The sequence below is a fragment of the Pygocentrus nattereri genome, chromosome 2 (genome assembly GCF_015220715.1).
Source record: "Pygocentrus nattereri isolate fPygNat1 chromosome 2, fPygNat1.pri, whole genome shotgun sequence".
NCBI lineage: Eukaryota > Metazoa > Chordata > Actinopteri > Characiformes > Serrasalmidae > Pygocentrus > Pygocentrus nattereri.
In genome coordinates, this window is record NC_051212.1 from 25,627,402 (window position 1) to 25,699,133 (window position 71,732).

General features: G+C 38.7%; 4 protein-coding genes across 8 annotated transcripts; 2 read left to right on the forward strand and 2 right to left on the reverse strand.

The window, feature by feature from the left end:
- Nucleotides 1-4,833: 4,833 nt before the first annotated feature.
- hdac8 (histone deacetylase 8) lies at nucleotides 4,834-37,162 on the reverse strand. 4 transcript variants are annotated; one of them, XM_017699691.2, is made up of 11 exons: nucleotides 36,942-37,162; nucleotides 36,676-36,728; nucleotides 36,311-36,441; nucleotides 34,231-34,372; nucleotides 33,380-33,492; nucleotides 33,040-33,117; nucleotides 32,119-32,227; nucleotides 31,034-31,206; nucleotides 30,490-30,584; nucleotides 17,165-17,270; nucleotides 4,834-5,932 (listed from the first exon to the last, which is right to left on the reverse strand). In XM_017699691.2, exons 1-11 carry the CDS (start codon nucleotides 37,053-37,055, stop codon nucleotides 5,910-5,912), a joined length of 1,137 nt encoding a protein of 378 aa, XP_017555180.1. In that variant the 5' UTR covers nucleotides 37,056-37,162; the 3' UTR covers nucleotides 4,834-5,909. The 4 variants fall into 4 exon arrangements, with proteins under 4 accessions (XP_017555180.1, XP_017555183.1, XP_017555182.1 ...); XM_017699694.2 differs by having other exon boundaries at nucleotides 36,886-36,959; XM_017699693.2 differs by lacking the exon at nucleotides 36,942-37,162 and adding an exon at nucleotides 36,840-36,934.
- A 415-nt stretch (nucleotides 37,163-37,577) lies between these two features.
- On the forward strand, nucleotides 37,578-41,730 carry cnpy4 (canopy FGF signaling regulator 4). Its single transcript, XM_017699695.2, has 6 exons — nucleotides 37,578-37,743; nucleotides 38,451-38,577; nucleotides 38,736-38,832; nucleotides 39,289-39,411; nucleotides 39,702-39,819; nucleotides 40,474-41,730. The coding sequence occupies exons 1-6, from the start codon at nucleotides 37,659-37,661 to the stop codon at nucleotides 40,587-40,589; spliced, it is 666 nt and encodes a 221-aa protein (XP_017555184.1). The 5' UTR covers nucleotides 37,578-37,658; the 3' UTR covers nucleotides 40,590-41,730.
- Nucleotides 41,731-50,245: 8,515 nt separating this feature from the next.
- LOC119264755 lies at nucleotides 50,246-59,280 on the forward strand. Of its 2 annotated transcripts, XM_037543511.1 has the most exons (18): nucleotides 50,246-51,410; nucleotides 52,168-52,493; nucleotides 52,628-52,742; nucleotides 52,850-52,912; nucleotides 53,004-53,387; nucleotides 53,487-53,585; nucleotides 53,661-53,893; nucleotides 54,403-54,581; nucleotides 54,690-54,789; nucleotides 54,927-55,274; nucleotides 55,397-55,459; nucleotides 55,569-55,623; nucleotides 55,725-55,816; nucleotides 55,912-56,026; nucleotides 56,104-56,214; nucleotides 56,495-56,662; nucleotides 57,604-57,756; nucleotides 57,897-59,280. In XM_037543511.1, exons 2-18 carry the CDS (start codon nucleotides 52,407-52,409, stop codon nucleotides 58,100-58,102), a joined length of 2,571 nt encoding a protein of 856 aa, XP_037399408.1. In that variant the 5' UTR covers nucleotides 50,246-51,410; nucleotides 52,168-52,406; the 3' UTR covers nucleotides 58,103-59,280. The 2 variants fall into 2 exon arrangements, with proteins under 2 accessions (XP_037399408.1, XP_037399413.1); XM_037543516.1 differs by having other exon boundaries at nucleotides 50,246-52,493; nucleotides 54,690-54,783.
- Nucleotides 59,281-62,190: 2,910 nt separating this feature from the next.
- Nucleotides 62,191-70,105, reverse strand: LOC119265161 (putative uncharacterized protein DDB_G0290521). The gene is made up of 9 exons (XM_037545015.1): nucleotides 69,470-70,105; nucleotides 68,251-68,721; nucleotides 67,989-68,160; nucleotides 67,576-67,806; nucleotides 66,543-66,797; nucleotides 65,465-65,530; nucleotides 64,132-64,202; nucleotides 62,575-62,618; nucleotides 62,191-62,390 (listed from the first exon to the last, which is right to left on the reverse strand). Exons 2-9 carry the CDS (start codon nucleotides 68,449-68,451, stop codon nucleotides 62,339-62,341), a joined length of 1,092 nt encoding a protein of 363 aa, XP_037400912.1. The 5' UTR covers nucleotides 68,452-68,721; nucleotides 69,470-70,105; the 3' UTR covers nucleotides 62,191-62,338.
- Between the last annotated feature and the right edge of the window lie 1,627 nt (nucleotides 70,106-71,732).

Sequence of the window (71,732 nt, forward strand, 5' to 3'; positions counted from 1 at the left end):
TATGAGATTCATCTGTGTTGGAAGTTTCCATGAGTAAAAGCCAGTCCACTCAAGGTCCGGTCCAACCTGATCCCCCCCGCGTTTTCTTTGTGCCCGCTGTGAAAGTGAGCTAAGTGGACAGATGCGGGTATTTTCTAAACCCAGTCATATTCCGAAGAGCACCGCCTCCTGTGCTGCGATTGGATAGTTGTTCATGCTCACCATCATTCGGCGGATTATTTACAGGGTAAATATGACCTTCTGTCCAATCGCAGCGTAGGTGCGGGAGACCGACTAGCCTATTAAAGGTGCAGGGGGCGTGGTTTACCAGAATACGGGTGGGAAAACATCAACGTGACATTCCTGGCTCTAGTAACAACACTAAACACTCATCATCCACACACCTAAAGCAGCACGGAGTAAATCAGAGCCACTTAACTGTTTATTTATTTGTATTTCATCACATTTTGATGCGGTAATTATAGCAACATCAGGATCAAAGTAATGAGGGTAGATGTACATATTGCAGCTCTGACTGACAAGCGAAAAAAAGCGCCAAACCCCCTATTTGTTGTCATGTAAAGCCTGCCGGTTTACGTTTAGGTCATTTATCTCCGCATTGTCAGTGAAAGGCTGGCTGTTGGTGCTCCCGCTTCTGTTAACAGGCTGCATCTGTTGCCCAGTCATTCATCAGCACACTTCGCATGTAGATCAGGCGAAGACTGGCGGCTGGAAGAGCAGGGATTTCCTTCAGCTCTCTGGGGAGCAGCATGCAAATGAGGAAAACGGTTTCGGATTTACCGTTTGGATGTAAAGGGAAAAAGCTAACTAGGAGTGCAGTACTGCTGTGTACACCACGCTGGGAGAAAATCCCTGAATAATAATGAATGCAGCCACGTCCTCCCTGACTGGGCCTGACTGACCGAGGCATGGAGGGCTGGTGCAGGTCAAACAGGGCGCAGCTTCAGAGAGGCCAGATGAACGCTTTGCATAAAATACGTTGAGAAGTCAGAGGAACATGACGAGCAGGTGCGCACGATATTGTTTGTGTGTGTGTGAGAGAGAGAGAGAGTGCGCGCGCGCGTTTAAAACCAAAGGCAAACAATGCAAACTCAGTATTGGTCAGGAGGGAAGTTCCCTCTTTTCCTAAAAACAACACACACTCTTCTGCGCTAGAAAAGCAACAACGTGGTGTTTATTTTAAATATATGTGGACATCTTGTCATAAGCCTAAATTTAAGAATACTATACAGCTGTACAAAAAGTCAGACCACCCTTTTATTTATTTAATTTCCACACATAACGGCCAGTAAGTACAAGGTCTTCACTTCTCAAAAAGCAGGATATATATTTAACACAAAAAGCCGCCAACGCTTAGTATAATGTCGAGCCTATCCGTGTTTAATTGTCCACTCTTTCGTGCACTCCACTGACACTATAACCCCTTCACCCTTCCAGTCTTAAAACCAACCAGTTACAGCTGTGTCCTCCCAACAGAAGCTGTTCCCGAAGAGTCTCTGACGTTAATGTTCCCCTTCAAACAGACACTAAACACATCTTAGCTGCCTTGCACGTTTCTTTCTTATGTGGGTCTGAAATGGCTAAAGGAGATGCTTCTGGGAATAGATAGAAGATAATCCACTTGCATAAGGAAGGAGAAAGCTGGAGGAAAATAGGTGGAATTTTTTCAGTTAAAAAACGTTAATAAAAGAAGCAGAGAAGATGGGACTCATGCAAGGCCTGGGAGACCACCAAAACTGTCCCCATCAGATAACCAGTTGTTAGCTACTGATAGCTTTCATCTTTGAGAAAGAGGAGAAAGTCGAGCTCCACACTTGCTTCCTAACTGAAAAAATGCACAGTGTGACTGTCCATGCTTCCATTGTGAGAAGACAACTCAATGCTGTGGGCCTGAAAGAATGTGTAGCTGTCAAGAAGCTCTTACTAAGAAAAAAAACATCCTCAAAACACAAACACCTGAGGTGTGGACTAAAGTTTTATGAAGTGTAAATTTGTAATTGTGATTACTTGTAATTAGGATAGTGAGAAGCAGGCAGTGTAACCAATTTCTAAGAGTGAACTTTGGAGATATGGAAACATGTCCTGGCAGATTCCTTTAACAAACTGAAAGGATGTTTCCTGAAAAGAATGGAAGCTGCAATAAAAGGAAATGCTGATAAATGTGACATTATATTTAGTTGTTGAGGCTTTTGAATGATGCTCTGTTTAAGATGTTTTATGTTTTTTATCTGAAGGTTCTGTGCATTTACATTTTTCATTCATCAAGGTACAAACAGCTTAAATGTATCCTGAATGGTAAAACAGTGGTTTTAAGGTCCAATTGTGAACCTTAAATTTGTTTTTCTCTAGTAAAAAAGTGAAGAGGGGTACTGCCCCAATGATAGTTTTGCACCTTTATTTCTGAGAGTCTACAGATGAAAAACAAATACAACCCCAATTCCAATGAAGTTGGGACGTTGTGTAAAACATAAATAAAAACAGAATACGATGATTTGCAAATCCTTTCCAACCTACATTCAATTCAATACACTACAAAGACAAGATATTTAATGTTCAAACGGATAAACTTTATTGTTTTTTGCAAATATTCACTCATTTTGAATTTGATGCCTGCAACACATTCCAAAGAAGTTGGGACAGGGGCAACAAAAGTCTGGGAAAGTTGAGGAATGCTCAAAAAACACCTGTTTGGAACATTCCACAGGTGAACAGGTTAATTGGATACAGGTGAGTGTCATAGTTGGGTATAAAGGGAGCATCCCTGAAAGGCTCAGTCGTTAACAAGCAAGGATGGGGTGAGGTTCACCACTTTGTGAACAACTGCGTGAGCAAATAGTCCAACAGTTTAAGAACAACGTTTCTCAACGTGCAACTGCAAGGAATTTAGGAATTTCATCATCTACAGTCCATAATATCATCAAAAGATTCAGAGAATCTGGAGAAATCTCTGCAAGTAAGCGACAAGGCAGAAAACCAACATTGAATGCCCGTGACCTTCGATCCCTCAGGCAGCACTGCATTAAAAACCAACATCATTCTGTAACGGATATTACCACATGGGCTCAGGAACACTTCAGAAAACCACTGTCAGTGAACACAGTTCGTCGCTCCATCTACAAGTGCAAGTTAAAACTCTGCCATGCAAAGCGAAAGCCATATATCAACACCACCCAGAAACACCGCCAGCTTCTCTGGGTCCAAGCTCATCTGAGATGGACTGATGCAAAGTGGAAAAGTGTCCTGTGGTCTGACGAGTTCACATTTGAAATTCTTCTTGGAAATCATGGACGTTGTGTCCTCCGGGCCAAAGAGGAAACGGACTGTCCGGATTGTTATCAGCACAAAGTTTAAAAGCCAGCATCTCTGATGGTCTGGGGGTGTGTTAGTGCCCATGGCATGGGTAACTTCACATCTGTAAAGCACCATTAATGCTGAAAGGTACATACAGGTTTTGGAGCAACATATGCTGCCATCCAAGCAACGTCTTTTTCAGGGACGTCCTGCTTATTTCAGCAAGACAATGCCAAGCCACATTCTGCACGTGTTACAACAGCGTGGCTTCGTAGTAAAAGAGTGCAGGTACTAGACTGGCCTGCCTGCAGTCCAGACCTGTCTCCCATTGAAAATGTGTGGCGCATTATGAAGTGCAAAATACGACGACGGAGACACCGGACTGTTGAGCGACTGAAGTTGTACATCAAGTGAGAATGGGAAAGAATTCCACCTACAAAGCTTCAACAAATAGTGTCCTCAGTTCCCAAACGCTTATTGAGTGTTGTTAAAGGAAAGGTGATGTAACACAGTGGTAAACACGCCCCTGTCCCAACTTCTTTGGAATGTGTTGCAGACATCAAATTCAAAATGAGTGAATATTTGCAAAAAACAAAGTTTATCCGTTTGAACATTAAATATCTTGTCTTTGTAGTGTATTCAATTGAATATAGGTTGAAAAGGATTTGCAAATCATTGTATCCTGTTTTTGTTTTGCACAACATTCCAACTTCATTGGAATTGGGGTTGTAACTTGGACAAAAGAAAAAAAAAGTTATATGACTAATAATAATTGTAAGGTGTGGTGTCCAGTGTCTGGTGGAGTGTATGGCAAAACTGCTAATCCTCTAAAAAAGTGGATCTTCATAGGTTGTTTAGTAAAGGCAATAGTTATAAATAGAACTGTGCAGATGTAAAGAACAGTTTGAATGCATAAAAACTTTGCATGGTTATTTCATAGAACTTTTTAACTATATAAAGCCCTAAAAGTATAAAGCTAGTTTCTCAGACCCAGATAAAACGTACACACAAGTTGACACTAAAGGGGATTTTTAGTGCTGAAACACAATAGGCATTTCAATTTAGTTCAAGACTTGGTTAATGCATATGCATGAGGCTGGCCCCTAGTGTTTTGCAGTAGACAACCAAAAAGGTGTGCTGGTCAAACATGACCTGTTCTCTTCAGGACTAAATGAATAAAGTTATTTAATTTCTTCCAATCCTGAGCCATGAATATGAATACGGAAATGCAGAATAGGAGCTGCACAGTGTGGGTTTTTAATCGGTGTGGCTTCGTAAACTCGGTCATGTCTTTCGTCTTTAATTCACACGTTTTACGGTCTTCCCTTGGCAGCATTGATCCGTTTATGGGATTGAAATGGTGTAAGCCCCATCTCTCAATGCTAATAAAGCACTTAATGAATCACACTTGCAGTGGCACTGACAGAAACCACAAGCACCGAGAGGACTATAAAGATCACAGCACTGCTGCTCCACATATGGCAAAAAACCCTCTGGACTGTTCAGGGGGACAGCAAAGGGAACATGAGAGAACCACACGGGTTGGCTTTTGGATTTTATTAACAAAGCAATATTTACACTGAAATGTCAAAGTTCACACAGAAAATGAATAGAGGCCAGAAAGGAATAATAAAAACATACAGAACTGTTTGTTCCACCAGGTGGTGGTTTCAGTTAAAACTGTTATTTGGTCATTCTGCCCCAATTAATTTCTCTTTGTGTCATTTTTTCCTCTTCTCAAATTCACGGTGTGAATCATGTAAAAGGACACAGGTTAATGCAGGCGAAGCTGGAAACGGTTGGTGGTGGGTCAGGTTGGATTGTGAGTCATAATGCTTAAGTCTGTCCAAAGCCTTTAAATTTATGGAAAACAAACTTAAAGAAGGGACAAAATAAACAGTTACAGTATTTATTAGCCACAGAGAAGGAGCCTGTTGTGTTAACCCCCATTCAAAGAGACCTATTCACTCTCCTGCCCCATCATTCTTTCTTCTATCTGTATTCCAGTTTCTGTGAGCATGTTTGGGTGGTTAGAACGTTTGGAGAGTGCATGTTCGTGCTGGCAGTCCCAGTATGACAGTGACAGGATTTCATCAGGGAACATGGAGCTGCATGCCATGTCAGAAAGGGGGTCAAATCCTTGACGACAGAGCCATACACTAAACATGTACTGCATGTTTAACTACATTTCTCAAGCATATCCATGATCAAAACAAGAGACTGTCATCAAAACAAAGACTACACATTGGTTAAAATAACCAAGTACAAACTTTTTTTTTTAAATGTCTCTTGACCTACTGTAGTCTAGTGGAGTAAAATTTAGTTTTCATTTTCTGTCTAATAGGGCCGTGGGCAGGGGGGGCAAACAAAAACAAAACAAAACAAAAAAACAATAATAAAAACCCTTTAGAGATTTGACCGGTCACCCTCTGACCCCCTTTGAGTAGAAACTTTCAAATGGGGTAACACTGGCCCACTCGCTTTCCCATTAAGAAAAAAAAATCCTTGGAAACATTCAAGTAATGTTTTCCAAAGCTCCCCTCTGGCGATGGCTCCCACATGCTGTCTTCATTAGGAGTGCAGGGTCTGATTTGGAAACATGAGCTTAGAGCCCACTCCTAAACCACATTCTTCAGATTCCCTGTAAACAAGCAGTGATAGGAGGAGAAAGAGACAGAGGAGAAAAGAGAGGAGAACATGAATCATTAAAAGAAAAAACACATTTACATCAAGATTTATGAAGATGACACACCAACACAGAGTATTTAGAAACAGAAAAACTCTTTCCCTTTTCTCTTTCCCTCTCTCTCTCTCATACACACACTCCTACTACACCTCAACTTAAACATGTTTGTCAAACATCAGTCCAAACATTTCCTTTTGCTAACCCAGGAAATCTCTTATTATGGTCAGTGTGGTAATGGTATTGGTCAGAACCTTTAACCCTTAAGCTCTGAATCACACACATTCATAATCAGGGGATAAATTTGACTTCGGTTCAACCTGACATTCTACATAGAGGAACAAAATTATATATTATAATAAAACTAACTGCTTTCTGAAAGACATCCAGTACTGCTCTAAAGTCAGAGACCAGTCAAAAAGGCCACTTAGTACAAGTTATTCATTTCTCAGCATCAAAAAGGAGAGAACAGAATATGACACGGAAGTCTCAACAACTAAACGTAACATCATTTTTCTTGAATATTACTGGGTCCATCATTTGCTTTAATTTCAGGAGAGTTGCATTCAATTTTACAAAGAAATCTACAGGGATGTTTTTCCACCTCCAAGTTCAGTCTTAGAAGTTGGCTGCACTTTCTGCTCATGATCTCAAGATCCCAGTCAGTCCATTGTTCTGAGAACACCAGCAGCATCTTTGTTCGATTTCTTTATCGTTTTTGTCTACACATTCCTTCAGACTTCTTACAGAAGGACAACAACAGCTGTGGATTTTTGGATACTGAGTGGAGCTCGATTTTCTCCTCTCTCTTGAAGATGAAAGCTTAAAGTACTGTTTATCTGATGGTGACAGTTTTGGTGTTCACTTGTTTTCCTTTGATTTTCCCCTTATGCAAGTGGGTTGTCTTATATCTAATCTACTCAGAAATACATCCTGAAAAACGAATAACCTGAACATCATGGCCATTTTGGCTAGAAATTAAATAAATGAAGGGTGGTCTCTGTCTTCTACACAGCAATGTAATCAAATTCTCAAAGTTTTTTCTTTTTTTTTTGGCAGTGATGTATTAGAAGAACCACTTTTGGTTTTAAAAAGAACCTTGCAGTAGACGGTTCTTTAAAAAATAGTCTTGTAAATGTAATATATATTAATATTAATGCGATATATCTGAATTTTGAAGCCCCATATAATATAAAGATTGTATACCAGTTAAAATTGTACATCCAAGCTAAGAACCATTTAGGAAACTTTATTTTTAAAAGTATAGAAAAGAAAATTTGGTTAATTTTAGTCAAATTTAGTTACATTCTTAAGTGTTTAAAGTGGACATAAGGTGGTCTTTCTGACATGATTTCAAAACAAAGCTCACACCTCATCACAATGCAAATAGCAAAGTATTCACATTTCTGAAGGAAGCAAAAAAACATGCAAATATCACTGCATGTAAATTCACATCACTCTAACCTCCACTGGTGATTTGCATGGCATTGTCCCCCCTTAACATGCAAACACTTAACACGTGTTAAAAGAGGACATCCCTTTTGTCCAGGCCAGATGGTGTTTTGATAGCATCAGGGCTGTCAAAACAATCAAAAGCAGCTAACAAAGCTGATTTGAAGCTAAAGTCACTTTGGAAGGTTTAGGTCCCCTGTTAAAGAGGGAAATGTTTCCATGTGTGACTGTGCAATTGTAACTGTGGAACAGCATAAACGAATGACATGTTCTGTTCCATATTACTCACGTCATCTGTCTTTGTGTAAATTTTTAGGGCAGCTGTTTGAGGCTACATGACAATATTAGTTACATATGAAACTGTAAATTCCTTCAGCTTTGGTGAAAAATTGCTTTTTAATGTGTGGCAACACTCATGGTTTTATCAATCAGTGTGTTTCATTAGACAGTTCATTGGGGCTTTTAGCTGAGAAATGCCTGAGCAACAAGCTGCTTTAAAAAAAAAGAAAAAAGAAAAAAACTTTTCCCGACCAGGCTCTCTAATCAAGAGTTCCACACCGAACGATTACAGCCAACAAATCTCTCTGGACAGGGGTTTCCTATCTTTTAGAGCTTTCTTCTATTAACATATTGTATTTAATATAGCATATACACTGTCAGAAATAAAGGTGCTGTGCAGGGACATTTTCGATCATCAACGTACAAACAACGCCTCAAAAGGTACAACAGTGATTTCCAAGTCAAAAAGTATTTGTACCATTTAAACAGAACAATAAATTAAAAAGCCTTAAAACGAGATGGGTTAATGGATTATGATAAAATTATGTTCCCTTAATAAAGGTACCCTTGAGGGTAAGATGCCAGTGCCGAGAGTGGCACTACCCCAGTGACGGTTTCATACTTTTATTTCTGAGAGTGTGGGCAGTAACATTTATTCAATTGCATAAACTTATGTAGAAAAATATTGATATGCTCTGTTGCACTTTTTTTTTTTTTAATTTGTGAGTTAATGAATTGACTTTTGACTCAGTCACTTTCTGCTCTGTCCTTTACGTTTAGCTCTTATTTTCTTAGAAAAAAAGTCCACTGCAGTTGTACAGGGAGCTCAGTGAGGTTTTAGACTTTTCACTGATGTAAAACCAGTATTAACTTTTCAGGCTGCCACAGCTACTTCTAACTCATGTCGCCATATGCTGTTCCACAATGGCGACAGGCTGCATGCAACTGCAATTTAAAATCCAATAACGAGTGAATGGTCTCAGCTTTTACTGGCGCATCATTTCCTGTCTCTTTGCACCGCATAGTGTCTTAATTAGACAGCCCTGCTGTAGGCCTATCAGATTATGTTAGGCTGAAGCCGAAAGGGATCTAAATTGCTGTAGAATACGCTAATCAGGGTCAGAGAAAGCGACCATGTGGGCTGTTTAGACGCTTTTTGTTCTCTCTCTTTCTACCCCCTCTCATACAGTCAAATGCAGCGCTCAGGATCTTGTAAATGTTCCCCAGATGTGCTTGGAAATGCCGGTAATGCACAGCAACCGCGGGCCTTGCCATTTATTACCTGTCTTAATCAATCGCAGTTCTTCAAGTAGATATACTGCCATATTCTTGGCCATACATATATAAACTACTAGCCAATCTTAGCAAATTGAGTCTGTGAGTATGAACTAATTTCATCACAGGAGGCAGGGTTTCTCAGAATACAGGTGGGAAAAAAAAACTGTTCCCACCCCACTTGTATATCCAGTGTGGGCGAAGACTGCATAAATAACAAACAATCAACACATCAAATGTTGCCATGGTGGATTTCTAATTAAAATATGATTCAGCTGATGTAAGCTGTAGATTTTGGCAGCACATGTAAAGGGCTTTAAACAACACCAAAAAAGGATCTTGTAGTCTTTCCAGAAAGCAGTGAGAGGATAGTCAGATGGTATGATACAGAAAAAGGTGGTGAACACTGCAGATACATCACAACAACTAATAAAAAGCTTCTTACATCAATCCAGTTCTCTCTTTTTTTAACTTGCTCCATGGTTTCATTACATGCACTATACTCCTAAAAACGAAAGGTTCCTAAATGTTTCTTGGTTTAGCCATATGGCTCATGGAGTTATAGAACATTTGCATTATGTGGAGGCTCTTAAAACTTTGAAAACGTTTATGAAAATCACACATTTTTAGAAAAAAGTGCTCCTATAAGGGAAATCTGAATTTGATATAGTAGATAAACATTTCTAAAGTGTCAAAACTATTTCACTTCCCAGCCCTTATAGTCCATATGTGCAAATATTGCTGCAAAAACAGATCTGAATTTGATGTTTTTGTGATGTCATGAAAGCTAACACATTTACATATGTGCCCTTTCAGTTCAGCTCCACTCACTCATTATAAAGTTATAAGGAATGTTTCAGACCAGTCTTTTTTTAATGAGGCACAATGCAAGATTCACACAATGCAATCAGACTTTTCAACATATTTACAAATATCTTTCTCCTGCATGATGAAAAAGGGTTCCCAAGCTTTTTTTTCTTTTCAAAACAGTGGTACTGAGCCACAGCCCACAATGGCATTGATGTACCAGAAGAATTCCAATAAGAAACATTAAAACAATAATAATAAAATTGTATTGTTCAGCAGTTAGACTACTAAGCACCCTCCCAGCCCCACTCACTGATTCATAGCTGCCCAGTATCAAACTATCCATGGCCCGGTGGTTGGGTTCTATGGCATCGGTCTAAATAACCACTTTTGGCACCCTTAACAGTGTAAACCAACCAATCCTTTTTGTAAAATGCCTGTTCTCCCTCCAGCACCGTGGATACCTCTGTCTTGCCAAGCATAGCCTTGTCAAGAAGCAACCCACTAGTCTTTAGAAAAGCTCCCAGATTTGCCTGCGGTTTCCATGGGTGGGGATAGTCCATGACAGGCACGCGACTCTTCCAGCCTACTGTAGCGGGCACACAGTAGCCAGCTGTTGCACCACATCCTGTTCGCCTGGCACAGGAGAAGCTGATACTGTGTGAGAAAGTTATTTGGGCTCATTTGGTGCCAGCTGAGGGCATATGATGTTTGACAGAGTTACAACATGTCGGCGATTAAACCATGCTATCTCATGGGCAGTCTCCCAGCCTCCCACTCAAAATCCCTCATGTTGTTGCTAGGTGTTCATCTGCCCACACATAAACCAGCAAATACAGTATGTGTGTCACAAAGGAGACCCCAAAAACTGAAAAATATCACCAAATTAAAACAGGCATCAAATAAAGGCTTTGTATATAACAGAATGTCATTTACCACATGTTTATGCTGTGTTTAAAGCTATGCAAATGGCCACCTCTGACAGTGCAAACCTTAAAATCCTGTATGTTTTTAAAGACACCCTGGCTATTTCATAGCAGCCACAAAACATCTTAATAGAACACAACTGCATCTGGTCAAAAAAGAAAGAAAACGCTTACATAACAGGGACCTACCCGAAAACTGACCCAAGACCAGGATTTCTCTCTCTACTGTCCACCGGTGACATCTACACACAGTAAGAGGACACTGAATCTGGACCTGTTCTTATGGCTCACCTACAAAATAACATTCCTTAGACTAGGGGGAGGCATTTCAACACGAGACTGGGCAGTGTGCACCCTAAGCCCTTTTTAATTAGCCTCTGGTGGTATGGCAGAGAGGGTGCATACACGCTACATGCTACACATACCACATTGGGTACTAAAAATAATCAAAGGCAGCACTGACTGAAACTGCCTTTTTACTGACTGCAGTTTTCTTGCTGTCAAATACTGGATAAAGACTGACTAAGAATGCACCCCTGTCCATGCAATACACACCAGGGAAGATACTGTGCAGGAGACCAGCCTTCCAGGACCAGAACCGAATGCTCCCCATGTACACAACATAAGTTCTCAAAGCTTAGAAATTTTCATTAGTTTTTATTATTTTTATTTAGCTATTTTAGTCTTCAATTCCAGTTTAGTTTTAGTTAGTTTTCAGAATGTATTAAGAATTTAAGTTTTTTTTATTACATTATAGTTTTAGTTTACTTTTTGTCTTCTAGTATTATAGTGAATATTTTGTCAGAAACAGAGGTGTCATTTCAAATTGGATTGATTGTCTGTTGAGTCACTGTCTGTTCCAATATGAAATTAGTGCAACTATAGAATATTGCAAAAAGAGGCTCCTGGGTGGCACCACTTTCTAAGTGTTGACCATATCACTGGAACATTGAGAATTTGATCCCTGGTGATGCCACATTTGTAGCTAGAGTCCTTGCTCTTTCTGGGTTAATAGGAGGGCCCTCCTTTCCCCCTTATCACCCAGCGCAATGCTAGTTTATGCAGGAATCTCTTAGCTAACATAATAGATTTAGTTAGCTAGATTAAGTTAGCGTTCTCCTCCAAATGTGTCTTGTTGTTCAACGATGTTGCATAAGCAGTGACTTAATTCATGTTGCTGAGAAAGTATGGGGTAGCCTTCACCCTTCCAGGTTGCGGGGTAGTCCTAGCTAGCAGATGGAAAATTTGGTTAAAAAAATAAAAGTAAAAATTACCATTACGCAAAGACATCGCTGCACCCTTTAAAGTTTGATAATGAAGGAATCCACTTCTAGACCACCTTTTCTAACACCCTTCCATTTTTTTCTCCATAATAATGTTTACATTTGGACATTAGTTTTGATTTAGATGCTAGTTTTTAGTTCAATGATGGTTTTCTTTTACACTGTGGTAAGCAGTTTCTATACTCTGTACTCTCCAGTATGTGTCATAAGATTGGTATAAGGGAAAGCTAGGTGAAATAATAATTTTCAAAATGACCATGATATGGAAGACTCACTATACAGACTACAAGTGTAAATGTCTGACTTTACAATGATTTAGTCTTTGATTCTTTTTACCATGATTAAGTCTGAGTATACCAGTACAATTTAGAGAAACTATGTACACAGTAATGGAATGTAGATAATAAAATACACCAATAATTTTTAATGAAAGTCTGCTTTTATTGTGCATACTTCATTAAATATGAGCATAATTGGTTCTAATTTGTCCTAACACCTTCAGATTGATGCAACACAGTGCGTTTGATATATTGGTCACATTCTTAAAAACTTGGAAAGTTAGACCAAAACATATTGGTATGTGTGCATACTGAAGAAAGCTAAGGTCAGGACAGAAGTCAGGCAGGAAGCTGCCTGGATTGTTGGTTAGTTGAAGTGTCAGTTAAAGGTGCCAGTGACACAACTGATACCAGATTTCAAATCCTTCCTGAAAGAGATGAGCCAGTGACCCCTGTATAACCTTTACATTAAAGTCTAAGATCTAAGACTTCTCCTCAGAGTGTGGGTGAACATTAAGCAGAAGTGAGCTGACAGAGACGTTCACACATGGAAAGATACGAAAAGATACGAAAAGAAATGTACGATATTCAAAGACATCTGAATTCAAGGTGGAGCACATGATACTATGAGTACTGAAACTTTATGGCTCTGGACAGGTTTTCATTTTCAGTTTCAGACATTTGAACTAAAACCCCCAAAACCTGAGCCTGAAAGGAGTCAAGAGGGGGTTTCGTTCAGGTCACACCACTCCCAAAGGGAGTGAAGTGGTGAAGACAAGAGACCACAGTGATGTTATTTGTTACCCATCACACAAACAAGCACACATGCACACAAACACACACAGCTTTCCACAGGAGACCAAAGGTTCTAACACACATTCCTCACTCACTTCACAGTGTAAGTGAATCATGGGGCAACGGGTGAAACCCAGGTCAGTTTAACACATCAAATACATTCTTAATATCGTGGACAGATTCTCTCACACGTGAAAGGTACCTATATTATCCATCAAAAGTTTGGACACCTAACTGAATATGCAATTTTCATAAGAAAATATTTTAAACTAAAGGCTCAAACAGAAATGGAATTTGTTTCAAAGGCAAATACAGCAACAGCAAGGTCTCATGTGTGTATCTTCTTCAGTCCTGTTGGAAAAGCATCTCAGGTGACTCCCCATGAAGTTGCTTAAGAAAGTGCCCAGAGTGTGCAAAACTGCATTAAGGCAAAAAGACATTCTGAATTTTTGGCGATCATGTAATTCTACGTCATTTCATGGCTGTGATTCCTTCACTATTATACTGAAAGGTGGAAAATAGTCAAAATAAGTAAAACCTTTCTAAGAATAGGTGTGCCCAACTTTTTGACCGGCTGCCACATATGGGGGGAAAAACAGATTTGGGTCAAATTATGCTATGTTTATTTTCTACGTGAAAAAAAAATGTACGCATCCTCTTATTAAGTTCTTCACAAGTCCTTGAATGGTGGCATCAAATGCATTAGTGTCAGATAAGAATGGGGCAATATGTTAGATGTAGGTTGAAACTAAGCTCTGCAGTAAAACAGAACTTGAGATCTTACCATTGCTGTAGAGAATACAATAATTTAACTTCAAATAAACAAAATATGTATTTAGGGGTATTTAAATTTTGACATACAGGTGCATCTCAATAAATTTGAATATCATCAAAAAATAAATTTATTTCAGTAATTCAATTCAAAAAGTGAGACTCATATAGATTCATTAAACACAGAGAGATCTATTTCAAGAGTTTATTTCTTTTAATGTTGATGACTGATTACAGCCAATGAAAACCCAAAAGTCAGTATCTCAGAAAATTAGAATATTATATAAGACCAATTTAAAAAAAATATTTTTAATACGTAAATGTTGGCCTACTGAAAAGTATGCACTTAATACTTGGTACGGGGCAGCTTTTGCATGAATTATTGCATTAATGCGGCATGGCATGGAGGCGATCAGCCTGTGGCACTGTTGAAGTGTTAGCGGCCTTCGGCTTGTCTGCATTATTGGGTCTGGTGTCTCTCACCTTCCTCTTGACAATACCCCATAGATTCTCTATGGGGTTTAGGTCAAGTGAGTTTGCTGGCCAATCAAGCACAGTGACACTGTGGTTATTAAACCAGGTTTTGGTACTTCTGGCAGTGTGGACAGGTGTTAAGTCCTGCTCCCCAAACCATCACTGATTCTGGAAACTTCACACTAGACCTCAAACAGCTTTGATTGTGTGCCTCTTCACTCTTCCTCCAGACTCTGGGACATTGATTTCCAAATTAAATGCAAAATTTACTTTCATTTGAAAACAGGACTTTGGACCACATCAGTCCAGTGTTTTTTCTCCATGGCCCAGGTAAGACGCTTCTGACGTTGTCTCTGGGTCATGAGTGGCTTGACACAAGGAATGTGACTGTTGTAGCCCATGTCCTGGATACGTCTGTGAGTGGTGGCTGTTGAAGTACTGACTCCAGCAGCACTTCTTGTGAATCTTCCTCAAATTCTTGAATCGCCTTTTCTTGACAGCCCTTTCAAGGCTGCGGTTATCCCTGTTGCTTGTGCACTTTTTTCTACCACACGTTTTCCTTCCACTCAACTTTACATTTATATGCTTGGATACAGCACTCTGTGAACAGCCAGCTTCTTTAGCAATGACTTTTTGTTGCTTACCTTCCTTGTAGAGGGTTACAATGACTGCCTTCTGGACAACTGTCAAATCAGCAGTCTTCCCCATAACTTTGTATCCTACTGAACAAGACTGAGGGACCATTTAAAGGCTTAGGAAACCTTTGCAAGTGTTTTGTTTTGATTTGCTGATTCAAATGTGACACCATGTGTCTACAATATTGAACTTTTTTGCAATATTATAATTTTCTGAGATATCGACTTTTGGATTTTCATTGGCTGTAGGCCATAATCATCCATCCATCCATCCATCCATTTTCTAAGCCGCTTCTCCGTCAGGGTCGCGGGGGGATGCTGGAGCCTATCCCAGCAGTCTTCGGGCGGAAGGCAGGATACACCCTGGACAGGTCGCCAGTCCATCGCAGGGCAGACAGACAGACACAGACAGTCACTCACACACTCACACCTAGGGGTAATTTAGCACGTCCAATTGGCCTGACTGCATGTCTTTGGACTGTGGGAGGAAACCGGAGAACCTGGAGGAAACCCACGCAGACACGGGGAGAACATGCAAACTCCACACAGAGAGGACCCCAGTCACCCAGCCGGGGAATCGAACCAGCCGGGGAATCGAACCCAGGCCCTCCTCGCTGTGAGGCGACAGCGCTACCCACCACGCCACCGTGCCGCCCGCCATAATCATCAACATTAAAAAAATAAATAAATGCTTGAAACAGACCACTCTGTGTGAAATTAATCTATATAATATATGAGTTTAACTTTTTGAATTGAATTACTGAAAAAAATAACTTTTTGATGATATTCTAATTTGTGAGACATGGTAAGGACTGGCCTGGAACAATGCAACAATGCACTGTGACCTTGTGATATGAAAATGCAATATGCAATGGGCTTCCTATAAAATATGCCATCTAATGCAACTTCCTTGTTTGAACACCAAAGTGTAGAAATACTTAATTACCACCAAATGACCATTTGAGCAATTAACACCTCATTCCAGCACTCCTGCCTCCCAGCTCTGCTGTGTAACAAAGTACTGAGTTATGAACTCAGTATTATGAATCGAACTGTGGGCTGAGTGTATCATAACACTCATGCCAGCCTGCATATTATCTAACATAATAGACATTTGTTGGATTACATAAATACCTTGATTCACCAAAACAACCAGAGAAATGCTCAATTGCTCACTTGAATTGTGATTGAGGGGCAGTCATGATCTGGAGGTTAGGGGACCAGCCCCGTGACCGGAAGGTCGGCGGTTCGATCCCCAGAGCCAACAGCACATGACTGAGGTGTCCTTGAGCAAGACACCTAACCCCCAACTGCTCCCCAGGCGCTACGGATTGGGCTGCCCACCGCTCCGGGCAAGTGTGCTCACTTCCCACTAGTGTGTGTGTGCTCACTAGAGTGTATGTGGTGTTTCACTTCATGGGTGGGTTAAATGCGGAGGTGAAATTTCCCCGTCGTTGTGGGACTAATAAGGGTCACTTAATCTTAAAGATGCTCACAGGGTGTGGTAAAAAAAAAAAAAGACACTGTTTGGTTAGAAGGCTCATTACAGATTGCAGCTTTCTGCAATATCATTAGTATTGCAAAGGCCAATATTGTGATAATGATTAACAAGAATATTTTTTGCGTAACTCAAACAGCTCCATACAACAGCTCTGTTCCAACATCATACACAAGTTAATTTACAAAAACAAAAAAAATACAGAAAGAATACAAAAGAAAGCATGAGCACATGTATGTGAGTAGATCTGGTTTGGTCTGTTCACATTCCCTGCTCTCTCTGGAGATATATTCAGGGTCCTCCCAAAGCCTTGTTTATTTACTTACTGATTACTAGGGACATCAAACACAGATATTTTTCCTTTTTTTTCTGACTGTAGAACAGCAGTTTGGTGCTGATGGTAGTGGCAGAAGGCTTGCCAGGATTAGTTTAGGAGGATTCCCAGGAGATCACAATGAAAGTGAGGAATTCTAAATCTGAAAAAAACAGCTGCCTGAATGAATGTCATATGGAAAAGTGGCAGTACGCCATCCAACCATGACTGTCTAAATAAACAGACCAATGCTCTGGACATTATAACCAGATCCTTTGAACAGGCTAAAGTAATCCCATCTGTGATGGCGTAAATGGCATAGTGCTGGAGTATGAAGCAAGGGTGCATGGTAAGTTTATTACACTTGTGTGTGGTGCAGTCCTGGTTGTTATCATGGCGATTACCTTTGATGGTGCTGATGACCCGCTCCAGTTGCTGGCTCTCGTTGCGGTCGGGTCGGCAACTCGGGCTGATCTCCAGGGAATAATCCGGACCATATTCCGTAAAAAACTGCAAGAGGAATAAAACAACCATTAGTGTTTAAAAGTCAGACCCAAACAAGCTGTTTGAGGGGGAAAAAAAACAACATAAGCATGCACCATGTTAATTCAATAAACACAGTTTACTAAAGCTACAGTCCGAGTGTTTGAGAACACTTTTTTCTTTCTTTTTTTTTTTTTTTACAGTTTTGTTAAACATCAAGATCATCACATATACTCTTTGGCACTGAAACAACTGCCTCAGATCCACAATCTATATGGACCACATTTTGTTTACTTCATTTCCAGCCAGAACAGTCATTTGAGTACAAGCTATTCATTTTTCAGCAAAAAAAACAGAAAACAAGAGAACATTACACAGAAGACTTTTTACCTAAAAATAATGACATTTTCTTGGGTGTTTGAGTGTCCACTTTTATTACAGTTTCCATGCTTTTCAAGAAATTTCTGCTAGTTTTTCCAAAGAAATCTGCGGGGATATTTTTCCAAACCCAGTTTTTGAACTCCAGGTTTGGAAATGCCTTTTATTCACTCATTTTCCTTTGACATTGTCTTTTGTAATGCAAGTGGATTATGTAATCTGAGAAATATCTCCAACAATTTACACTTAATGTCTGCTTTGATTGGGGAAAAATAAGTAAATAAATAAATCAAGGGTGGTCTCTGTCTTGTGCATGGTATTCTACAATTGCAAATACATGCAGTGAAGTAATAGGAAAAGAGCACACATGTTTCTGATAAAATCCAGGATTGGCTGGCACTACTTAAGCAATCAGGATGAGTTAGGCAAACATTTATCCAACTGGGACAGAGATTTACATATCAGAGTGTATATTTCAACACTGGCCTTTTAACATGATATAAAGTTCCTATGAAAAATAAACTCTGGGTTTTTCAAACATCCCTCAGTGAGGAAGTATGACTTTATGATTTTGTATGATATTTTGGTGTGCTTCAGGGAGTTTGTGTCATTCCCTTTTACTTTAAAACACACACACACACACACACACACACTCACACACAAATGGCCTGCGCTTTTTTGACAGCAATCCACCTCTTTGTTTTGAAAAGCAGCCAACAAGAAAATTTTTTCTTATTATGGAATATCAACTAAATTACAAATAGCAACAAATTAGTTTTTTCAAATGGAAAACTGGCTAGCCAGTCATTTTTGCTCTGCTAAACTGAAAGATGGTGACTGCTACATCATAGAATTATTTGGCCTTTAAACTAGACTAGCATCAGCATCAGAGTGGGCTGTGTGATTCTTAGCTGTGTGTATGTGTATGCTCAACTCTGTTTTCAATTAACTCTCGCTTGTTTATCCGGCCTGCCTCCGGTCACAAGGCACCCCAACATCCACAAGATTATAGAATATATGAGTGTGCACAAAATCACACACAAACACATCAAACATATATGTATTATATGGTTTAGTGAAGAAATGTATCTTTGACAAGCACACATCGATTTATGCACAGCATTCCATAACCTCTTGAACACACACATACACATAGACGACTCTGGTTTTCCCATGAACTCCAGCGTTCCCATGCAGATCAAGCAGAGACTGCCCTGTCCGCTTCACTGCGGGACTGTTTGGTTTGGACCACATTAAGACCTCTTTGTACGACAAGCCGAAACAAAGCAACCACACTTATGTGTTGTTTTTGTGAGTGTTCCATTTGGTGTATATGTATATCTGTATCTATTAGCATCTTGCTATATTGCTTAGTTCAATCCAAGCTCACAGTGGGAGTTTAAAAAGAAAGCATAAAAAAAAAAATCACTAGTGTGCTTTTTGTGAACCCTAAAATATGGCCTGCTTTTATTTGAGAGCGACTAATAAAATCACGTGAATTAGCTAATTAGCAGTTAATTCTAGGCCTGTCACGATCATGAAATTTTATGAGATTAAGTGCCATATAAATATGTGAGATTTACAATATGGCTTTTTGCTTATTGTATGCTACTTTAAAATAAAGGCATAAATGGGCCAAATTGGCTGATTAGCTATCTTGCATGCTAACTGTCGAGCTGCCAACTAATGACTCACACAGTTCAAGCTTAAATAAACAAACTTTTTTTAAGAACCAAAGAGCATCTCAATAAAAGAATTTTCTGCTTTATTAATTTGCATGTGTTTGCCCCAAGCAAAGTGATGAAGATCTTTCTGCTCATTGTAGTGTAAATTTGGAATTGTTAAATCTATCAACTGTAAAACTAAGCATTTAAGTCATCTTAATTCATTGCAAATAGCTCAAATAATTATGATCAGACAACTACAGTACTGTGGGAAAGTTTTAGGCATCTAAGCAAATTTTTAAACAATTTACCTCAGCAGTGAGTTTATCACAATATAGATTAAAATAGTCATATTCATAATTCAAATAAACATAAAAACAATAAAAAGTAACAAGAATTCATATTTTTCCTCGACACCTTTACAGCCACCACAGAAACATCAATTACATCATGAGCACAATTTAATGAAGCACTGATCAAACCATACATAAACTACATATAACACTGGGCTTCCTCTAGGAGAGGTTTGAAAATGGCTAAACAAACACACTAATATCAATAAAATCACTATTTTATATAATCATTATTAATTAATATTCTATACATTTGGTTCATTCAAATATTAACACATATTAAATATTATCAAATATTAACACAGTACTAACATTAACACAGATTTTGAAAATATGTCTTGGGTGCCAAAGACCTTCGCACAGTACTGTATGTAATAATTGTGACAGGACTAGTTAATCCTTATTAGTGACTAGTAAGATGTACTGGCTTAGTACCAACATTTATTAAAATGTTACTAGTCACACTGATTTTATATTTGTAACACTACACATTTATAAACATTTAAACAAAATGATTTAATAATTTTGCCCCATCCTAATAATTACAATGCACTATGGAACATTAGCTTCTACTGTACAATGATGTTGATATTTTTCCTTCTATGAAGCATGAGTGGTTTAATCGGTAGATGAGAGAGAAAAAGTTGAACCAGTGACACCTACACTCTTCTTTCTGTAAATCCAAAGGTGAGGGAAATCTGCTGAAATAGTTTCATCACTTGTCACAGGAGAACGGTGCACCAAATTAGACAAAATACAAACAAGGTTAAATTTCCCTCTTCAGCAGGGTAAGTTCACGGAAAACCCCACGAACAATACACTTAGTGCAGAGGTCAAACCCTTGCTCAACATCGCATTGTCTCTCAGATACTTACTCACCATGAAAGTCGGTTAAAATATCACCTCTTGGCCTTGTAACCCTGACTTCAGAGTCATAACACCACCCCTGCTCCATAACACACTTCCCCTAGGCTTGTTTCCGGCATTTATCCCACTCCAGGAATTGTGGGAGCCAGCCATTTCCCAAACAGGCTGGCAGAGCTTTCCCAGCCCAGCCAGAGAAGAGATCACATGTAGCTTTTGTGGTGATCTGAAGTCAGTTTTAAGTTTTAAGAGTTTGCTCTTGAAAAGTTAGAGTGACCATGAACTTAAAAACCTGAGCATAGAACTACAGTACCTTCCCACAGAAGGAGTGGACTCATACATGAAACTACAGTAGTGTCAAAAGCAAAAATAGCTCATAGCACATTTTAGATTTCTAATACATTTATGAGTGCAAAAACTTATTTCCAGCTACTGCAATGCTGTGAATTTTATTACCGAATTGTGCTAAGTCTGAAGTGTTATTTACAGGCAAAATGTAGTAATGATGGCGGTAATATAAGTAATGTTAACATCCTTAACATTCGCACTAGCCGCCCTTAGCACACCACACCATAGTGCACAGAGTTTGCAAGAGAATAATACATAAATCTTGCAACAACTTGCAAAAGCAACAGCAAAGTTGAAAGCTACAGTTCTGCTCAAAACAAAACATGAGAGCGAGAAGCTACAATTGTGGAAGAGGTGAAACCTGCAGCCACTGTTGTCCTCACTAGATGCTGGTGATAAAAACTGGAAACTGTAAAAAAAAAATACTGTAAAAAGTCAATATGTGACAAAAACGTGTCCATCAGATTGTTTCTTTCTGCAAGAGGGAGCACTAAAAAATTCAAAATATACAGCCGTATGAAAAAGTTGGATCACTTTTGGAAATTTTTTCCATGTCTTATTAATTTTCTAAGGCAACACATCCTCTACAAATGGAATTTTACTTAAAATTTTGAGCACATTTTCTATTTATTTGATGAAAAGAAAAAACACAAAATATAACATGTGCCATAAGTTTGCATAGGACCACAATTTAATGTTCTATTTTGTTCCATTATGTTAAATTCAGCAAATAAACACTAGGTATGCATAAAACTGTAATAATGTTTCCCTGTAGAGGAAATGTTAACTTGTTTTATTGGGTGTGGCTGGGGGGGGGGTATTTGCATACGACTGTAGGTACAAAATTACAGCTGTTGTTGTATGAGCTACTTTTTAATCTTTTGCATGTGATTGTATATTATCATCATGCAAACTGTCAACTAAACAGTGCAGAGTTGTAGAAAGTAACTCAAGTTTTTAATTTTTTTTTTTATTGATTAATGATGACAGCCCTTTCAGGTGGAATGTTTGTTTATGGTAAACTGTCAAGGCTGATTTCTTGAAATTGTGCAACTGTTTACATACGTGGCCAGAGACCGTAGAAAGAACAAACTACACTTCATTTCTCATTGTGTATTGTGCCTATGAAGATAAGCTTTAGAAATAAAATTAAAAAAGGAACTCAGCCCTTCAAGGGTCCATTTCCAAACCCACAGACAATGCAAACATCATGTTGCCTTGTCTTACTGAGTTTCCCTGTGCGTGAGTGGACTGTGTTGGTGTGAAATGGCATGTTGACTGGAATGCTCTACGGAGACAAACTGGGAGGTGGAGGCAAAACTCGGCAGCATTTGGTGGAGCTTGAAAAAGACCAACCACTGACAGAACATGCACACAGACGCACGTTTGCAGACACACATATGAGGTGTGTCTCTACAACATACACACAGTTAAACCTAATGGCCTGTATGAGGGGCCACACTTCAGTGACTCACAAGCATACCTTTTCATAGTAGTTTGCTCCATAGTAGTTACTAGGTAATTCACCTTAAAGGAATGTTTTGCCAATAAAAAAAATATCAAATTTATACAAATTTTCACTTATCCCAGATATAGTGAATCACCTAAGACATGTTTGGGGTCCAAATTTTGTTTCTTTAGTTTAGTGCTCGCTAAGGCTGCTAACAAACACTAGAAGTCATCAGTCACCCAAATCTTTTCTGTAAATACTTCCTTAAAACTCTTCTCAACCCACATTCAGGTTTTCACTAAGTTCAGACTTATCAATGTGGTTCACCATGTAGATGAATGCAGTAGGCAGCCATTTCTGACAACAGGATGGCGGTTCGCGATTTTCTCAGAGCGCGTTTGGATGTCCCGTGACATTGCGCGAGTGGCAGTTCGAAAAGAAGTGGTGGTTGGTTTCACAGGACTCTGAGGAAGCCTGTGCTGGCCTTCACCCTCCTAGTGTTGGTAGCATCGTGTGACTGGGGGAGTCCTAACTAGTGGGTGGAACTGGAGACGACTAAATTGGGGAGAAAATCGGGTAAAAATAAAAAATAATAAAAAATGAACAGTTATTTATAAAATGATAAAACAGAAATCATGAACATAACTTGCAGTGCCCATATTCTTGTGTTACATGCATGCAAAGAGGAGTCAGAACATTCACGTAATGATGACCTGGATATGGTTTGACAAGGCTGAGAAAAGTCTAAGAATATATTTACATAAAAGATTTGGGTGCCTACTGACTTTTAGTATTTGTTAGCAATATTTGGCTATATATTATATATTTTTCACCAAACCATCCCTGTAAGATATAACTGAATCATAAGCCTAGAATTAAAGAAATTACACAAAAAAACCTGTTGCCAAAACACAAGCTGAAATATAAACTCAGATTAACTAATGAACTAAACACCACTAACCCAAAATTACTACTCCAAACCGACAGACTATTCTCTTTATCCAACAGCATTCCAAATTTTCAACAAATCCTTATTTCACAACAATGGCAAAATGACCCAAAGGGGCTTCTCTGTCTTTGTATGTGTGGCTCTCACACACTATTCACACCTAATTCTCTTCGCCTAAGACCCAGCACACACTCGAAAATGCTGTCTCCTTTATTCCGCTTCATCATCCCAGGAGGGCCAGACCCCCTCCTAGTATCTTTCACACAGGACAGGAGTGCTTCTAATCCCTTTAGCTGTGTTTGACTAGCGTAGCCACAGATGTCCTCCAGCGTACATATGTGTATCTCTAACAGCTTCTGCTCGCAGTTACACCACTGCACATCTGAGTGTCTCTACATGTGTACAAACTGTAGTTATCTGTTTCTGACGTAGACTTCAGCCTCCTATAACACAAACAGCAGTGCGTGTCTGTGCTCCATCAGGGATCGCACAATAGGAGGAAATGATGCCGATTGTCCAACTTTCAGTATCTGACACCACCAACCTCATACTGAGCTCCACCCAAGCTCACCACAAAGAAAGCGAGAGAGCATGAAGGTACAGGACAGAGAGTCAGAGACGGAGAGAGTAAAAACAGACAAAATAGCAAGGGGAGATAGAAAGAGATAAAAAGATAAAGAGAGAGAGTGAAAGGGAAAGGTAGAGAGAGAAAAGGAGAAGGAGAGAAGGAAAGAGAGAAAAGGAGAAGGAGAGAAGGAAAGAGAGAAAAGGAGAGAGAAAGGCTGAAATAGAGAAGGAAAAGGAGAATAGGAAAGAAATAAAAAGGATGTGTATTAATGTCATACACTGTGGGACATTAAGTGAATACCAAACCATACGTTTTTATTCACATTATGCATGTATATATGTATTACAGTATTTTGTTTTTGTTAAAACAAATTGTTACATACATACATACATGTCACTGCCATCAGAAATGCCCCGACATTTTTCAATTTTTGACATAATTTAAAAATGTCTGTTGGCCTTTATATTGTGTGCAAACATAATGATGAATGGACCAAAAGAAACAGCCTTAAATTGTTTGGAAAAAAGTCACTAAAAGTAAAATATGTTTTTTCCTTCTCCTGTAAAGTTACAATTTGAGATTTTTGTTTGGTCAAAGTTTTGTTCCGACAACAGCGATATACATATACACACACACACACATATATATTATATATATATATATATACATACACACACACACACGCACACACACAGCCATTAGCTTTGATTACGGCACACATTCGCTGTGGTATCGTTTCCACAAGCTTCTGCAATGTCACATTTATTTCTGTCCAGAGTTGCATTCATTTTTCCCCCAAGATCTTCTATTGATGATGGGAGATTTGGACCACTGCGCAAAGTCTTCTGCAGCACATCCCAAAGATTCTCAATGGGGTTCATGTCTGGACTCTGTGGTGGCCAATCCATGTGTGAAAATGATGTCTCATGCTCCCTGAACCACTTTTGAGCCCGATGAATCCTTGCATTGTCATCTTGGAATATGCCCCTGTCATCAGGGAAGAAAAAAATCCATTGATGGAATGACCGGGTCGTTCAGTATATTCAGGTAGTCAGCTGACCTCAATCTTTGGGCACATAACGTTGCTGAACCTAGACATGACCAACTGCAGCAACCCCAGATCATAGCACTGCCCCCACAGGCTTGTACAGTAGGCACTAGGCATGGTGGGTGCATCACTTCATCTGCCTCTCTTCTTACCCTGATGTGCCCATCATTCTGGACCAGGGTAAATCTGAACTCATCAGACCACATGACCTTCTTCCATTACTCCAGAGCCCAATCTTTATGCTCCCTAGCAAACTGAAGCCGTTTTTTGCCAGTTAGCTTCACTGATAAGTGGTTTTCTTAAGGCCACACAGCTGTTTAGTCCCAATCCCTTGAGTTCCCTTCACATTGTGCATGTGGAAATGCTCTTACTTTCACTATTAAACATATCGCTGAGTTCTACTGCTGTTTTTCTATGATTTCACCAAAAGTTTAAGTCATCGCCGATCATGATCATTCAAGATTTTTTTCCGACCACATTCCTTCCTCGAAGATGATGTTTTCCCACTGTCCTTCCACTTAATGTGTTGGATACTCATTCTATATTACTTAATCCTATATTAGTAGTTTCAGCAATCTCCTTAGACTTTTTGTCTGCTTGATGGATGCCAATAATTTGACCCTTCTGAAACAGATTAACATCTTATCCACGACCACAGTATGTGTCTTTTGACACGGTTGTTTAGCAAATGAAACACTACTCACTGCATCATTTAGGGTTAAATAATTGGCTGCCAGCTAAAATATGATCACACATACAGTAATTATCCAATGGGAGGCTCTTACCTATTTGCTTAGTTAAATTCTGGTGGTGACCTTTTTTATGGCAAAGTAGTGTGTGTGTGTGTGTGTGTGTGTGTGTGTGTGTGTGTGTGTGTGTGTGTGTGTGTGTGTGTACATACATATATTATTCCTGACCACTGAAGAACAGGGTAAAAGGTGCTAACAAAGTATGCAGAGAAACAGATGGACTACAGTGTGTAATTGTAGAACTACAAACTGCACCTATATAGTAAGTGGAGCTGATAAAATGGACAATGAGTATATTCATAATGTTATGCCTGATCGGTGTATATATGCATATGTGTGTGTGTGTTCTTTGACAATACAAATGTATAAGAACAAAAAGAAGAAAGACAAAAATAAGAGAGAGGAGAAAAGGGATTAAGAGTGTGTGAAAGAGAGAAAGGCAGAGAGTGAGCGAAGGGGAAACGCAGCGCTTGCTGTTTGTTATTTCACTGGGCTGCGCTGGGAACAGCTCAGCGGAAACAAGTGAAAACAAGGCCTAAAAAAGAGGAGAGAGGATGTACAGATGTGGACAGCCTGCAGAACAGCAAGGAGCGTTTCCACCCAGGGGCCACAGCAGGGCCTCTAACGCAACAGTACAAAAACACTCCCTGCTTCATGCACTTATCACTGATAAGGCTAAACACAGACAAAGCTATGCCACCTCGGCCTGCTCCAAGAGCCGGTCAGCTGAGGATTATTTTTAGATTTAACTCCTTACAAGCCTGTTCCACATTGGAATGTGTATGCTTCCGTATTACAGAAGGAATCCTGACAGGCCTGCTGAGGAATGATTCTAATTACATGTTTCCTTTTTTTTGGAAAAGTTTAGGAGTCTGTCTTTCTGTAAAAATTCTGCTTCCTAAAATGATTCCTATCCTGGCTATACATTTATAGGAAATACTTTGAAATATAACTGTTAAATTATGTGGAGGGTCAAAAAAACTTTAAGGTTTTGTAGAGGTCAAAAATGTCAAAACATTTTAAGAGTGTAGTGAGAACCTCAAAACCAAACATCAATGTTAAGGAGAGAAGAGGCTAAAATAAAGCAGTTGTTTAATTTCCTCTGAAGACTTGCTGCTCACACTGTAATCTGATATCATGAGAAGCAGAAAAACTCAGTTACTCTTTCTGCTTGGAGTCATGTGGAGTCAATATGGAGGAAAAGAAATGTAAAGCCTAAAGGCTGACCTAGACTCTGGCCCTATTGTAGGTCAGTTTGTGCCTCATGGTCTAGTGGATCGTGGGAAATCAGAGAAGCAGCTGATCAGCCAAAAATACTGAAAAAGGAAATGTGGCACTCACAGGGTTTTATGTAAGAGCACGCTGATCTGATACTCAGTATCGATATTGGTCCGATACTGGCCAAAATCACTGAATCAGACATTGGAAGAAAAACAAAAATATAATCTGATCACTGAAGTATAGGCTACACTGAATGTTAAAACTTTTAAATAGAGGTGCATTTAATTTCATTTTGAACATGACTTGTGCTGGTCAATCAAAAATGCTGCTAAAAGTTCTGTATGTGAAAACAGCAGTATTGCATAACTGAGTCACGTTGTAAGCAATGTATTTATTCCTTTAGGGGTGTAGAAATTGGTTTCACAGTTTGAGCATGATGTTGTTTAGATACCTGAGTTAAGCAAAGTGCATCGAAACAGCCAAGTTGTTTAAGAGAGGGGAAAAAGATGTTATTGCATTGCTTTTGGTATTAGCAAATACTTAAGGTTGCAGCATCAATATCGAACATAAAGTGGTATCGGAAAATTAAAGGCACAAACTGGGGAAAAGATGAATCTGTAGTACTAACTAATTCATTTAGAACTTTAACCAACTTTATTGGTTGCACTGGAAACCCTTCATATAATAGTTAAAGGACTTGCTGGGACAAGAAGGTGACCTAACATGTAAAGCGATCAGTCACAGTCCATTATTTTATATATATATATATATATATATATATATATATATATATATATATATATATATATATATATATAAACAAATATAGGGGTATAAAAACAGTGCTACAACAAAAACAGACCTGTGTTAAACAAAAGTAGCATGAAACATGTTGGATATTTTGGTTACTTCCTGTTCCTAACTGTTCAAACTAAACACTTCAAAAACTTTTAAAGGCAGGATGCTGTGATTTTTGTAAATGTAATGTGCTCTTAAAGGCTCATTGTTGTCATTATGAGCATTTAACTTGATAAGTCCCCTTATTCCATCAGACAGTGTATGGAAATACATGTACAGAGCAAAGCAGATAGCCAGAGTTTAACTGGCAGAATTACGATAGCTGTGGAATATGATAAGTATCAGACGGTCAGTGTACATCTGAGGCTGAAGCGGCTGTGACTAGTCATGAGACTAGTAATAAGTCTGATCATGTGAACACTATTACTGTGCAGTCTTCATAATTTACAAAGCAGATGTGTACTTGGGTACACTTCAGGTACAGACCTATGGTATGCCCCAAGCTGAAGGGGCATTTTGACTTTATGTGAACAGTGAAAACATTTACCTTCACATATTCATATACATTTAAATACATATTTTGCATCCGTCTATTTGATAATTGTTTGGGCAGAAGTATTTAACTGAAAACATGTCTTAATAAATGGAAAGGACCATTCTGTCCTTGTCTAAGCTATATAAGCCTCTCTTGGCCTCTCACTTGAGCCTGTGACTTGGTCATCTGTCTGTCTGAGTGTGTGGAGCTTGAATGAAGCTGTTGTGTGCCCTACTCCAGTCTCTGTCTCTGCTGCTTATTGTCCACAGTGTTGGCAGGGCAGAACACAGAAAGAGGCCTCTACATACCCCAGCAGCTGGACGAGCACAGAGAGAGCAAGCGAACGAGAGAGTGCAAGAGAGGGAGGGAACAGGTACAAAGTAGTGCTTGTTCTACCTCTCCTTTCTCATCTTTTTCAAATTCAAGTGGTCCTGCACATTCTATATATTAGTTCTGCCATTTATCAGCTAAATATCTTTCCAAGTCTGATTTTGCTTGTGTGCCTGACCATCTTCTCTGAACTCACACTATAGTTAAACAGTGTTTTCTTTGGGCTAGATGGAAACACAAACACAGCAGTTGCAACATCTATGGTGGACAGTGTTCTCACTGGGAAGGGAGGCTGCGATTTAAAAGGCGAATGAGGGAGTTAAAAAAAGAAAAGCCTTGCGAGAAAAGAAGAGGAGAGGGGAGGGTGAGGGAGAAGGGAAATGAGTAGAAGAGAGAAGCGCTCCCAGTCAGTATGTCATATGCTGAGGAAAAAAAAGGTGTGGACAGGCAGAGCTGGGGTTACAGATAGTTTAAATGAGGAAGTGTCCTCAGTGAATGGAAAACACAGATGTAAGGAATATTATGTGGGTTGCGCCATTCGTAAGGGACTGAGGATACATATTGGGACTCCCCACGATGCTAAAGAAACCAGTCTGTCAATATTGCTTAATACCAGGACTTAATCACTTAAATGCAATAAAAATGAAAAATCTACTAAAATTTTTCTTTTTTTTTATCTTCTCTACATGCAGTTTGCCTGATGATAATGCACACTATTTTGAAGTCTTGAGAATTGTCTGTGTGGATTATTATGGCTATGATTAATTTCTGGTAGTGTAGAACACATTCCCTTTTCAGGAAGCATAGCACACAACACAAGAATCTTTGGGCTAGACTCCTAACACTACATTTGCTCACCTCTGTAACACAATTACATGGTATGTCGCTCTGAAGTAAGTAAGCAATAAGTAAACAGTTGGCCTTTGTAATACTGATATCATTAATTTTATCATAATCAGTGGACTATTCAATTACTAACATAACCAATAGTGACCGCCCTGCTGCAGATATTTCCCAGTACTTACTGACTCTGGTATATATTAAAGTCATGAAGCTAATAGCCAGTTGTAAACTACAATGACCACATAAGTTGTAATTACAAGTGCAATATCATATTCGGCTGCATTCGCTATAATCAACTCACAGAATGGAAAAAGCAATAAGATGGACTACATGTACAACACACCACAGCTGCCTTCCATTGCACTCAAGGGCTGTCCAGTTCTGTTCAGGCTTATTTGAGGTGCTTGCCCCTTAATGAGGTTAAAGGTCAACCTCTAGCGGGAGTTCAGGTTTGGAGAAACAAGAGCATCTTTTCTTTAGCTGACCATGAAAGCGCCCTCTATAGCACTAAAAGACCCTCTTTGTGAGTGTGAGAAGGAGAGAGATATCAACCTATCACTGTACATTCAAAAAGCCCCTCCATCCAACCCCCCCAGTGTCTCTCTTGCTCTCTCTTCTGAAGAAGCAATTATGTGGGAATTTACAATCCTTCTCAAAAAAAATCCCCATCAACTTTAAAAAAAAAAAAAAAAAAAAAAAAAAAAAAAGAAAGAAAAGAAAGAAAAACCCTTCCTTTCAGTGTGGTGTGTGTGCACACACGCTTTCTCCTTCTCCAAGGAAAGAGGAGAGAAGAGGAAAAAAAAGGTGGAGGAAAGAAAAGCACAAGTCCCTCTCTGTCAAGCGGCTGGGACAGAGTGGTATTGTTAAGACCCCCTCCACCCCTTCACACACATACACACACACACACACACACACACACACACACACCCACACACACACACACCCCTCCTTCCCTCTGAATCACATGAAAACAAACGCGTTTATTGAGAGGCGCTCGGACATCTTTGATTAGAGCCGGTGACTCAGCAGAGACGGAGAGAGAGAGAGAGAGAGAGAGATGGAGTGAGGAGGGGAAAGAAGGAAGAACCGAGGGAAGAAAGAAGGATTTTCAGGCAGTGTTGAAAGGAGAGAGGGGACAGGGGTCTTACCTCGTGGTCTGGTATCTCTGAGGACAGAGTCTGTTCCAGCACTGTCCCTGTCAGATGGGTCCAGCAGCGGGCAGTATTGGCAAGATTATAACCGCCTGTGTGCGTGAGTGTGTGTGAGTGTACGTATAAGAGAGAGAGGGAGAGAGGGAGAGAGAGAATGAATCTTAGCAAAGGGCTTCATTGTACTGCTGTAATTACTACCTTTCATCCAGTGCTTGGCCAGGCAGGTCTTGAGTTCAGAGCTCATTTCAAAATGGGCTAAAATCACAAAGTTTACCTCCTTTACCCCCCTCCATTAACTACACACTAATAAACTTTTTGGCCTGGGCTACTGCCTGGCAACAGGAACAAGAGAGGACCTCAGCAGGCATGGACAAAAACACTCAGCGTCTTTGACAAGAGCTTGTCAGTGTCTTTTGTTACACTTGAAGACAGCAATCTACTTGGAAGCATGACAACACAGCTAGAAAATGTGCTTATTTAGACTCCCAGTTGACAACACACACACACACACACACACACACATTTGTGCATAAACACACACCTCCTCCTAACAGCAGCGTAGGTAGCTCCCACTCCAGAATATGGTTCAGACACTTGCCAACCCCAACAGGAGTCATGTTGAAAGAGCACATGGGGTCACCGGCCATGGTGTCTGCTCCTAACTGCATCACAACAGCCTCTGGATTAAACACCGCTTTCACTTCTTGCATGACGCTGTCAAAAGTGCAAAGAGAATTATGATCCAAGAGACATAAATTACTGATTTTATGAAACTAAAATTTCAATAGTGGAGTATCACAATGCTTGATTCCAAATGATACTACGGTTAAACATCAAACACTCATCACTGCCTGAACACCAAATGTTTACTAGATAAAAACTACATTTTTTACATTTTTACAGCTTAAATAACATGCTCTTTTTTCAATTTAGTATTTCTATCAATGAAAAACCTTTCAAATGCAGAAAAATACCAGTCATGGTATGACAGAAAAATACCAGTCAAATGTCAATCTGGTGATAGTTATTTTAAAAAAATAATTAAAAGAACTGAAAGTATTCCAGGTTGTAGCACTGATTTATTTGTTAAACTGCAGCTCTGAAAAAGTACTGATCCTTTGATACTTTGTGCAATTCTAGTTCATATAATTTAATATGGTAAAAATAAATAAATAAATAAATAAACAAACCCCAAAAGTTTTAGTTAACTTGTGCTTTACTGACTTATATGCGTGTCAGTTGTCAACTGTAAATGTTAATTCAAGATGGTGTTTTGTACCTGAATTCACCCTGTTTTGCTGTAATAGACGTGAGCAGATGGCAACCATAAGGTTAGTAGTCTTAATAAAGGCATACGAGCATGAAACCACTAAATCCTTAGAAATAACATCATACTGCAAAAAACAAGCCACTATGTATTTGGACTTTTTTTGGTGATATTCAATCAATATTCTCGGATAAGTAATAGACTGGTCATGCATAAAAAGAGAATCACAAAATCTCAGGTTGTCACAGAAATAGCTAAATTGAAACTTCTTTAACAACAACAAACACATAATAACACAGGGACCAAGGGCGGACATCTGATGCAACAAATGAAGGTGAAGGTGAAGGTGAGAAGCAGACCTGGTGAAGACCTGGAGATAGCGGTCATCTCTGATTCCATCCTCCAGAGGCACATTGACAGCATACCAGCGGCCCTTCCCTAGTCCTGTGTCACTCACATCGCCTGTACCTGTCAAATGGTAGCCAGTTGGCAACAGAGCTGGATGTTATGAAAAAAAAAAATTGCATACCAATACTGACACTGATTCTTAAACAATTCTTTTTCCAATACATTATTTTAAATACAACACATATTGCATTAAGTCATAGACCTCAATGGATTGCAGAGTAATCAGGAGGAGCACCATGCAGAAGTTAAGAAGCACTGACATTACTAACATTCTTATGATTTGTAATTTAGATAGCCAGTCTAGATTTTACTGACTGATTAAATAAGTATTGAAATTTGACATTGAATTTTACAGAATTTTTCAAAACTTGGCAGTACTGAAGTAAATTGTTCACTCCAATACCAGACACACTGCTCGCACCTTCAGTTCCTGGTATGTGTTTACCTGAGCAAGCCACTCCCTATAAAAACTCACCTATAAAATTTAAAATAATTGACAGCATCTTGCCTGCAATGGCTGCATAATTAATGCTGTTTAATGGAGAATAGCCATTCTCTCAGACCATATACCTTCTAGTAACAATCCAGAGGCAATAGTAGTTGTTTACATCCAAAAAATCTCAGACCTTAGAAACTGTTGTTATTTTAATATATCAGTTCAATAGTTAAAATGTGGTTTGCCCCCTTTGCACAGTATTCTCCTCAAGTCAGCAAAGCCATTGTCTCCACTATCGGATTGGTAATCAGACTCTATGGGCACTGATGTGGAGCTGGCTGCTCAGGGTTTGGCATCGGTTGAAACATGGCTGTCAATTAAGTGAATTAAAAGGCAGGCTGGTCTGCACTGAGGCAAAGAGACATGCTGAACCAACCTGGGAAGAAGCCAGGAGAGAATTTGTGCAGAGACACCGTCATCACTTTGGAAGTGAAGCTGAAGGCATCTTCCACACCTGTAGATAAGACAATAGATCAGATATCATTATTAGAAGAAATATAAAAGATCCCTATTCATCAAAATACATAAAAGTAAAAGCACCATGAGCTTTGCTTATTGGACACTGATTATTTAACCACTTAACCAGTTTAAAACCAAACTTGACATGCCTACTGTATGAAATTTGCCATGTATGAGACACTGATTGAAATTCATTTACACTTGAACAAGACTGTAGACATAAGTGATTTTTTTATGTCTTTTATTTTAATGATTACCGTCTCCATGATGAAGATCCACATCCACATAAAGTACCCGCTCATACTTCTCTCGCAGTTTGAGGATGCCCAAAACAGCATCGTTCACATAGCAGAAGCCTGACGCCTCATCCCTTCAAACACATACGCACACTGCATTGTTTAGCACTGGGTACTTTGCATTATATTAGACTCATAACTCTCACAATTTGTTCTTTGGCTTGCAAGACAACACAAACATTTCCACTTGCTTATTTAACACTGTGGATAAAGCTGCCATATCCAAATACTCATTGTAGCCTGATCCATTCTAAAACACTGCAAAGATTCACAGATGATTTTGAATATTTTAAATATTTAGATTATAATTTCTGAAACACCACTGAATTAAGTCTGTCACTGGCATATTCCACACAACCCTTTTTAAAAGCTAGAAATTACACTGTTCAGTAAATAAAACTGCAGATGTATGAAAAAGTGTTAATTTTCTAATTAAAATAACTTATGTTATAATTATAAATAGCATAAAGCATAAGCATAAAAGAGCATAGATCCTTTTATTTGGTGAATTTAGCATAAAACAACATACTAAATGTGCCACGACCTTTGTACAAGCTACATTTTAATTTTTATTTGTTTCTCCAATATTTGAAATCCAGCAAATAAACAGTAATTGGGCATTAAAATATGCAGAAATGTGATCTGTAGATGATATGTTAACAGAAAAACTGCTTCATTTTGAGCATCAAAGAAATCTACTACTGCCAATAACAGGCATTTTTGCTATTGTATTTGCTATCAGGAACTTTCTAATCTGGTGACTCAGTGATTGTTTTAAAGGTTGACAAAACAGGCTTGCTGAGTCCTCTTACTTCTTGGCATGATGCCAGCCTCCTGCCCAGTTGATAGCTACTTCACACTTTCCATCCACCAGACACTGGGCAGCAGTCAGAGTGGCTCCACCAACAGCCGCTGCATAATCAAATATACCCTCCACTACCGGGCAATCATACCCTAAGGAGTGATGGACAAAAAGAAAGCAAAAAAGTACATTAAGGAAAAAATCTGGCAACTGAAATGCCTCCGACACTAAGATAAAAACCTCCATCCTCAGAAATAGTCTGAAGTATCTGTATGTCAGTTGCCTAAAGCATATATGGCCGATATCCAATATAAAGGCAAACTGTGACCATGCTGATGGACTTGAACTGAAGATGAACTGACCTTCATAGAAGCTTTGGGCCTACACTGCCCTCTGGTGTCTGTAAGTGAGCATTGCACACAATAATATGATGCACATGGCTTGATATATTGCACTTGTGGGTGGATGGATGGATGGATGGATGAATAGATGGATGGGTGAGTAAGTGGGTGAATGGATGGATGAGTGAGTGGGTGAGTGGATGGATGGGTGAGTGAGTGGGTGAGTAGTTGGGTGAGTAGGTGGGTGAGTGGATGAGTGGGTGGATGGGTGAGTGTGTGAATGGGTGGGTGAGTGGATGGATGGGTGAGTCGGTGGGTGGATGGATGGGTGAGTCGGTGGGTGGATGGGTGAGTGGGTGGATGGATTGATACTTTATTGATCCCAAAGAAAATTTAGCACCCAGTAGCAGACACACAACACAACACAGTACAGTAATAGTAAAAAGGGTGTAAAATAGGAAGAATAAATATAAAAAGATCCTATTTATAGGCATAGATATACAAACAGAAAATTACAACAATCTGCAATAAGTTCTATAACCTGAGATGAAAGATGCAGTGTATAAATGACTGTACAGGGAGGTACAGGTAACAGCATATAATGACCACACTGAATGAATAAGTATGTGCAGATATTGGTACCAAAATAAAGTGTCTAGTGTCCAGACGTGCAAAAAAGTATGCAGAAAGTACAACATGTGCAGCAAGGTGTCCATATGTGCAGATGGATAAAGAAACAGAAGATTAAGCATGAGGTATAAGACCAATGATTCGTGATTTAACATGAGATTCAGATTCAGTCCTCATCTCTCCTCTTCCCTCTTCTCTTCTGGCCCCCTTCAGAAGAGCTGAAGAACCTGATGGCTCTGGGGACAAAGGTTCTCCTGAATCTGTCGGTTGAGCAACTCTGTGACAGCAACCTGCCACTAAACATGCTCCTCCTGTCCATGATGATGGTATGCAGTAGGTGGCCATCATCCTCCATAATGGAGAGCAGTTTGTGTAATGTCCTTCTTTAACATTCCTTCTCCTTCTCTGTACATTGGCAGGTTTTTCATAATTCTCATATGAAACCAGTTTTGCTACTTTTGCCTAAGTCTTCAGTGTTAAGAGTCCAGTATAAGAAATCTGTCTCCTGAGAGTGAGCTTGACGGCTAGGATTAAAGCTCAAATGCCAGTTGTGCCATTCACTATAACTCTGTCATGCAACCGATTACTTTTCCCTTTTAGTAGAAAGAAGACACAGGTCCTCTTACTCCTGATATTAGGCAATGTACCAAGCAATCAGATGTCTATGTGGTTGGTCTTTGACTAACATGGTAATGCAAAATCATCAGAATCAGAAATAATGTCACAAACAGTTACTAAAGCAAATAATAATATTAGTTATTGAACATCAAAGCCTATTTCCACTCTCTGGCTCTCCAACTGCTTTTGAACACCTTGAGCAATTTAGAACTCTCACAACTAATAACTCAATTTATTAAGATGAAACTGATCAAAAAATGTATTTCACATCAGTCTTACTTGCACTTCATTGGCTTACTAATCTGTTATCGGTGTACACACACACACACACACATATGTTGTTTTGTAGATTTTGCTGTTTGCCTAGGAGTATTGACAAGAAGGAGATTCACTTCATGATGCATTCCTACATGCATCCCAACATAATAAAGGGTGGTTTTCCAATACTCAGTCACAAACTTCAGAAGTTTCCGTTAGATTTACACATGCAGTGACTCTTACCCAGTCCGAAATCAGCAGACTGAGGGTCATCGTTGTCACCGGTCTGGCTGATCTTGTGGAGATGTTCTAGGTAGGAGTGCGTGTGGAACACTGCCATCTCCTCCATCGAAGCCACATGAGGCTTGACCACCCTGCAATGGTATTCGGTTTCATTTCAGAATATCTCTCAACCATACATTACTCACCAAACCTGTCTCATGTCTGGAGGGGTACAATGCTTAAAGAAGAGTACGTGACAGCAATCATCTTGGTCATTAAGGAACAATGGTGAGCTTAGTGCTGGTTTCTCATAATTTGGCAGTCTAGTAAGCATCAAAAAGATACAGTCCAGTGAAAGTGTTGTAAATTAGAAGAAAGGTGCACACCTTAGGTACTGTAACAATCCATAGGCTTCAATCAGGGAATGGACCATACTTGCCTGGAAAGGTAAACACAGAAGAATAACGTTATGCTTTCAAAGGTGTTACTAAAAATGCAAAAGGCACGTCAGTTTCATCACCGTTCGTACACGCTTCATGCCAAAACCTACATCTTCCTATAAGTAGCAGCAGAAAGGCCTGAAAGAGTGCACACACCGCTGAGCGCTAAGCTCGTGTACAGAGATGCTGGTCCAGTCAGTCAGGGCACTCACCCGGTTCGGCACTTTCGATAAGGAGTCACACGTCTCAACATACTCCGAACTGTAAACATACGCCACTCTGCGCTTACTGACCTCTCCATCATTAGAGTCGCCTCTGTCACACATTTAAAAGCGTACAGTTAAAAACAATAAAATCTAGGAAACAAATACATGTAAGGCGCTCGGTATCCTGAGGTTTTTAAAACGAACACAGTCTCAGTGTCATTGACTTCCGGTGGCTATGGCACTCAATTTCACAATAAAAGCATTTTTCTCACTTTAAAAAAGTGATATGAATCTACTTTTCATTCAAGATAATAATTCAAAAGTGTAACTTAATATTTACCAAAAAGACACTTTTTAAGATTCTTAAGTAAGTTGTTATCGTGTACTGATGTTGGAAAACAAAAATACAACGGTTACATGAAAACAAAATCTTCAGACCTGTCGACAGTCTATGGTCTCTAATCAGATTTTTCTTTCTCTTTGATATAATATGTTTACTAACAACTTGTGCGATTTAAAACATCATCAAAAGCGTTAAAAATGAGAATATGTTCAGCGTAATTTCTACAACCATTTTTTCAGCCTCTTCTTTTGCCTTTTCGTCAGAGCTTTATGTATAAAATGCGCATGCGCTGTGCCGACAGGCTCTGTGGTGCCGAGCCGTGTCGATGTGGCTGTAATGTCAGGTTTTCAGCGCTGAGCCTAAAACTAAATGCAGCCATAATGAAAGTTTCAGCCTTATTTCTGTGTTTTGTGTTTATCCTTGCTGCAGCAGACCAGGACGAGCGGCTTCCTAATAAATGTGAAGGTAAGTTACTGTTGAGCTCAGTAGGACTTTCGTAGTTGTGCTGTTTGATATGGTTGGTAATTAAGTGGCAGGTTTTAATACAGAACATTTAAAAGTGAATATCTTTTTGTTTGATACGCGTATTATTCTTGTAAAAAAACTTTCAGTGGTTCTTATAGTAAAGTCAGGGTGTCTGGGGCCTCCCTTCCTGCTTGTATCTGTTCTTTATGTACTTGCAATCCAGAATTTTTATACTTCATTTTAAATGATAATATATTATTAAATTCTACTTAAAGGGGGCATTCCGATCTAAAACTAGCATTTACATGTTATGTAGTGTTCTGCAGTGCTTCACTGCAGCTGTCAGCCGCATTGGTTTGACCGAATTTACGATTTTGTTCAATGCTTGTTTTCCTCCATCAGTGTTCTTTCACTACAATACCCATGATGCATCATACAGATACTTCACACACCCATTGGGAATCTCTATGCTGCTTAACAGATCCTGACTGCTGGCCACGGAGCTAGAGGCTGATTAATAATGTGCTCTGTGTCTAATCTGTGTTTCTAACTTGCATATGTGATTTAGCATTAACCTCAGTGCTTTTCAAACTGTTTTCTTTGTTAAATGAATAACGTAGCTAGCAAAATAATAATAGTAATAATATTTGTAATAATATAATAATAGTAAGAATTACATTTACACTCCTTTATGTATTTTGGGGCAGTGTGCAAGTTCTTGACAGTAGAGCTTCAGGCATCTCTAGAGAAGACTGGCCGCTCCAAAGAGGTTCTGGAGCTTGGAGAGGTGCTGGACACTGGAAAACGCAGACGCAAAATTAAGTATAACACCTCGTAAGTGACTGGAAGTGATGGAGAAATGGGAAGGGCCAAGGGTAATTGTTTGGATGTATCACAGTAGAGACTGACATAGTAATAAGATTGAATTAACCTTAGATATGCATGGTGTAGTTATTAATGATCATGAACTTTACACATTTTTTTTTTTTAAGGGAAACAAGATTGACAGAAGCTGTTGACAATATCTGTGAAGGGATACTGCAGTACAGCGTCCATGCTGAGAGACCCGGGAGCCTCCGATATGCTAAGGTTGTTTACTACAACCATAGGCAGCCTGTTCCTTTTCTGTATTTACAGTCTTTCAGTATTTAACCCCTTTCCACAGAAGCCATAAAAATGCAATTTCCACCCACTTTGAAGATCCTTCAGTTTAAACTGTGCATTTTTCCTTCCCCTTTCACATCTCATTGCATTGCTTACTTGCAGCTCAACACATTGTCATAACATTTCAGACACTGAGAGCCAATAGTGTCCTATTTAGTTTGATAACAGATTTATGGGGAAACTATATATTTTTTTCAACAATATTTTATTTAAATGAATAAATATATTGACTTCCATTCTGTTGTGGATTGTGGATTGGCTTGTGAAAAGAGGCTGTAAGCCTTTCAGTCAAAGCATGTAATCAAAGATTAAATTGGATGTTTAGGCAATTCTTGTTTTGCTATTGTAGTTGGAGTATCATTGTAAATGGGTGTGTTCCAGGGCACCAGTCAGACCATGAGCACACTGAAGCACCTGGTTAATAAGGGAGTAAAGGTAGAGCTTGGTGTCCCCTATGAGCTCTGGGATGAGCCAACAGTGGAGGTGGCAGACATGAAGAGACAGGTAACACTTCAGCTACTGGAAACCATCTGCGGCATATAGGTGTGCACTGTGTTTGTTCACACTTGGTGTTATTTTTGTCTGAGAAATGTGAGGATGTGGTTCAGGATAGTCTGTCCGGTTTTGTAACCCAAACCAGATGTAAAGTAAATTGTGATCTTAAATACAATACATGGAGATGGTACATGTTTCTAAGTTGAACTGTATATATTTCAATGGAAGCATGCATGAACGGGTTGAGGAGGTGAGACGAATGTTTATTTACCACAGTAATGCACAATATTTTGTTTCAGTGTGAAACTATGTTGGAAGAATATGAGGAGGTGATAGAGGACTGGTACTTCAATCATCAGGAGGAAAGACTGGAGAAGTTCCTTTGTGAGGTCCATGTCCTGAAAAACTCTGACTCCGGTAAGGGCGCTACACTCAAACGCTCCATCTGCACTGAATGAGACGAATCTTCCTGCAACAAATTATTCATAGACACAGGGAGAGTCTAGGACTTTGCCTTAGATGGGCTCAGCCCCCAAAAAGAATGTGGGATGTGATAAAAACAGAAATACTTAAACAGCTGGATGCAATTGGGCATTAAAATTAAGCATATTTATGTAACTGGAAAAAACAAAACAACTTGTGTCTTTTAATACATTAGACAGATTGCTGATTAATAGATCTGGATTGTTCTTTTTGGGAGAGGCTTTTATGTGCTGCACACTTCACAATTAATGCATGCTGCAGAGCACTCTGGGCACCATTTCAGCAAGAGTACATGAATAAATGTTGTTTATGATTGAAAGTTGGTAAAATGTTGAGGAAAAATGCATTTATGTCTTAAAAATTATGATTTTTAGATGTGTCATGAACATTTATAGAGCACTTCTTTGTTTAAGTAAATAATGTGTCAGTTCCTTAATCAGTTAATGACTAATTACGTTGTAGCTTGTTGACTGATTGTTGCAACTCTAAGCTGAATTCAGTGTCAAACTGCACTTGTTCAGACACACACATTCATATTCGCAGGACACTTTTGTTTTTTGATTTGTCTCCTTTGTCATTCTTTTTCAGAATGCCTGAAGGAGGTATGGAAAGGTGACATGGGGACAAAAGGATCTACAGAGGAGTCCGAGAGTGATGACAGGAGGGAAGGAGAAGGACGAATGCATGACGCTGGAGAACTCTGACAACAGAAACATGGCAGACAAATTCAAACACTTGGACAGTCTTCCTGCTAGAATACGTCCTGAGGAAGAAGATTGATCCAACTTACTGTGATAAAAAAAACAAGAAACCTTTCTTGTATTCCTTGGTTCTAGTCAACACTACATGAACAATGCAAGTTACTTCCAGGACTTTCTAATGTGCCTTCCTGTCTGCTTGGTTTGTTTTTCTAAGCCAGCAGTCTGATCAACATCCAGCATCCTCAAGCAGTGAGAAAAAACTGTGAGCATGTTAAAGCCAGTTCCAGCCTTCGCTCCTGTTCTGGAGAGACACTGTACCTTGAGAACCTGAATCACTTTATCTTGTTTGGCAGTGTGAGGCCAATCTTTAGTCACACACTTACAATGCTTTAATGTCCTAGTTTACAAGTATTCTGTAATCTTGGACAGTAAAAGGGAATCACACGGATTTTTTAAACATAATTCAACTGTTAATATATAAACCGTGTCATTAAGAGAGGGTTGTCATGAAATGTGCCATCTTTGAGAAACTTAGAGTTACAAAATTATTTACAGTGGTGATGATAGGAACCAGATGTCTGAAATATTTATTGCCCCTAAAATTTATTGTATTACATAACTTAGGATCACTAGTTCTTTGGATAGTAAATAAAATGGCTATATTTGCATTGTACACATTGTGACCCCTGCTTCCTGTCACCACCACTGGGGGAAAAAAGTCTCAATCAGTAAATTTCTCTGCAATTAACCATTTTGTATCAAACCACCCTGAATGATTTTGTTTACATGTTGATGACTCTATTATGCAAAAATTTGTGGAGTTTCACCTTTGTCCTAACTTACAGGATGGGTGGTTTTATGCCATGCTGCAATTGACGGTGAAGACACTCCATGCATTGTGCCTTTATGCTAGACTGCTTCAGTGTTATGTGGAAGGACAGACTCCGACACTAGTGTGCTCAGTGTAGCAATAATGAGGACCTGTAACTCTAGCATGGTGTTGTATGGGCATGTTACATGTTAGTATTTTTCTTTATTGTTTGTTTTTGTGGTTTTTTTTTTGTTGTTTGTTTGTTTTTTGTTTTTGAAAGCATATTCTTTGAGTGGCTCAGTATTAAAATGCTGTCATAAAATACTACAAAGACAACGAATCTAATGTTGAAACTTAGAAATTCTATTGTTGTTTTTTTTTTTTTAAATATATGCTCAATTTGAATTGTATGCCAACAACACATTCCCAAAAAGTTGGGACAGGGTCATGTTTGCCACTGTGTCATCACCTCTTCTACTACTAATACTCTGCAAGCATTTGGGAACTGAGGAGACCGATAGCTGTAGTTTTGTAAGTGAAATGTTTTCCATTCTTGTTTGATATAGAATTTCAGCTGTTCATCAGTTCAGGGTCTCCTTTGTCGTATTTTTCATTTCATAATGAAATGATGTTTCAGTGGGTGACAGGTCTGCATTGCAGGCCAGTTTAGCACACTAAGTCTTTTTATACGGAGCCATGCTGTTGTAATACATGCAAAATGTAGTTTGACACTGTCTTACTGAAATAATCAAGGCCTTCCATGAGAATTATGTCGTCTTGGTGGCAGTATATGTTGCCACAACATGTACACTATATTTCAAAAAGTATTCACTCGCTCAGTGAATACTTTTGGAGTGACGAATCACGCTTCTCCGTCTGGCAATCCGATGGATGTCTCTGGGTTTGGCGGTTGCCAGGAGAACAGTACTTGTCTGACTGCATTGTGCCAGGTGTAAAGTTTGGTGGAGGGGGGATAATGGTTTGGGGTTGTTGTTCAGGAGTTGAGCTCAGCTCAGTTCCAGTGAAAGGAACTCTTTATGCTTCAGCAGACCAAGAGATTTTGGACAGTTTCATGCTCCCAACTTTGTTGGAACAGTTTGGGGATGGCCCCTTCCTGTTCCAACATGACTGCGCACAAGTGCACAAAGCAAGGTTCATAAAGACATGGATGAGCGAGTTTGGTGTGGAAGATCTTGACTGGTCTGCACAGAGTCCTGACCTCAACCTGATAGAACGCTTTTGGGATGAATTAGAGCAGAAACTGCGAGCCAGGTCTTCTTGTCCAACTTCAGTGTCTGACCTCACAAATGCGCTTCTGGAAAAATGATCAAAAATTCCCATAAACACACTCCTAAACCTTGTGGAAAGCCTTCCCAGAAGAGTTGAAGCTGTTACAGCTCCAAAGGGTGAGCCAACATCATATTAAACCCTGTGGATTAAGAATGGGATGTCACACAATTTCATATGCGTGTGAAGGCAGATGAGCCGAATACTTTTGGAAATATAGTATATATGTCGTTTAATGCATTAATGGTGCCTTCACAGATGTGCATGTCACCCATGCCATATGCACTAATGCACCCCTATACCATCAGGTGCACTGATAACAAGTTGAAAGTTTTAGCTTGGAGGACACTGTGCTCCAGTTGTTCCAAGTGAAATACTTTTAGGAGATACAAGGTGATCAGTGAGGCTCTCTTGCCCACCATTTCACCACTCATCTCCACTGTGTCCCAGCAGAATGAACTGGACCTGGACATCAAACTCGTATCAAGTAAGACAACTGAGATTCTGATGCTCTTCCTCTTTGTCCCCTTTGTACACTTATTTTAGAGGTTTGGGAACATTGTCCCTTCTTTTATGTGGTTTCAGCTGCTCTCTCACTGGTTAGTATTTCAAGAGCTTAATTTCAAGAACCCTTTTGCCACCTTTGTTTTTAAGTGTGCAGTAATATAACTGCTATTGAACAGTGATGTGCATGGGTACTTTGGGGCACTAGAGGGCAGTAGTGTTGTTGCATCTCAGAGCTTAAGCTTGCTGCACCCCACTTATGTACATAGGTATGCTGATCAGACGGCACATTTGCACTAGTTATCTGCTTTACACCTGTGCAGGTGATAGGAGCAGTGATGATGCGTGGTGCATACTACCTGGGTAATATTATAAATGTAGAAGGCTCAGTGGACATGGCCAGTGTTGCTACACATACTCCTGATGTTACCAATGAGCCCAGATATGTTTTCATAGAGAACCATGGGTAAGAGCGAAGTATTTAACACATTTTTTCAATGCAACTCAAAATAGATGGAACTATTATTGTAGACAATTTATTTATGTGGACATTAGGATCTGTTTATTAATCCTATCCTGGTCAGCAAATTAATTTATTACGATAATAAAACAACCCACAGAAGAAAATCTAAAGTCATGATGTTTTTGTGTGTGTGTGTGTGTGTGTGTGTATATATATATATATATATATATATATATATATATATACACACACACACACACACACACACACACACTCATGTACTGCTTGCTTTGCTTGAACCTTTGTCAGCTGGAGTGATGTATTGTGACTCTTCTTGCAGATCTTCATCACGTTATCTGGACGTTGTGCCCACTGCACAGAGGCATCCTGAGAAGTGAGTTTGCTCTTGCATTGATGGAAGGTATTGTCCTTTCAGGTTCTATCATGCAGCACTTTTCAAATGTATTTGTTAACAACATGGAGTTATGGCACATCGCATATTTAAGGTTTTATTTTTTCCATATGTTAAACTCTTAATGTTTAAACTCAACACATAATGTTTAAGTTTGTTTAACATTTAACATATTTTCACTTTCACTGCATACAACTGTAGCTGCTGATGCTTCATAAGAGCACTGTGTTCTTATTAACACTGTGTTCTTATGTTAACACAGTATTTTAATTTCACAATTTGTCAGAAAGACACTGTTTCAATGGTCCATCACTTTATGGTGATAAGATAGTTGTGTTAAGACACCCTTTAGAGAGTGCATGGTTCAATAAAATGTAAATAGTCATTTTAATGCAGTTACAGTGGACTTATAGTGTGTGTTTTAACTTTTTATTTTCCTTGGCAACTTCATATTTTTGCATATCACTATATTTTGCATATCGCTCCTTGTATATCGCTGTTGTCCAAAAAAAAAGTTATCTCCAAAGTGGCAAGGTTACAGGAAAAAGCAAGAATATTCTTTACTGTCAGTGTATGTTACTGTAAAGAATTTTTATTCCAAGAAATTTTGAGCATTATCGGTTCATTAATGAAGTTTTTTGGTCAATGTAAAAGACAGCTGCTGTGCTCAAATGATGTAGCAAAATAAAAATAGCAAAAAAATGGAGATTTGTATTTCTTTTTGGAAAGCTTTTCTTTTTTTTCACTCAGACCACTTACCTTTCTCACTGAGGCAGCGTTAGCCGAGCTAGCTGATCCAAGCTAAGCAGGTAAGCTACCATGTTTACGGTTTTCTTCTTTCTTTTCGTTTATTACACTTAAAACCTGCTGCGTAAATTGTATTACAAGTGTCTGTCAGCTGCTTTAGTGAACAAGTGTCGCCCACAGTTCACCGTTTATACACCTAGCTTAGCTGCTGTTTTGGAGATAAACGGTTGTTTTACGGCTGAAATAGACGTCCAGTCTAATACAGGCTCTTCATAGACACTCCACACTGATTCTGTCATGCTGTCAACTGGCCTGATCTGATCCCACCCCGCTCTCTCTCTCTCTCTCTCTCTCTCTCTCTCTCTCTCTCTCTCTCTCTCTCTGTGCTTGTCTTTAACTGTGAGAGGCTGAGCAGCTGTTTAACTGTGAAATGCAGTAATAATGTCTGAATCTGTATGAAGTGATCAGCATGATTACTAGTGAAATATGTTTCAGTAAAAAATCAAAGCTGGCTAAGCTGCTGATGTTGCTGCTGATTTTTAATGGTGTAATTGTTCTGAACTGATCTCAGTGAAACTACAGTTTGAAGGCTGTTAAGGTGTTTACTGTCTGTAGAGGTTCACACCTTTTAATGTAAGCTAGAGTCCAGGGAGCTGATGGACAGCAGGACTCTCTCACCACAACTACATAATTAATAAAGCATCTTCTCATAATTTTAACTCATTTTTTTCTCTTAAATGCACTTAATTAAACAGTAACACCCTCTGCACACTCTCAGCGATTCTAAAATACTGTATTGGAAACATAAACTAGGATGTCTTTTATAATCATCTAACCATGTAATGCATGCAGTTTAGTGTAAACCTTGTTCCTTACACAGTTCACAGAAAGGTGATCAGTCTCAGCTCTCAGAACTTTTGCTTTTGGGTTTTTCTATACAGATTATTTCCAGTGATGTAGCCATGTAAGCTCAGAAATATGTTCAGGCTGTGACAGCAGAAATACGAAAAAGTAACTAAGCAAGTTTTTAATGAACTACTCATTTACTCGTACTTTCAGTCCTCCTTACACTCCTGGAAGTAGTCACAGTCTTTGTTTACTCCATCAAGGTCTACATTACATGATTGGAAAATGTAATAGTAAAGAATGGAGCAGCCTTGTACAGAGAGAGAGAGAGAGAGAGGAAGGAGTGAAATTAAAGATTTAAGCATGTTGGAATAATGGAGAACAAACATCTGTGAATGGGCTGTCTAGGCTGTGACTGAGAACCACACACAAAAATAACGTGGTTACAATAAGTACATTAACTAACTTTATTCAACCTAAATAAATACTTTGTATGAATCGTTGTTTTAATTATGTGGTGTGGGTTTTTTTTAAGGTTAAACTGATAAACCCTTTTTTTCAGTAAGTATATACAAAGTATATTCATTCACTGTAGAAAGTAGCTTTATGTTAACAGTCTTCAGTTTAATAAAATTATGGTGGTGGTGTGGAGATTAATTAGATTTTTGAGAGGGGGAAAGATTTTTTTAAAAAGATTTAAAGAGACAGTACAAGGTTAGTCTCTCAGGGGAGGAAGCCCCTTCAGCAAAAGGGAACGTGGCCACCATGACCATATAGTCCCCCAAATATTAGCTATATTTTCACCATATTTCACCAAATATTAGTAGGTTTCACTGACTCATTGTACTTTTAATGAGCTAGCATTCTGTGATCGTTATAACAGTCTTTAGCTCTTTAGCGCTGACGCATCTTTAGCCATCTTGCTGGAGATTAGTATTGCATCTAGACATCTAGACTCTGCAAAAATCAGATGACAACTGATGCACATTTCCACCTGGGGGGTTGGACATGTTGTCCTTTTACAGGATTTTCATTTTTGTGCCATAACAAAATTGGCCATTGTTCAGACATTTTGCCCCTAACTGTGTGCATCCTGTTGAACTTATGTCTCCCCCATCTTCACCTGCATGACAAATGTCTAAAACATGGTCTTATTGCAAATGCAGTGTTCTTTCTTTCAGTCTGGAGACAAGGAGCCACTCTTGGGCCTTTTGTTGTCCAACTGTAGATTAGATGAAGTGTTAAGTGACCTCTGGTGAGTTTTCCAGATCTAGGAGTTAGTTTTCCAGACACAAAGTAAGCCTAGTCCTAGTCTAAAAAGCATTAATACTGAAATCTTATTGGCTCAATATATAAATCTACAGCTAAATTTGATAAATGAATGGAAGGATCTGTAAAAATGTAAAGCATTTGTTGTGAAATTGTCTTTACCTGTAAGATTACATTGTATTTTGCTAGGGAGGATGTTTTTATAGAGCAGTGAGTAGTTCTGCAAGTCAAAGAACGTATATAATGTTTTTTATTTGCGCTTCCTTTATTCCGTCTTCCTGTTAGCTTTGTTCAAATGGTTAAACTTGGATACAGATTTGGGTCATGCAGCTCATCTATTCAAGCTTTTACATCCTAAGCGTCTCCACTGTGTTCATTTGAATCAGAAAAAGAAGATTACTTTGGAAATACTGCACCCAATGATATACCGATTATGTGTACAGTGTCCTCGGTTTCTAGAATATGAATTTGGGTTAAGTTGTCTTTGACTCACATGTACACTTCAACATGAATGTTCTATTTATTTACCACTCGTTTTCTGGTAATATGTGAAATTGAATGTGGTATTACGATGAAGGCAGTTTAGCTTTTCTACGTGCTTAATCTTGGTCCAACTGGCACTGCAGATTTCAGTGTTTTTCCTTCAAACACACCTGAAATATAAGTTCTTAATGACTTTAAAAAGGTTGTTAGAGCTGGCTAAGTAACTTTACAGTGCATGGGTTAAGAGGTTCATCAGAAATTAAACTGGATTTTATTTCCCTTTTTTGACAGAGACCTTTAACAAAATACTGTATCAGCTGTCCCCTGCAGTCTTTTCCTTCCCTTTTAATAAAAGGACTTAACTTCAGTGCTAAAGTGTAATGTTGCCATGCTGCCTGTCGTGCCACATTACTGCACTAAGTGGAAGGTTTCACAATATTTGCACAGTGCTGCAGGCAAAAGGATTCTGACACCAAATAACCTGTGAAATTCACATCTTCGCCTGCATTTGCGTGTCACTCTCCAATGAAGTGACACACATAAATGTCTCCAACCACTCAGCTTTGTCTGTGATTTTTAGAATTTAGGCACGAGTACAGCACTTCTGTGAAGAGAAGTGCAACTACAAGATTGTATTACATTTTATAAGCCTTTAGGCTCTTTTTGTCTGTTTTTAGGAAGAATCTCATTACGGAATTGGCGCTTGTCAGGGTCATCAGTGATATCCTTCTTAATGCTTACTCTGATTGTTTAAGCATTCTTATTCTTTTGGACTTTACGGCAGCATTTGATACAGTGCACCAGCCGGCTTGCCTGAGTGCCTGCATAGTCTGGCCCTGTACTGGCCCTGCACGGTCTTAGTTTCAGTCTTATGAGAGTAATCAACAGCAGTTTGTGAGAGTTAATAGGATGCAGTCAGCCCCAACTACTAACATATGTGTTGTTCCACAAGGGTCAATAGTTAGGCCTCTTTAGTTTCTACATGCTGTCACTTAGTTATGTGGCCTGAAGTGTCATCTATTTGCCACCATAGAACACCACAAAAACCACTTTACACTGGTGACCTGTGTCTCAGTGGGTTGCTTACAAGGTACTACTTCTTGCTTATCCGACGTTAGATGAGACTGCTCCTGACTATGTGTCTGAAATGTTATTTTTATGAGATTCATAGCTTTCTCTTCAGCATTAGACAATTTGAAGTCTGTTAAATCTCTTCTTAAAACGTATCATTTTGGTATGCATATCGCTGCTCTCAGAACAAAACCTCGTATCTCAAAAATGGAAACTTTACAGAAGAAGGAAAAAACATACTTTAACATAAGTTGATGGAACCAGACTTTTTACCAAGTCATTTTGGGCCATTTCTGTTGGTCCATTCATCATGAAATCTACACACGATGTAAAGAACAACATGAATTTTCAAATTGTGCCAAGACCTGAAAAAAGACAAAAAAAGGAGATACAAGGTTTTGTTCCGACAGCAACAATATAGCTGTGTGATAGTTGATTTATCTGTGTCTGTAATTGTTTTATCATGGAGCTTCACTTTATATAAATGTATTGTTAACTTTTTATGTTATTGGCTTGTGGAGAACTTTTAATTCTATGCTAACTATGAAAAATAAAAAATATATATTAACAAACCATGTATTATTGATATTATTTCTTTGACTGACAGTGTAAACAGTGTCTTTCTGAGCAAGCTTTGGCTTTAGTATGAAATATATTGTGAAATGATTGTCAAAACACTGCAGTATTATTTTGACTGATATGTTCTGAGAGAATAAATAAACACTAGATGACAGGTGTGAATCCTTTCAATGAAATTCCCTTCAACAGTTTTCATTTATTCCTTTCTTATATTCTCCCTGCTCACTTTGACATCATATGTGTTTGTATGGTTGCTGAGATAACACCACTTTTAATTGGGCTCAGGATTTAATACCTCAGTAATTACCCATAGATAATGTTTTCTTTGTCTAGGCATGGGTTTGTTTTGGTATCAGTGCTGTGGAATTTCCCCTCGCGTGTTGCATATTTTCAATCGCTGCTCTCAAATGTTGTGAGAACGTATCTATGTAATTAATACTGACGTGCCTTGTATTTCACTGGCACTCCAATCAGCAGCTGCGCTCTGCAGATTCCGATTTTCATTTGTCTTAAAGGAAAATAAGGCTCTCGCTGAATCACTCCTTCCAAAATAAACATGGCTTTGTCTTCTTTGGAGCAGCAGCATTTAAAACAAATTGGGGTTCAAGGGTGGACATCCCAAATTAGGGCAGATGAGAGAATGGGGTTGCTTTAGTTAGAATTTATAATTGTGATTAAATAGTGAATAAATAAAAGTTAAAATAATAAATTCAGGAGTTGACCAACTGAATACCAGAGTAAGCAGAGAGAGGATGGAGCTCTTGTGTGCTCTTAAAAATAAAGGTGGCAAAAATGTTTCTTTGGAGATACAGAAGAACCACTTTGGTTCACCACAGTACACTTCAGTTGACAGTTTGAAAAAAAAAGAAGTTTGTAAATGGGTGAATATGAATAACCCCTTGAACCATAGTGTGAAGTTTTAGGGCAATACTTCCAAGCTAAGAACCATTTAGGAACCTCAATGCTGTTGTTTTGGGGTTGTAAGAATAATGAATGTCAGGAGTGATATTTTAAATGATAAAACATTTTTTTGGCCTTACGTCTTGTCATTTTCATTCTAGTGGCTGGTGTAGCATAGTGTGTAATACTACACTCAAAAAACATAGAACTGGCTCTTGTGCATGTAAGGAAAACAAATCACGTTGATGTAAATTAAACTGACTCATATTAAATCCAACCGGGTCTCACTCCCTATGCGTATGAAATCGTACGCAAAACTAAACACTGGGATGCGTACTCATGCGTACGCAGAGAGCTGCGTACAAATGTTACGCCGCTATCAAATACATGTAAATACTCGCCGATTCCCGACAAATCGATCCCTAGGCTATATTTAGGTGTCCAAACTGATCGTAGTATCTACTCTGTACAGTATATTAACGCAAACGCTAAAAAAAGATGAGACATTTGACGTTTTACGAGTTGAGAGAGAGAGACATAGAGAGAGATGCACTTACTGAGCGAATGCCTAGAATACAGTGGGATTCGGTCAGAATTCTTCACTAAAAAGACCAACATAATCGCTTTATTAAAACCCTTCCTGAGCAATGATGTCTGAGGTAAATATAAGCGTGCTATACACTGGAGCACAGTATGTTCAGGCCTGCCACAGAGTAAGGGACGGAGATACACACCAATGAGCACACACGTTATTATTAATTAATAATAATAATAGTATTAATATTAGTAATTAATATATTATTCATAATTCTGTTATTAATTAATAAACTATGAGAGTTTAATAGTTTCATAGTTTAGGGTTTGTTCGGTTTGTTTTTGGCTACTTTTTTCTGATGTGTGGAGACAAACGTAATTTTCACCTAAACGTATTCCTTCTTTTATTCTCTGTTTCTGGTTCTTCTCAGGTTCTGATATGCCTAAATGAACTGATTAGTATCCAAGCTCAAATAATGATGGATTTTACATCTTCAGAAGTGATGTGCGAGGTTGCCAATTTAACAAAGGAATTTACTTTTAGTCATTCTTGTTCGTTTTAGTTAACCTCACTTGTAACAGGAATTCATTCATAATAGACCACGTATGGAAACATCCCAATATATGTATGTATTTAGTTAACAAGAATGTGCTCAGACAAAGACTCTTACTGTGAAGTTCTGGTTGCATTGGTAAGGTTGCTATCCAATTTGAGCGCGATTGCGACCATCGATATCAAGGTTTTGAAGCAAAGATCGTTTAAGGGAGGGGCTAAGTTAGGGCACTACATTTCATACAGCCTCATTTATGAAAGCTAATGCATTGAAGTGAAAGTGAGCGCCCCCCATCTTTCGGACTGTGTGCACTTCCGCCCGATCCTCTGGACACGGAACCACAGCTCGCTTTTCCCTCCACACGGTGAGTGTGTAAGCAGTCCGGTGCTTAACTTGACTTCGTTTTAATAACAGACACATGCAATTCTGAATACATTAACAGTTTTTTTTCATTAATATAAACTTAAATAAAATGCAATATTAAGTAGGAGCTCGGTTTAACATCCCAAGAGTATAAGACAAATGTGCACAGTCTGGTCATGCTGCTAGCTAAACTAGTAAACTAGCTTAGATTAGCTAGCATGCCTTTAATAAACTTGAGATTTTAATCACTCTTCCTTTTGTAAGTATCGCAATTTCTATAAAGTTATGTTGCCCTGTGCACCATGTAGTAGTTTACTTTTGACATGCTAAGAATGCGTGTCGGTGTTTAACAGGTGAAAATGTTCTTTGCTAGCTAGCATTAGAGCTGGCCTAATTAGAGCATGTGCCTAATATGTATACCTAAATAATCCACAGGTCTACACTAACATTACTCAAACTGTATGTCCATTAATGAATGATATAGAAATGACATTACAGCTAGAGCTGGTTGATATGTGAATTGTGAAAACATGAGTAAGAAGTTTTCATGATACGTGGTAGTATTTAATAAATGAGTTAAAATATTTTCAGAGTATAAACGCACAATGATATTTTTTTAAACATTTCACACACTGTGCTCTACCAAATCTAGTTGGAGAGGCCTAATTACTTTTATTACTGACAGTATCTGCAATATGCTCCGAAAAATTATATGGTAACATTAAATGTTTTGACATCTTTTTTTTTTCTTTTCACAGACCTTTCAGATCCCTCCTCACATCCATCTATCTCTCTATCCTTTATAGCGACCCAACGGCACTTTTAAGAGCCACTCGTCTGTCTGTCTATCCATACATCCATTCATCCATCCATATATCTGTCTGTCTGTCTTGGTGTTTATCTGTCTACCTGTTTATCTGTCTGCATTGTCTGTGTGTGTGCATCTGTTGTCTGTCTGTGTATCTGTAGGTGTCATATTTTTGCCTTCATTTACACCATGGACTCTGAAGGAGACTCTGGTAATAAATTCCACAAGCTTCTTCAGGAAGCACAGAGACTTGCAGCAGAGCTCAATCCAAAATTGGTAATACTGTGTTTTTTTTTCTTTTTACATGTTGTGGTAACAGTATGAGCATGGCATGATCTTTATTATGGATATTTACTGAAGCAGTTTAATGAGCCTGGGTATGTGTACTAATTTTTATTTTACAATCATAGGCAAAGAAAAGAAGGTCGGCAAAACCCGTATCTGGTGTTGTTAGTTGGAGACAGAGGGATAATTCAGGACAAATTATTCCAAAATTTCCCCCAAAGACTTATAACTCGACTACACGTAATAAATGTTCTTTTTGGTCTCTAAATTTGAATTGTACAGGTCTTCTGATAGTTTAATAATGAAAATGTACCTTGGTCTCACATTGCTTTTTGTTCCAAACTCAGGTAAAAGGAGCAGTTCTGAAGTGGCTGAACCAGTATTTCAGCAGCCTGAGCCAACACCTTATGGTCAGTAGAAATCTGTTACACAGATTATACATACCTAACTGTTAGTCACACATTTAATAATTTAGTAATATTTTTTGTCTTACATTTACAGATAGTGCTCAAGAACTTAATGCACTGCAAGACATTCTCAGGGACATTCCTCCACAAGAGAAGGGCACTGTGCCACTAAGCTGGGCTGAACGGCAAGCTCAAAGCTCAGAGAAGTGGAATGCTTCTAGATCAGCCATGGTTAAAAACATATTTCTCGCAGAGCACACAGACACCTATATCTGTGACATCTGCCTGCAAAACACATCTGTTGTGAGGTGCAGAGATTGTTTGCCAAGACAGTTCCTGTGCAGTTCCTGCGATACACAGATACATCAGCACATCCTCCATAACCGAGAAGCCATGTTTGAGGGATTCTATCAACCCTTAGCCCCAAACATGATCATTCAACTTCAAAATGATGGGTCACACCAGATAAAGCATGAAGATTTTAAATTCTTTTAAATAGTTGTGCAATGTGTTTGCCATCTGTTTTTTCAGCTCTGATTAATTTTGTTGCCATTAATTTTTTTCTTCTGTGTTTTAGTTCGACTGTTGCCGGTTCGTCTACCTCAACAGTGTACCTGTTCTCCCAGTCAGCTAAAGCTGACCTGTGGCAAAGAGGTCATCCTTGTTGGAATTAATGGTAAGTACTTGGTTCAGTTCAATTAAATGCAAACGACTGAATTCATGCTGCTTACACAGCTCTTTTTGATTTCAGGACGGTACCAACTAAATTTGCCAACATTGAGCTGTTCTCAGTGCATGAAAAGCTGGACCACTGGACTTGATGAACTAGTACAATGTGGATATTGGCCTGCTACCATCAACCACCAGACCATCTTCCATGTAGACCTGTTCCAGTCTTTCCAGGATCTGAAGCAGCTGGCTCCTGGGCTTTCTCGTCAAGCATTTATTGGAATGCTTGATGAAAGAACAAAGTATTTTGGCAGAGTAAGCGTGCATCATATTTCTTTGTTGTAGATCAGGGCCAGTCTTATCCACAAAGGGTCACTGTGGCTGCAGATGGTCTTTCCAATCAAGCAGAACCTATTTCTATTTGTTTAAAGGTGCTGTAGAATACATTTATCTATTTTACATTATTCTCTAATTTGTACATAGAAGGTATGCGACCTTGGTTGGGGTGAAAAATGCCCACATGAGGTTTTTACATGCCCATTTACAGGTTAAAATGTGTTGGTGGTTCTTGTTATATTTTGAGGTAAGGAACTCTGGACCTGGATGCCCTGATAGTTTTGCACAGTTTGGTAATTTTATTCCTGCTCAAGCACCCCTGGTTTAACTCATCAGCTAATTACTTTACTGTGCTGTACTCTGGCCGTCAGTGTGGTGTATAATGTGTGGTACACAATGTGTTGAAGTATTTTTTAATTACATGTAATGAAGAAATGTATGTGTACAATTAGTTCATCACCTTTGTGTTTTTTCTGTTATTTTGCAAGACCGGAAAAATATGTGGTGACACATTCCAGCGGTCATTTCTGGAGTGGTGCTACGCGCAGCATGAGGTGGACAAACTGTTGGAAGTTGAGCCCTTCCGGTGTACAGCATGTTCACCACAAATGCATGCTGTATCAGTGGATGGAAATAGAAAATTATACCGATTTAAGAATGCATCAGGGTATGAAGTTGTGTTCAGAATACTTCTTTTTTCAAACAGAACACATGTTGTTTCAAAAGCTGTTCATGTTTGTAGCATTACAGAAATCTAGCTTTTTCTATTGTGCAGAAGTGCCACAAAGGGACTTTTTGATGGCACCTTCCTGGCCAGAGATGAGGAGGTGTCAAGTTTTGTTGCTCAAATCCAGCAGGCAACCAAACATGTAAATGTACACTAATGTTTTTTTTTTTTTAAGAATTTATATTTTGTGTTCATTGATCTGTTTAAATTAATTACTTATTTGTGTAACACATTCGTTTTTCTTTTCTAATCCTTGCATTTTTGTGCTGTTTTATTTAATTATAGACTCCTGGGAAAGGAATGTGCGGATCATCACAATGGACAGCTGCAAAAGAGCATTCTGGGAAATCTGCCTCAAAAATTGATGAGGAGGGGCTGGAAATCGCTGTGTGCCGGCATGGGGTGCTTTTGAGAGCACTGAATATGTTCAGAGGGGAGATTTATGCTTACCCTCTGTATCTGCAGAAGGAACTGTCCCCCTCAAATGTTTCCTTTTTCTGTTCAGATGTGGCATGCAAGTATTATCCGTATTTGGAAAAGGTCTCCAATAAGTGCTCTGAACTGCAGGGACTATTGGAGATGCATCCACTTCTTTCAGTGATGCATGCCAAAGCACACTCCTGGACATGTGAGGTAAGCAAAGGTTGTATAAAATCTCAACAGCTATGTGAAAACTGTTGGCTAAACAAACCAAAATATGAATTTTAAATCAATTTGAAAACTATTCCCAAGATTTCTCAAAAACTGTGTTACAGTTGAAATGGGGTGGACGCAATCAAGAAGGCGCTGGCAATACCATTGGTGAGGAAGTGGAGCAGGTAAAGATAATTTAAAGCACTATGTAGCTGTTGAAGTGTAGAGGTTGTAATGAGACTTGATAGTTCGAGCATGATAATGAAAAATTACTGACATTTATATCTATGTTAGGTAAATAGCTTCCTGTCCAGGGCTGCTATCTCCACAAAATACATGTCTAAAGGTGGTAAGTATTTTTTGGTATACAATAAACCCATCACATGTATTTGTGATACACAGCCATTGAAATTACAATGAAGTTAAATGTTTCAAACTTTTTGTTTACAGGAAGAACAGACATGCTCACAGTTCTGGCAATGGGGTGGAACAAAAAGAAAATGAGTAACATGGACAAAATATTGGCCCAAAGATATGCTAAGGTACCCCATTTAACTGACTGGAACTGTTCTTAACGCTTTTAAAATGTTACTGAATACTGAAAAATGTTTGGTGATATGATTTGGTAATATTAAAGGCCGTCCAGAGAGTGGCAGATGATAAGCTTAAGCTGGAGGAGCTCAAAGCTGAGTTAAGGATTGATGATGCTGTTATCCAACAGTGGGTCACTGAGGTGCAACACTGGCCTGAAGGTAATATACTGAAGTAAATATTGATCTTGTGTCCTTATTCAGTAATATTTTATTCTAAAGTCACTTTTTCCTAATAGCAAATTCTAGTTTGGAGGGTGAAGCCTCAAGGGAGGTCATTCTGAAGAAGAAAATTGAAGGACTGTACCTTAGTGTCATGCAGAGGAAACATCGCCTTTACCGTCAGACAGGTATGATTCCTCATTATTTAGCAATTTTTCTTTCAGCCAACTGATTGTTTCTTTCTTTTGTAATGTACTAAACATAACATCATGTAAATTATGTAAATATTGTTGTGCATGTTATTCAGGTCTTTATATTCAATTCAGGTCAACTTTATTGTCATTATGCCTATATAGGATTGTACAGTACAACAAAATACTGTCAGCCTATTTCTCCAGTGAAGTGAAAGTGAATAGTGATATTGATTAAGTAAACTTTGAATAAGTAGACTGATATTTTCTTCCGCAGACAGCAACAAGAGACGACATAAGATGCGCCAGAAAATTGCAGAGGAAAAGGCAGCTTTATCTTCTGCTATTGAAGAGCTACGTGAACAGACGGACATCATTCTGCCTGCTGTTGATGAGCTTCTCTTGACTGAAAATTTTGTGTGGTCCTGGACTTATCTTGGACCCAGTAAGAACATGTACAATACAGAGCTCAAATGTAGCTTTTGCATACTAAATACATCCTAAATAACTGCTTGTGTTGCTTAATAGGTAGAGCCAGCACTTGCCAGACCTGCCAACCTTTACGCATTTTGCGTAGCAGATACGCATTTAGACATCAAACTACGCTGCTACGATTTGTCACTTCAAAATACGAGAAAAGCCATCGATGGCTTTGAGTTCAACTGTCTGTGCATTTGCGCACTGGGCAGGTTGTCTATGGGTGTAACTGCATTGGGCAGCAACCAGTTGGGAAGACTTTGACCAATCATAGTGGTAGTTTTAAACTCTTCAAACAGGCTACAAGCGGAGAGCCGTCAAAACGAAAGTAACGAATTTAGTTTTCATCCCTCTCAGTCCATCTTCATACTGTGACTGGTTTTAAAGGGAGGACTGTACTAAACAGTTTCAGAGGTAACTGGCAGGATATGGGAATTGTGAATTGTCAATGTCAAAACTAGGCTACTCAAAAACAAGATGCAAAATATAAACTTTTTTTTTTTTTAAGTTTTAGCATTTCGCTTGTGTAAATATCCCCCTGCGAGCGTGAATGTGAAACTCGTGAGCACAGCAAGAAGTCCTGCGTGCGTGTTTATCATCATGTTGCGCTCAAACCGCCTTTTTCATTCTCGATTGTCTTCGCACGCCATGTGTCACCTTCGACTGCTTTCTGTGCTCGAGTGAAATGTTTGTGAAATGTTCGAGTATTGGATTGAGATGTTTTTGTTTTTTATGCATGCATTCACTGATACCTGTTGCCCGAGTGCAAATGTACCTGACCTTGTGCCGTGCCTTGCTGTGATGTGCTGTGCCACCCCACCGCAAGAAGTTGCTACTCAAAAAGAATTCCCAGGTTGGCAGGTCTGACTTGCTGTAAGCTTAAATATTTCTATTTCTTTCTATGAACAGCTGATCTCAGAACAAAGAAGGCCATCTTTGACCAGGTGATGGTGATCAGGAGAATGCAAGAGGAGGAGCAAATTGTAGTTCAGGAGATGAGGAGGCACTTGAACTCCCTCATAGGTGTTGCTGGGAGTCTAAAAACCTTACTGCTGGACCAAAGTAAGTTTTTCATCATTGCAGTTAATAGCATTTTTGCAGTATGTAGTCAAGAGTATGCAACTTGATTGAAGGACTATTTGTGCTTCAGCAAAACCTGGTGTGGGGGGCATTGTTAATCTGCTTTTTCATCCAATTCTTAGGCAATGGCGCACACTGTGGATATCACAGCATGTTGAGGAGGAGATTGAGTGTTGTGAATGCCCAAGTACATCACACAAAAGCATCATTCAGCTTGGCTCTTCATGGAGAAATGACATCCCAAGATATGCTGTCTGAGGACAGGGAGGAACAAGTGTCAGATGTGGAGGACACATCTGATGATGACAATGACATTGATTCTTCATAAGTACATTGAGATTATTAAATACCCATGTCTAGTTCTTTGGGCTTCAAAACAGCTTATGGTGCATGATGTGGTGCATTATCACCACATCATTTACAGGTAGTTCTCGACTTACGTCCATTCGACTTTACGACCGTTTTATGAAAGGTGAGCTACGAATTTAAGAATTAAGAATTTAACTTATAATTCGTGCTTAGTTCTTTTTCTCAAATGAAAAGCGAATCAACAGCCGAATTACAACCGAGACTTGCCTAAATAGTAGCGGCCGTTGGCGTAGTGCACTACTTAGGCTTGCTTTCTAGTGTTGTAGTACGCGGTTTGAGATTCAGCTAAAGAGCGCACAATGGAAGAGAAGAGTATTTTGATTGACACTGGAAAAAAACAATCACGATCGGCACTCGGAATAACAAGGGGTTGACCATCATCCCGGAAGATATGTTATGTTCTGAATTGCAATTAGTGTTTTACTTTAAATTAACTGTAAAAAAAAAAGAAAGTGTATTAATAGACGCTTCAAATGACATAAAATGAACAAAGAAAAGTATGACATATAACAATAATAAGGAAAATGATGATAAAATATGATTTAAAGATTTTCATAACATCATTACACAGTACTGTACATATAGCCTACTCGAGTTACGTCCAATCAGCTTTACAACGGGTTTGTTGGAACCAGTCGTCGTCGTAAGTCGAGAACTACCTGTAATTGCTTTGGCCAATTCTGTGTTGGGTGGAGAAGACATCTCTGGGAGTGAAAAACACTTTTTATTATTAAATTTTATAATCTGTTCTTTTGATCACAAAAATTACAAAGGACACCTACTCATTCACGTCTTATTCGAGCTGTGCTGAATTACTATATATGTATCACAGGCCTGAGAATAGCCTGAATTAATTTCATTGTTATATCTGTGTGTATGTGTGTAATTATATAATTGAGGAGGCAGTTTTTGCACAGGAGACAAGACCCCTGAAGCTTGTATATAGTCTTCATTGTGCATATACAGTTAAATTTGCATACTATCATGAAACGCGCTGTACACTTTCCAGTGCACATAATGGATACTGCTGAATTGGTATTATTCTGTGCATTTATCCTTAGTCTAATGTTAATATGGACAATTGTCAAGAAAAAAAATGCTTTACATTGTGAATAAATGGTACTGTATCTGAATCTTTATGGTAGAGAACTTTGTCTTTTTTTATTCACCATGAAAATGCACTATACATTACATTAATCTTCAAGTTATATTAATGGGCAAACATGCTGTGCAGGAAAAGTAGGTCACCAACACAGATGGAAAATTGTGCAAACACCGTTACATAGATAATCATGACGAGACCTGTGCTGTGTATTTTTGGATCCGATAGGATTTATAGTTTTTAATAAATTTAAGTTTAAATATTTTAAAATCCCCATAGGAATGAATGGGGCAGTTTTTTAAACCGATGATGCAGCAGTAGGCCACTCAGTCTCACAGACACGCAGGGTCCCTCTCCCTCACACTCATGACACTTCTGCTAAATACACATATACACTAACATGCATGCACACACATACCCACATAGTTAGGACTCTATAGCAACCACTTGGTAACACCCTAGCAGCCACCTGGGATACCCTAGCAACTACCTAGTAATACCCTAGCAACAACATAGTAAAACTCTAGTAACCACCTGGAATGTCATAGCAACTGCCAGGTAACACCCTAGCAACTACTTAGCAACACCCTAGCAATGACATAGTAACTCCCTAGCAACTGCCTGGAATATCATGCAACAGAGGACATAGGTATTTTTTACATGCTTCAGCACTCGGCAGCCCCACTGTGTGTTTGCACGGTGTCACGGGGGGTCGGCGTCCCAGCTCTGGGGACACGACTACTCCCTCCATTCCTGCCTCCACCTCTAGGGGAGCACACTTTACACCATCCCTACCCAATTCCCAATCACCTGAGTATTAATCCAAAACACCTAGTCCTCGTTGGGTTTGGTGTCTTGTCTCCCTTATTTCCACAGGTTTCACCAGTCCAGCGCTGCGCATTGCAAAGCCTGCATATGAATGCAGCGCTGTGCCTGGTGACCTTGTGCCTGTGCAACTCCAAACTGCCACTAGAAGCAATAACATAAGAACTGGGAAGAAGGGAACATTTTTTGGTATCAGACTCCCAGTATCTCTGCCTAGGTTGTTCTGCATGATAGAAGAGTCATATATACAGTTCTTAATGCCATTTGACCCCTGGAGGTCCAGCAACACCCCCAGGAATAACAAAAATTTGCACACTTTAAAAAACTCTAATTCAGCAACTAATTCACATATAAATGTGAAATTTCATACATTGATTATTTATATAAGAAATAAAGTAGGAGGCACCTTTCAAGCTTATATGAAAATATCAAGTTTATAAAAAAATGTTTTATCATGCTGATGAATTATGTCACATATTGAATTATGTGACATGATTTATGACCCTAAAAATGTAAATAAAAACAGAATGCTCAACAGTTTCTGCCTCGGGGACGCATTGCATAGGACCCCCACATGAACATATTGCAAGCACGGACACCTAGATCAAAGGGCAGACACGTGGCAAACCTTTCAAGGTGCCCTTATGGGCTATACTATATAGAGCACTATAGGGGCAAAATCAGGCATATAACATGCTTCTGTGGCCCAACGCATGAATGCAGTCACATGCTGCTGCATGGACGCATTGTAAAGTCCCCCTAGATGAACATACTGCAAGCACGGACCCCTAGGTCAAAGGGCGGAGACAGGGCCAGACAGGGCCAACCGCTGAGCGCAGCTGAACCAAAATTTAGATACATCATATTAGATACATACATACATATATTACATCATATATCATAATGTAATATGGATTTGGGTGGTGCGGGCCAATGGATGGAGGTAGCTGCACCCCCTCATAGAGTGTTACTCTTCACTATATATACATGGTTAGTCCATTGTTACAAGCACCTAGCAACAAGGGCCTGCCCACATGAACATTCTTTGTGAGTGGGATGCAAATTCACATCTATATGAACTGTGTCAAATAATGTCAATTGGGATGCAAATTCACACCTATTTGAACTATGTCATATAGATGTGAAGTAGGATCAAGATTATGGATTATGAGATCTCTGCTTTGGAGTGACCTACATTGAAAATAAGACCAGCACAGTCCAAGTTTGGGTCTCCCTAAGTCAGAGTGTGAGTTTGAAGAGGATTGGAGAAAGTCAAAATTTTGGTCCAAAAAAACCCTTTGGACCAAATTTTTGACTTTCTCCAATCCTCTTCAAACTCACACCCTGAATTACAAGGGCACAGGTATATACATGAATGGTTTGGGGTGTCCTTTGTCCTATTTTTCCTTTCACAATGCATCAAATGTCATTTGTCGTTGCCAAACTGTGCACAATGCCAAATGCCATATGCACTTATCCACTTAGCCCTCTACCACATACCACCATGCATGCTGGCCTTTTGTGTTCCGATGACAAACCAGATGGTCCCTCTCCTCCTCTAGCCCGGATGATGATCCATGTCCATGATTTCCTTATTTACTTCTGAAACTCTGGGATGCTCTTTTATATCCAATCGTGTTACTGATCTGTTTTTATCATTACACAACTTTATCGTTTATGTTGAAGTACACAGCCAGTGTAGAACAGGGCCATGTCTATAAACCTGCGCAATACACTTCATGGTACAAAAATAACCCAACCATTAATTTTAAAGTATAATGATGTTTTAGAATAAGTGAAAATCATTACAAATCTAATGTTGGTGTAAGCATGTGACTGACTAATCAATAAAATAAGTGATAATGACCCAACAATGCCCCAGAGCTTTCTGCAGGTAATTGTATGACCAAAAGTTTTGATTGTTACTTTTGGCAAAACAGACAATATAGTGTATCACTGAAATTGCGAACATGACTGATTCTGAGAATGTGGTGCTACAAGTTAAGAACAATTAGAAATACAACATGAAGTTTTACAATATTATATCAATTTTAAGTGATATGTAGGTAAAGAAAAGGTGTGTGGGGTAAACACTTTAATTCCACATACAAGTATTGTTTTAAGATGTTGCACAATATCTTTATTGAACAATAATAACCTTATGAATGACAAGGGTAATGATGAATAAATAACACATCACCTAGAAATAGTTATGCTAAACATCAAAATTCCAAAATGAATAATTTAGAGTATTATTTCAAATCATTACTACGGGAATATCTCGTTGAAAGGCTCCCATGTGTCTTTCCACTTGATGCCACTGCAAAAAAAGAAAACAAAATATAAGGCATCACATTACGTAAAATACATTCTTATAAATCGGAGTGTGAATAGAAATGAGCCTTGTAATCCTCTCTATCCTCCGCAGTGACTTGCTTATGTAAGTACATAAACTTTCACATTTTAATTTCAGAATTAAATCACAAATGACAAAGTTCACATACCACCCAGAACACTGCTGCCAACGGACTTTGACCTCTTTTGTGCCCTATGATGAAATATAAATTATTCATTACACTCCACAGTCCAATTACAGTGTTACTGACCTGGTCTCGCTACAAATACACCACAACATCTTCTAAGACATTATGCTGAATCGACACACAATACCACAGTGGTTTCATTCAGTCTAGGACTTGGCTACAAATATTGTCATCTCAAAGACAGAACAATAAACAGCATCAGTTTCAAGATAATACTCATCATAAAATCACAAGATTTATACACCTCAAAGTAAAAAACATTATGACCACTCACAGATGAAGCAAACACCGATATTATGACAGTGACGCATGTCAAGGTTTGTGATACATTACAACTGAACAGTTGCTTCTCATAGTCAGCATGTTGGTTCTAGGGAGAAATCGGCAAGATTGAAGACCTGAGTGACCAAATCATCAGAAGCCTGGGCATCTGGAGCATCTCAGAAATGGCAAATCACAAACCTGCAAGAAGGTGTTGGGTGCTCAAAGCTCATTGATGAGACAATGAAGGCTATATTGTCTGGGCTACTGGGTCACAAATAATAATAAAAAAAAAAAAACATTTAATACTAGCTACACAATGTATTGCACCTTGCTGCAAATTTACCCCTGTGGGATAATAAAAGGCTATCTTATCTTATATGTGGCTGTTTAGCTGTAGCTAAAGTCCTGTCAGAGTGTCCAGGCTTGTCCCATGCGCCCACAATGCGTCATGAGAATCATACCTTGGAACAATGAAAGAAGGTTGTCTGAGGGTTGCTCAATTTGACACATTCCACCTCCCTAAACATTGTTATGGGTCAGGTACAGGTTCCCTGATGGCAGTGATATCTTTCAGGATGACTCCTAATAATGCATCCTGCCACACTGCACACCGTTTGGGAACGGTTTGAGGAACATGCAAAAGAGTTCCCTGACCTCCAGATCTTAAGCAGATTAAGCATCTGTGCTTAATCATTTGTGACATCACATTAAGCATTTGTGATGTACTGCAACAGCAGGTCCTATCCAGCAGCTCTACTTTGCAACTTACAGGATGCAAAGGATTTGCAGTTAATGTCTGGGTACCGTATACCACGGAGCACCTTCAGAGGCCTTGCCTCAGCATGTTGGAGCTACTGTGGTGGCATGCGGCATTTGGTCAACAGCATATAAGGCATGTGGTCATAATATTTTACCTCATCAGGGTGTTTGGTGTACCAGACATTCAGAGAACACCTGTAGCTTTAAACATGTTTATACCAGGGTAGAACTGAGTCTTAAGTCAGAGCTGAATTACTTTTAATGTGTTCTTGGATTGGATACGTAGATGATTTGTGACGATGAGACATTCATTTTGGAATATAGCCTATATTTTTTCCCACTGTGCATGTGTTTATCCTAACACATCATAAAAATAGGACCCTTTATCTCAGTTTGCATTCAAAAGATGAATTTCCTTCAGGATCTGCAATTTCCTTCAGGATTAATAAAGTGTTATCTTATCTTATCTTATACACTGAAACAATGATCACTCACCTCTTTTGATACCCTCTGTGATAAAATTTTTTGGACTGGGTAGGTGTCAGCCATAGTGTGGACAGGGCATTCTAAAGTACAAACAGTACAAATTTCATTATGACCAGCTTTGTTAATGTATGTAGTCATATATTTAGATTAATTAAAGCAATGTCCTATAATGCAGTGGTTCTAGTACTCAGGGCCAACCTTTTGCTGTAAACCTACCAGATATCCAGTGTTTGTAATGTACAGGTGCATCTCAATAAATTAGAATTTCATCATAAAGTTGATTTATTTCAGTAATTCAATTCAAAAAGTGTAAGCCATATATTGTATAGATAGACAAACGTAGTGATCTATTTCAGGCGTTTATTTCTTTTAATGTTGATGTTCATGGCTTACAGTCAATGAAAACCCAAACGTTATTATCTCAGAAAATTAAGGTTTTCTAAGCCTTTAAAGCGGTCCCTTAGTCTGGTTCAATAGGCTACACTAGCATGGGAAAGACTGCTGACTTGACAGATGTCCAGAAGGCAGTCGTTGACACCCTCCACAAGGATGGGTAAGCCACAAAAGGTCATTGCTAAAGAAGCTGGCAGTTCACAGACAAAAAGGACTGGACTGCTGCTCAGTGGTCCAAGGTCTTGTTTTCAGCTAAAAGTAAATGTTGCATTTCATTTGGAAATCAAGGTCCCAGAGTCTGGAGGAAGAGTGTAGAGGCATACAATCCAAGCTGCTTGAGGTCTAGTGTGAAGTTTCCACAATCAGTGATGGTTTGGGCAGCCATCAAAGCAACCTGGTCTTCCATAACACTTCAGCAGTGCCACAGACTGATCGCCTCCATGACACGCCGCACTGATGCAGTAATTCATGCAAAAAGAGCCCTGACCAAGTGTTGAGTGCATATACTGTACATACTTTTCAGTAGTCATTTCTGTATTAAAAATCTTTTTAAAAATTGGTCTTATATAATATTCTAATTTTTTAAGGTAATGACTTTTGGGTTTTCATTGACTGTAAGCCAGAATTACCAACATTAAAAGAAAAACACTTGAAATAGATCACTATGTTTGTCATGTATCTATACAATATATAAGTTTCACTTTTTGAACTGAATTACTGAAATAAATGAACTTTTTGATGAAATTATAATTTTTGAGCTGCATGCACCAGTATTTGGTACTATGCAAATGTTTCAGGCACCTGAGAAAATATTTCTGAAATATTACATTCTTCTTAATATAATCAAATAAACTAGTCTAGGTAAAAATAATTACAATTTCAGTTATACATCAATTCAATTAAATAGATGAACCCAATAGAACCCCAGATTGTGAGAATATGATTTTACCACTTGGGTTGATCTTTATTCTTCTTTTCTTGCAGGGAAAAGTACGATTAAATGTCGAGCTGGACACTAGATGAAAGAAAACATATTAGTAGTTAGAGCTGTGACATCGAAATTTTCGCTGCAGCACAAGCTGGCTGAGTTGTGACATCAATGCATTCTGGCTGAGTGAAGACATCAACACAACTCTTATTTAGAAGTAAACAGGCAAACTATATAACTATGCATCTATATAACTACACATAAAATTAGTCTAAATAGTAGTGTTAAATATTTTTTTTACATGTATTGTTACCCTGCATTTTATTTCTGCTTCATATGAGTTCAAAACAAGTAGGCCATATAAACACATTTCATCTCAGTGTTCTATTCATGTCTCAAATAAACCACATGGTCACCCATGTGGTTCCAACCTGGAGAAACTACTGTCTCACTTGCACTGTCATTGTTGTTCAGTTGCTACATAGAAAACAATGCAAAACAACCAAGGTATTATAAAGTTTAAGGAGGGAAGACTACAAGTCTGAACCTGCTGGTTCCTTCAGTGAATGTTAAGGAATCTAATACTTATTTTCATTCGCAGTTCAATAAGAGTGATCTGAAACAATGACAAATATAACAACATTATTTCTTCATCAGAATTATTATTTGAATATACATATACATTACAGATACATACATAAAATTATGATTACACAAATACGAATCTAATAAAGGTTAGATTTGTTTCCAATGATACAATAGTTTTATTAACTGTACCGATGTGAGTGCTAATTGTTTGACGATTTGACAAACGTTTCATTCATCTACTTTACTAGTTTATGGGATATTTAAACACGGCTAGGTCTGCATTGCGGGTGTCAGTTGCTTAATAGGCAAATGATGGGCATGGGTGCCATTGTTCAACAACTAAACAGACTATCAAGTTTTCATGGTAAACAAGAGGCTAGCTGTTTTTGCTAACTCTCTGCTGAAAGTGAAAATGTAATCTTAGATTGTTTTGTCTGTCGTATTATTGCATAATGACTGATTACAGTTCAATGCAATAACCTTAAAAAGTATAGTGAAGCTAATAATTTACCATTTGGTGTTACTTCTTGTGTTCTTTTCTTGCAGGGGTACTTGTCTGTGGAATTCCCATTTCCAGATGTAACAGGGGAGAGAATTGGATTGAGTTCATCTAAAGAGCTGCTGCGGGGCTCAGGAGGAGCTGAAAAGCTGGGGCTAGCCTCAGGACCATCTGAAGAGAAGGGGCTGGTCTCAGGAGCATCTGAACAGATGGGGCTGGTCTCAGGATCATCTGAAGAGCTGGGGTTGACTTCCAGATTAAGAACCACTAAGTTGAGGAAAATATTTTATTAACTACAGTTCCACAGAATGCATGACCGATAATACAAACCTCTCGTGTTTCATTCATGGTGCCAAGTACATCGCCAATATATTTTACAAGTTTACAGTAATTGACCGTTGTGTAGATTGTGCTGCACAATTTATCAGCAAACCTCTTCTATTTCCATTAACAGAAAGGGAACAATACTGGACCAACAAAGATAAAAAATTAATTGTGTCGGCCTATTGCCCATATAGTAAGTGCGTAAGATAAAAAGTCCAGTTAATGTAGCCTTCACGAACATCTATGTTCTAACTCAGTTACTTTATAGAAACCTTAATAAATTATGTTATATGAGTGAGAAATAGAATTCTGGACCCGCAAACACATTCAGTGAATGTTAAGCATTATTTTTTGGTACTTGCTTTCACTCTCAGAAGGACTGATTTTAGTTAAGAGACATACATGAATGATGCATTTTGACCAGAATAATCACTGGATTATAAAGGTGGTTGCATCTATGCCAAGGGGCAATAAACTTTTCTAGCAGCTTGGGATCACCTTACAAATGAACATTTTTATTGTTTATTGCTTAAATTTGTGACTAATCTGTATGTATCTATAAACAATGTATAAATGACTGTGTAAATACACAAATATAAAACACATTTATGAGCGTAGTGATACACCATTAACAGTTCAATGTAATAAACTGAAAGAGTAATAATAGTGAATATTACCATCTGACAGGAACTTTTGTGTTCTTTGCTTGCAAGGGTCTCACCTGTGGAATTTTCCTTTTCAGATGTAACAGGAGTAAGAATTAAGGTGTATGTAGGTTCAGTATGAAGGGGAGCAACTGAAGAGCTGGGGTTCTCTGTAGGACCATCTGAACAGCTGAAGTTGGTCTCAGGAGCATGTGAAAAGCTGGTGTTGGTCTCAGGAGTATGGGCAGAGCTGGTGTTGGTCTCAGGAGCATTTGAAGAGTTGGGGTTGGCTTCTGGATTAAGAGCCACTACGTGAAGAAAAACATTACTATAATGTTATTATAATACCACACTATTATAATGTAATGTTATAGTAATTACAGTCCTTTGAAGGACATATTAACATTCATTCCTCCTGATTTGATAAGCAGATATGAGAGACACAGAAAATGAATGAGTGAAATACTCAATGCACTTAATTTCAACATGCCTTTTAGAAGACCTTCATACAGCAAACGAATTGTAGAAATTGATGTCCTCTCCATTTCTGAAGAAAACTGCTGAGGATAAAAAACATCTGCCCTAAAATTTGTGGCCTGCCTCGTCTTCCTCCTCCCAAGAAGAAGAAGGGGGTAATAACCCAACATGTGAAACTTGTGGAGCTGTAAGTTAACAATAAGTACATATTAGTAGTATTACAAAACCCATGTATGTAAACAGTCCATGTGATTAGTTATTATTAGTTAACTTACTAGAAGATTGGTGGAATTTATCAGCTTTGAGGTGTTTCTTCCATTCAACATTTTTTGGGCCCATTCCTTTGATGCTTTGTCTTTGGCCTGCTGCAATTTCACTTTCTGGGGCTGAGAAGCCCCACACAGCTTGCAGTGTTTACAGCCAACATTTATTTGTGCCTTGCATGACTGGCAGGTCTTTTGGGTTGAACCTGGCATGGTATCCAGTCAGCCAGACAGACAGATGAACAGCCAGAAAGAAAGCCAAAAAGGTAGAACGACAGAGAGGTAGGTAGGTAAGTAGATAGAGAGATAGACAGATAGATATATAGATAGACAAACAGATAGGTAGATAGACAAATTGATTATCTATAATCAGATTATAAACGGATGTATGGATAGACAGACAGACGAGTGGCTCTTAAAAGTGTCGTTGGGTCGCTATAAAGGATAGAGAGATAGATGGATGTGAGGAGGGATCTGAAAGGTCTGTGAAAAGAAAAAAATAGATGTCAAAACATTTAATGTTACCATATAATTTTTCGGAGCATATTGCAGATACTGTCAGTAATAAAAGTAATTAGGCCTCTCCAACTAGATTTGGTAGAGCACAGTGTGTGAAATGTTTAAAAAAATATCATTGTGCGTTTATACTCTGAAAATATTTTAACTCATTTATTAAATACTACCACGTATCATGAAAACTTCTTACTCATGTTTTCACAATTCACATATCAACCAGCTCTAGCTGTAATGTCATTTCTATATCATTCATTAATGGACATACAGTTTGAGTAATGTTAGTGTAGACCTGTGGATTATTTAGGTATACATATTAGGCACATGCTCTAATTAGGCCAGCTCTAATGCTAGCTAGCAAAGAACATTTTCACCTGTTAAACACCGACACGCATTCTTAGCATGCCAAAAGTAAACTACTACATGGTGCACAGGGCAACATAACTTTATAGAAATTGCGATACTTACAAAAGGAAGAGTGATTAAAATCTCAAGTTTATTAAAGGCATGCTAGCTAATCTAAGCTAGTTTAGCTAGCAGCATGACCAGACTGTGCACATTTGTCTTATACTCTTGGGATGTTAAACCGAGCTCCTACTTAATATTGCATTTTATTTAAGTTTATATTAATGAAAAAAAACTGTTAATGTATTCAGAATTGCATGTGTCTGTTATTAAAACGAAGTCAAGTTAAGCACCGGACTGCTTACACACTCACCGTGTGGAGGGAAAAGCGAGCTGTGGTTCCGTGTCCAGAGGATCGGGCGGAAGTGCACACAGTCCGAAAGATGGGGGGCGCTCACTTTCACTTCAATGCATTAGCTTTCATAAATGAGGCTGTATGAAATGTAGTGCCCTAACTTAGCCCCTCCCTTAAACGATCTTTGCTTCAAAACCTTGATATCGATGGTCGCAATCGCGCTCAAATTGGATAGCAACCTTACCAATGCAACCAGAACTTCACAGTAAGAGTCTTTGTCTGAGCACATTCTTGTTAACTAAATACATACATATATTGGGATGTTTCCATACGTGGTCTATTATGAATGAATTCCTGTTACAAGTGAGGTTAACTAAAACGAACAAGAATGACTAAAAGTAAATTCCTTTGTTAAATTGGCAACCTCGCACATCACTTCTGAAGATGTAAAATCCATCATTATTTGAGCTTGGATACTAATCAGTTCATTTAGGCATATCAGAACCTGAGAAGAACCAGAAACAGAGAATAAAAGAAGGAATACGTTTAGGTGAAAATTACGTTTGTCTCCACACATCAGAAAAAAGTAGCCAAAAACAAACCGAACAAACCCTAAACTATGAAACTATTAAACTCTCATAGTTTATTAATTAATAACAGAATTATGAATAATATATTAATTACTACTATTAATACTATTATTATTATTAATTAATAATAACGTGTGTGCTCATTGGTGTGTATCTCCGTCCCTTACTCTGTGGCAGGCCTGAACATACTGTGCTCCAGTGTATAGCACGCTTATATTTACCTCAGACATCATTGCTCAGGAAGGGTTTTAATAAAGCGATTATGTTGGTCTTTTTAGTGAAGAATTCTGACCGAATCCCACTGTATTCTAGGCATTCGCTCAGTAAGTGCATCTCTCTCTATGTCTCTCTCTCTCAACTCGTAAAACGTCAAATGTCTCATCTTTTTTTAGCGTTTGCGTTAATATACTGTACAGAGTAGATACTACGATCAGTTTGGACACCTAAATATAGCCTAGGGATCGATTTGTCGGGAATCGGCGAGTATTTACATGTATTTGATAGCGGCGTAACATTTGTACGCAGCTCTCTGCGTACGCATGAGTACGCATCCCAGTGTTTAGTTTTGCGTACGATTTCATACGCATAGGGAGTGAGACCGGGTTGATTAAATCCATCCCTATTGAGTTAGTGTTGAAAGAACATAATTATCCCAAATGTTGAAATCATCTAAAGTCAATCAAGTCAAACAAAGTGGATTATGTTTTTAATCTCTTGCAGATTTCTGCCTTGCATCAGCACAGACCTAAATAAATTAATTCTGTTGTATTTTAAAAATAAGATCTCCCACATTACTCAACTGTTGGGTTAAGGGATTTTTAATATTTTCTTGTATTAAGTGATTTAATTGGCTCTTGGCTCCATTTATTTGCATATCAGGCATGTCTTACCACTTGTTTTACTCTTACATCTCTGTGCTGTCTTTCCTCTTTTGCTATCTTTCCTCAGGTGTTTGCTTTTATTCTATGTTTAAGTTCATTTTCAAGCCTTTTCTCTCTTTTCTCAAACTCAACGACCACTTGTAAACTAACTCTAGTGAAATGGGGCCAGTGTAGGTTAGTAAAGTGGGGCCAGCCTAGGTTAAATCAATATCAGAAAATCAAGTTCAGCAGCCATTAATGAGTTGAGTTGAAAATGTGATGGCAAATGAAGTTTAGCCAATAAAAGTATATTATGTTGAAGAAGCAAAATTCTTTTATTTTGAAAGAGAGTCATTTAAATTGTGTGGTAATACTTTCCATAATTCAATGAAGCTCAGGTAAAGAATAATATTTTGCAGTGTATGCTACACCGAAGAGTCCTTGGGCAAGACTCCTAACACAATTTCCCTACAATCTCAGAAAAATGCTCCCATAAAGGCACATTTTTGTTCAACAAAGTACAAACAGTGTAAAAGATATAATTTCAATGGAACACTGATGTTCCCCATAAAGGTACTGAAGATGTGCCCCTTAAAGCAAGAGTTCTCAACATTTTATGCCTCAGCACTGGCTTATTTATAACTAGAAAGCATGAAGGCCGACAGGGCAACTCAGCTTTCCAACACAGCAGTGTTTGGGTGCTTACCTCTACAGTACGTGACGTGTGACTGAACTCAAAATATCAACACATAAGACCAACATAAGCATGTTTTATAACGGAACTTATGTGGAATGATGGCAAATTAAGTTTAATGGTTCTGTAAATCATGT

Bases quoted from the DNA above. Each gene is read 5' to 3' on its own strand.
- LOC119265161 (XM_037545015.1), bottom strand. From the start codon at position 68,451: ATGCCAGGTTCAACCCAAAAGACCTGCCAGTCATGCAAGGCACAAATA. The intron at 62,619-64,131 runs GTGAGTGATCAT...ATTTCATCATAG, and splicing joins CACAGAGGGTATCAAAAGAG to GGCACAAAAGAGGTCAAAGT. The intron at 62,391-62,574 runs GTATGTGAACTT...CTTTTTTTGCAG, and splicing joins TGGCAGCAGTGTTCTGGGTG to TGGCATCAAGTGGAAAGACA.
- LOC119264755 (XM_037543511.1), top strand. From the start codon at position 52,407: ATGGACTCTGAAGGAGACTCTGGTAATAAATTCCACAAGCTTCTTCAG. The intron at 52,913-53,003 runs GTCAGTAGAAAT...TTACATTTACAG, and splicing joins GCCTGAGCCAACACCTTATG to ATAGTGCTCAAGAACTTAAT. The intron at 57,757-57,896 runs GTAAGTTTTTCA...TCCAATTCTTAG, and splicing joins AACCTTACTGCTGGACCAAA to GCAATGGCGCACACTGTGGA.
- hdac8 (XM_017699691.2), bottom strand. From the start codon at position 37,055: ATGTGTGACAGAGGCGACTCTAATGATGGAGAGGTCAGTAAGCGCAGA. The intron at 34,373-36,310 runs GTAAGAGTCACT...ATCACTCCTTAG, and splicing joins GTCTGCTGATTTCGGACTGG to GGTATGATTGCCCGGTAGTG. The intron at 32,228-33,039 runs GTTGGTTCAGCA...ACCATTTGACAG, and splicing joins CTCTCCTGGCTTCTTCCCAG to GTACAGGCGATGTGAGTGAC.
- cnpy4 (XM_017699695.2), top strand. From the start codon at position 37,659: ATGAAAGTTTCAGCCTTATTTCTGTGTTTTGTGTTTATCCTTGCTGCA. The intron at 38,833-39,288 runs GTTGTTTACTAC...GGTGTGTTCCAG, and splicing joins GGAGCCTCCGATATGCTAAG to GGCACCAGTCAGACCATGAG. The intron at 39,820-40,473 runs GTAAGGGCGCTA...ATTCTTTTTCAG, and splicing joins CCTGAAAAACTCTGACTCCG to AATGCCTGAAGGAGGTATGG.